This window comes from Acomys russatus, chromosome 8 (genome assembly GCF_903995435.1).
Source record: "Acomys russatus chromosome 8, mAcoRus1.1, whole genome shotgun sequence".
In the NCBI taxonomy this organism is placed as follows: Eukaryota; Metazoa; Chordata; class Mammalia; order Rodentia; family Muridae; genus Acomys; species Acomys russatus.
In genome coordinates this window covers 40366990-40439078 of record NC_067144.1, presented here as the reverse complement: position 1 = coordinate 40439078, position 72089 = coordinate 40366990, and the positions used below count along the sequence as shown (strand labels likewise).

At 39.7% G+C, this 72089-nt stretch overlaps 4 protein-coding genes across 5 annotated transcripts; 3 read left to right on the top strand and 1 right to left on the bottom strand.

Annotated features, from left to right (window-relative positions):
- Positions 1–5997: 5997 nt before the first annotated feature.
- On the top strand, positions 5998–6927 carry LOC127192777 (olfactory receptor 5K3-like). Its single transcript, XM_051150090.1, has one exon. The coding sequence runs from the start codon at positions 5998–6000 to the stop codon at positions 6925–6927; it is 930 nt and encodes a 309-aa protein (XP_051006047.1).
- A 20089-nt stretch (positions 6928–27016) lies between these two features.
- On the top strand, positions 27017–27983 carry LOC127192986 (olfactory receptor 5K1-like). Its single transcript, XM_051150360.1, is given in 2 exon segments — positions 27017–27238; positions 27240–27983. Coding segments are annotated over 2 exon segments (966 nt in total).
- A 16696-nt stretch (positions 27984–44679) lies between these two features.
- Positions 44680–50606, bottom strand: Cldnd1 (claudin domain containing 1). 2 transcript variants are annotated; one of them, XM_051150098.1, is made up of 6 exons: positions 50437–50512; positions 49299–49342; positions 48765–49074; positions 47003–47113; positions 45659–45796; positions 44680–45513 (listed from the first exon to the last, which is right to left on the bottom strand). In XM_051150098.1, the coding sequence occupies exons 1-6, from the start codon at positions 50441–50443 to the stop codon at positions 45293–45295; spliced, it is 831 nt and encodes a 276-aa protein (XP_051006055.1). In that variant the 5' UTR covers positions 50444–50512; the 3' UTR covers positions 44680–45292. The 2 variants fall into 2 exon arrangements, 1 of the variants encoding a protein (XP_051006055.1); XR_007831072.1 differs by lacking the exons at positions 44680–45513; positions 45659–45796; positions 47003–47113; positions 49299–49342 and having other exon boundaries at positions 48926–49074; positions 50437–50606.
- Positions 50607–60648: 10042 nt separating this feature from the next.
- On the top strand, positions 60649–61862 carry Gpr15 (G protein-coupled receptor 15). The gene has a single exon (XM_051150088.1). It carries the CDS (start codon positions 60727–60729, stop codon positions 61801–61803), a length of 1077 nt encoding a protein of 358 aa, XP_051006045.1. The 5' UTR covers positions 60649–60726; the 3' UTR covers positions 61804–61862.
- The last annotated feature ends 10227 nt before the right edge of the window (positions 61863–72089 follow it).

Sequence of the window (72089 nt, the reverse complement as noted above, 5' to 3'; positions counted from 1 at the left end):
GGTACTCACACATAGTATACCCACACACAGGTACTCACACCTAGTATACCCACACACAGGTGCTCACACCATAGTATACCCACACACAGGTACTCACACATAGTATACCCACACACAGGTGCTCACACATAGTATACCCACACACAGGTGCTCACACATAGTATACCCACACACAGGTACTCACACATAGTATACCCACCACAGGTGCTCACACATAGTATACCCACACACAGGTGCTCACACATAGTATACCCACACACAGGTACTCACACATAGTATACCCACACACAGGTGCTCACACATAGTATACCCACACACAGGTGCTCACACATAGTATACCCACACACAGGTGCTCACACATAGTATACCCACACACAGGTACTCACACATAGTATACCCACACACAGGTACTCACACATAGTATACCCACACACAGGTGCTCACACATAGTATACCCACACACAGGACTCACACATAGTATACCCACACACAGGTGCTCACACATAGTATACCCACAACACAGGTGCTCACACATAGTATACCCACACACAGGTACTCACACATAGTATACCCACACACAGGTGCTCACACATAGTATACCCACACACAGGTGCTCACACATAGTATACCCACACACAGGTGCTCACACATAGTATACCCACACACAGGTGCTCAAACATAGTATACCCACACACAGGTACTCACACATAGTATACCCACACACAGGTGCTCACACATAGTATACCCACACACAGGTACTCACACATAGTATACCCACACACAGGTGCTCACACATAGTATACCACACACAGGTGCTCACACATAGTTATACCCAACACAGGTGCTCAAACATAGTATACCCACACACAGGTGCCCACACCAGGTGCTCACACATAGTATACCCACACACAGGTGCTCACACATAGTATACCCACACCCAGGTACTCACACATAGTATACCCACACACAGGTGCTCACACATAGTATACCCACACACAGGTACTCACACATAGTATACCCACACACAGGTGCTCACACATAGTATACCCACACACAGGTACTCACACATAGTATACCCACACACAGGTGCTCACACATAGTATACCCACACACAGGTGCTCACACATAGTATACCCACACACAGGTGCTCACACATAGTATACCCACACACAGGTACTCACACATAGTATACCCACACACAGGTGCTCACACATAGTATACCCACACACAGGTACTCACCACATAGTATACCCACACACAGGTGCTCACACATAGTATACCCACACACAGGTACTCACACATAGTATACCCACACACAGGTGCTCACACATAGTATACCCACACACAGGTACTCACACATAGTATACCCACACACAGGTACTCACACATAGTATACCCACACACAGGTGCTCACACATAGTATACCCACACACAGGTGCTCACACATAGTATACCCACACACAGGTGCTCACACATAGTATACCCACACACAGGTGCTCACACATAGTATACCCACACACAGGTGCTCACCACATAGTATACCCACACACAGGTGCTCACACATAGTATACCCACACACAGGTGCTCACACATAGTATACACACACACAGGTGCTCACACATAGTATACCCACACACAGGTGCTCACACATAGTAGAAAGTACTCACACATAGTACCCCACACAAGGTGCTCACACATAGTATACCCACACACAGGTGCTCACACATAGTATACCCACACACAGGTACTCACACATAGTATACCCACACACAGGTACTCACACATAGTATACCACTACACAGGTGCTCACACATGTCTACCCACACACAGGTACTCACACATAGTATACCCACACACAGGTGCTCACACATAGTATACCCACACACAGGTACTCACACATAGTATACCCACACACAGGTGCTCACACATAGTATACCCACACACAGGTGCTCACACATAGTATACCCACACACAGGTACTCACACATAGTATACCCACACACAGGTGCTCACACATAGTATACCCACACACAGGTGCTCACACATAGTATACCCACACACAGGTGCTCACACATAGTATACCCACACACAGGTGCTCACACATAGTATACCCACACACAGGTGCTCACACATAGTATACCCACACACAGGTGCTCACACATAGTATACCCACACACAGGTGCTCACACATAGTATACCCCACACACAGGTGCTCACACATAGTATACCCACACACAGGTGCTCACACATAGTATACCCACACACAGGTGCTCACACATAGTATACCCACACACAGTACTCACACATAGTATACCCACACACAGGTGCTCACACATAGTATACCCACACACAGGTGCTCACACATAGTATACCCACACACAGGTGCTCACACATAGTATACCCACACACAGGTGCTCACACATAGTATACCCACACACAGGTACTCACACATAGTATACCCACACACAGGTACTCACACATAGTATACCCACACACAGGTGCTCACACATAGTATACCCACACACAGGTACTCACACATAGTATACCCACACACAGGTGCTCACACATAGTATACCCACACACAGGTACTCACACATAGTATGTGCTACATCAAGTTCTCACTGGTATAGGACAAGAAGATACAATAACTCACATAGTAAAATTCATAAAAATAGTCAACCCTACTACACCTATTTTCCCTTTCATATACAAATTATTTTTAAAATGGAATCTGGAAAAATGGTCAAATAATTAAGAGCACTTTCTTTTCTTTCCAGAGGACCTGGGTTAGACACCCAGCATTGCACATCATGGCTCACAGCAGTCTGCAACTCCAGTTCTATGGACCTGATGTACTAGGCATTCACATGGTTCATGAACATACACACAGGCAAAATACCCATACACACAAAATATTAAATTATGTTTTAAAAGACATTTTAAAGGCTTTTTTTTCTTATGCTTTCTTGAATAAAACCTCATATAGATTGAGAAATAAGGTTTTTTTTTTAATTTTTTATTAATTTACTCTTGTTACATCTCAATGGTTATCCCATCCCTGTATCCTCCCATTCCTCCCTCCCTCCCATTTTCCCCTTATTCCCCTCCCCGATGACTGTGCCTGAGGGGGAAAAATGAGTTATAATGGGCACAGAAACGTCTAGAAATGCCAGCATAAGTGGAAGTAAAGCTCATTGCAATAACAAAGCAAGGGAAATGGTCTAAGTAGAAGAGGATGGAGAGAAGATATGGAAATGAACAGACCCAGGGATACATTTTTTACATTATAAACACCTTTTTAATTTAAACAGAGTGGTGAAGAAACCTACACACAGTTGGCTAAGTACAAATCAGCAAGGATGACCTCTGACCAGATTTCTTAGGGCCACTTGTTTGAAGCTCATCGCTTCACAGGACACAGCCAGGCACATTTTGGTGGTTTCTGCCGTTCAGGGGTTAATACCTCAAGTACTCTGGGGTTGGTGCAGGGAAATCCCTTTGGGACTTGGTAGAAGACTTTTTAACATTTGCAGTGTAATGGGCATAATTATTAACATGGACTTGTAGGTCACCTCTGGGATTTCCTTTCTCTTCAAAGCAAACACTTTAGAACATGATACATATATATATTCATAAGTTCTGACACTTGTACCATAAATCAAACAATTTACTGAGAAAAAAAAAGTCCTCTCCATAAAATCAGGTAAAAGGGATACTCTAATGTATTTTTACTTTTAACTTTTGTCATCAAATGTATGAATTACTACTTATATTCTTCATAAGATTCAACTCATTTCTGATCTTCTGAATCATTGAATGGTATATGAAAATAGAGAGAGGTGTGACACAATAATTAATATGACTTTCTCAAAGGATGAGGATTTCAGAATATACACTTAAGTTCACAGGATATTCTGTTAATCAATGCAAACATCTACATTGAAAGTTATTTCTATCTTACCTAACTTTAGACATTGCACTTAATTATTCAAACAAAGAAAGTTCTACCATCTTCTTTGTATGTTCTGATTACAGAAATATAAACATGTTATGACCATCAAATTAACAAGATTAGGTTTGACAGTATGTCCTAATGTACTACTGGTAATGGAAAACAAAGTAGAATTCCTTTTTTTTTTTTAGTTTAAAAAGTAGTTCTATCTAAGCATTAAAAACAAGTTAAAGGAGCAAACTTAGTCATTAAATTTTATTATCTACTATACTGTAATTTAGACAATCACAACAGTCTGAAGAAGCCGTAGAATAGGTAAGGAAAGATTCATTTCATAAGGGAATATATTTTGAACATTGTCCTCTTAGACTCTTCCTCTTTATTAAATTAATCTCTCTCTTTTTTGAAATTTTTTCCGTACAAATATTTTGCTCATTTTTTCCCTCTCCCAAGCTCTTTCCAGTTCCTTGATTGTAAGACCCAGATGTGGTAGATGGCTTCAAGAAAAGAGCTTCATCAAGACTCTTCTTAAAGGTAATAATTCTATGAGCAAAGGAAAGCGTTGACTTAAATTCATTCCTAGGATATAGAAAATCAGATCAGCTGGTCAAAGTCATTGAAAGGAGATGGGGACGGAATTATCTCTTCTTTTACATCATCACGTATTATATATTCTTCAGAAGTCTGAGACAAGAAGCCTGAAAATGCTTTAAGTAGTTAAAAAATTATTGAGATACACCTAAGAAAAATAAAACAACATGAATTATGCAGTTACTCAGAATTAATTGTATATTTTGTTGCTTAAAGATGTAATGTCCCACTATTCGGTATACAACACTGGTGTGGTCTAGGAAATTGAGTTAAATTTTTGTTAAACAGTTTCACATATAAAATATCTATTAAAAAATAGTAAAAATTTAAATATATGGAAAATCCCTAATCAATTTTTTAAATAAATATGAATAATGCCACAGAAAAAGTCAATATTTATGAAAGTCTTTGTGACATGGGGGGGGGGAGATAAATGAGAGACAATAATCTATGAAAATTTATTTCTTCAACATCCCAAGGTGATTTCATTAAACATGAATTTCTCCTCATTTGTCATTAGTAATCTTTCTGCAATCTCTAATATATAAACAACATGTCTCTCACACTTTTTTCTAAATATCCTTCACCTGGGAGAATTTTAAATAGTTTACAAAATTTGGAGGACAACTGATTTAAAACTTGGGATAAGACTGAGAGAACTATCAAAAAATAAAACAAATTATGTGAGGACACTGAACCAAATCTGAGCAATTTATTTTTTTATACCTTTACACGTTTGTAGAAAGGTAAACCTTTTCCAATTTAGGTATATACCTGGAAGTAACAAATGCTCCTATGAACTTTGAGAGTCACAGCATTCTTTATTTTTTTTTAATTTTATTAAATATTTTTTATTTTTTATATACACAGTTATATTATCACACATATATACAATAAACTACCTATAGCAAGAAGAACCATGACACAATCAAGAATTATATAAATGTCACATTCTTAGTGTTTTTGACTATTTATATTTGACAGCCTTGGAAAAAAACATCTTTCCTATCTTGATGCACCTAAAATTTTGACGTAAATCAATATCTATCATATCATATCATATTATTATCAATTTAAAACATCTATCTAGACCTAAAAACAACTTAACCTCTAAACAACTAAGCTTAATTGTAAAACTAAACTATCATGTTTTCAACCCCATCAGAGACTTGAGAAGGAATAAAATTGATTACCTGAGTATACCAGGAGTGCAGATTAGTAGCTTTCCAAATTAGAAGATGACAGAGACAGTTTGCTAAGAGAGTCACAACTTTCGATCAAAGATGGTAATGCTTTAAGGGAAAATAATAACCCTGCAAAATACAAGAGCTTCATTCCAAAGATAGTAGCTAATGTTTGAAGACGAAATCCCTCTGTGTGTTATACAAGCAAAGTGGGAAACGGTCAGGCCACAGTTGCAATCTTACATCTTTTCACTTGTCAACAGAGAAACTGATGATGGCTGAGAACAACTCTGTAACAAATGAATTCATCCTCATGGGATTCACAGACCAGCCAGACCTGAAGACCCTGCTGTTTCTGGTGTTCTCCACCATCTATCTGATCACCATGGTGGGGAATCTCGGGCTGGTACTCTTGATCTACATGGAACGCCGTCTCCACACACCCATGTACATCTTTCTGGGCAACCTGGCTCTGATGGACTCCTGCTGCTCCTGTGCCATCACTCCCAAGATGCTGCAGAACTTCTTTTCTATGGACCGAAGGATTTCTCTCAATGAATGCATGGCACAGTTCTATTTTCTCTGTCTTGCTGAAACCGCAGACTGCTTTCTGCTGGCAGCGATGGCTTATGACCGCTATGTGGCCATATGCAACCCACTGCAGTACCACACCATGATGTCCAAGAAGCTCTGCCTTCAGATGACCACAGGAGCCTACATAGCAGGAAACCTGCATTCCATGATTCACATAGGGTTCTTGTTCAGGTTAACTTTCTGTAGGTCACATGTAATCAAGCACTTTTTTTGTGATGTCCTCCCGTTATATAGACTCTCATGTGTTGACCCTTATCTCAATGAATTGATGATACTCATCTTTTCTGGTTCAATTCAAACCTTTACCATTACAATCGTCCTGATATCTTATCTATATATCCTTTTTACTATATTCACAATGAAGTCCAAAGAGGGAAGAAGCAAAGCTTTAGCTACGTGTGCATCCCACTTTTTGTCTGTGTCAATATTCTATGGCTCCCTTCTCTACATGTATATTCGACCGAGTTCAGTTAATGAAGAGTATAAAGACGTACCTGTTGCTATTTTTTACACTCTAGTAATTCCTTTATTAAACCCCTTCATTTACAGTCTGAGAAATAAGGAAGTAATTCATGTGATGAAAAGGACAATGAAGAGACAACTGTAACATTCTGAAACAGCTCCTTTGAAAAGTAACTTGAACTTTCTATAAATCTATGGACATTTTTTTAAAATGCGGAGAAACACAACCTTGCAATTAAAACATTAAGAAATAGAAATACAAGTTATTCAAATTAGTTCAGAAGGAATGGAACTGCTAAAGTTTACTTCAAAATCTTAGAGACATCTAAGCTAAACACATAGCAACAATCTGAAGTTATGTACCCTTATATGTTCCTGGCTCAGAGTAATTTACGTGTGTTTGTATGTATGTCATGATAATAATTTTCTTAAAAACAGCAAACAGAGGTCACAACAGGCCTTGTAAAATGAATATGCACTATAAATGTCAAAGACAATATATGAATATTGCTTGATAAACAATTCTGCTTGTTAAAAAAAAAAGATCTTAGAGACTAGTTGTATTAAAGTCACATAACTACTCAGTTCTTGGCAATTCCCACACATGCTAAAAAAACAACTCAACATGTGGGGCCAGGCATGTTGGTGTAGGCGTTTAATCCCAGCATTCAGGAGGCAGAGGTGGGTGGATGTCTGTGAGTTCAAGGCCAGCCTGGTCTACAAAGCAAGTCCAGGACAGCCAAGGCTACACAGAGAAACCCTGTCTCAAAAAAACAAAACAAAAGTCAGCATGTGTAAAGGGAGATTTTTATCAATCATTGACAAAACCATTGATCTCAAACCATAAAGTAAAATCTCAAAGACATTACAAGTTCTTTTCTGATTAATCTTTTCTTAAAAATTCCATTCTTTTGAATCAAACTGGACAGTTCTGGGTAGTTTTAACTTCACTTTATTTTATGATCTGTATTCATACAAATTATTTTTTAGTCAACAAAATTTTAAGATTTATCTTTAGACATTTAGTCATAATCATTATCTGAATGAGAGTAGCTTCAAAATGACTTGTACAACTATTTGAACTTGAAATTATATTCTTCATAAAGTAATTTCCAAGAGTTTTAACTCTTCTCCTAGATTTTTCTAACTTATCCATTATATACGACAGTTATTTAAAATGCCTATCAAATTAAAATTTTCTCTGTAATATCATTTCTTATTTTGCTTAGTATTAGAGAAATACTAATATCATCATACTATTAATAAAATATAGAGATGGTAGTCACATATAAATGAGGTAAAAATTGTTGAAAATCTTAAATATCCAAAGAAAATTTATACTTAATGAATTTATACTTAATGTATCAAAATAGTTCATAAAGAACTTATGCTAAATGTACTTCTAGTAGCTAAGCTACGGGACCAATTCTAATAAACTATAGGAACATTCATGAATGTGACAATATAATTTAGTTATAATTTTGGATATGTCCAATCAATTCTAAGAGTGAAAATTCATACACATAAAGTAACCTTTATTTAACATTGTCAGATTTCTTGGTTCCAAAGCAAAATCTTAAGCTGTCTTTTATTCAGTAGGAAAACTGGTGGGAAGTAAGCTGTGTGCATTTGTATGTATTTTTTATCTCATATCATGATATTTAGCTCTTTTAAGATATTATTCTTAGCTATGTGTTTCCACAGAACATCCTACTCTCTAGTCAGAAAAGTTCTTATTCAATATTAGTCATTTTAGAATTTAATTCTCTTTCCTAAGTAATCTGTGTTTTGATGGTTTGTCACTCTGTGGTTATGAATGATGATCTACATGATGAAATACTAAAGGATTTTAACCTTTTTGTTGGCTAATTTATCCATCAAATACAACATTGCAGTTCTTAAATCTGTCCGTTCCATCAAGTTTTTCTCTTGTTTGCTAATCATTAGGGATACTGAAAACCTTCCCTGACTCCAGTGGAAACTACTGATATACCCAAAGAATTATTAAAAATAGAGACTTCATTCAAGTATGAATGATGCAGAAATTTTGTAAAAATGCTAAACATCCTAACTAAAATATGTTTTTATAGAATAAATTTGCAAATATAAAATAAAAATAGCTTCCTAGAAATGCATGATCTGCCAGGCATACTAATGGATGCTTAAAACTGTTTTAAATTTTATTTTACTAATGTTTTACTTATTCTTTAAAAAAAAAACTCACATATTTTAATCATATTCATCCTCCTCCCCCAGCTACCTAACATACCCACCCAACTTCATGTTCTGTCCCTCTAGAAGAAAGAAAAAAAGAAAGAAAGAAAGAAAAATGTGGTGGCACACATCTTTAATTCCAGCTCTTGGAAGACAGAGGCAGGCAGATCTCTACGAGTTCAAGGCCAGCTTGATCTATAAAACAAATTCTAGGATATCCAGGGCTGTTACACAAGGAAACCCTTTCTCAGAAGGAGGAGGAGGAGGACAAAGTGGAAGAAAAGGAGGAAAAAGAAACAACAGTGAGTGAAGGGCTCTAGCGGGCCTGTGTGGCAAACACGGCTCTTGCAGGCCTTGCCTTCCCCGTTACTTCCTCCTTATCCCTTGTCCTCTGTCGCCTGTCTTTGTCTTTTATTCCCTGACCTCTGGAACAAATAAATCTCCTTTGTGCTGAGAGGTTTGTCTTGATGCATCTTGTGCCAATGCCAGTTCTTTCGGTAAGCATTCCCAGAGGCTGTGTCTGTGTAAATGAGTGTGTTAAGGAGACTAGAAAGTGGAAGGAACAGTGGATTGTCTGGGGCACACGGACAGTGCCACAGCAAAACTGCCACGGAACTGATGAGGTGGGAAACTTGTTCTTGTTTCAAACCAGTCTGTTTTCAATCAAATCAACTGTTTTATCAGTTTTTTGTTTGTTTGTTTGTTTGTTTGTTTGTTTTAGAGAAACTATCTTTACACCCTGTCACTGGAAAACGCCAATGTCTAATGCTTCTGTACAAATACGGACCCCCGCCAGGGGTGGTGGCAAACGCCTTTAATCCCAGCACTCGGGAGGCAGAGGCAGGCAGATCTCTGTGAGTTCGAGGCCAGCCTGGTCTACAAAGTGAGTCCAGACAGCCAAGGCTACATAGAGAAACTATGGCTCAAAAAAAAAAAAATCAGACCCGTAAGGTGACACTGCAGGTTCTCACTTCCATCCTACATCACATCCGCCCCCCCCCCCCCACGACAACTCGAGCTGGGTGTGTGGGTGCCCCAGGCCGGGGGAGAGAGGACCTCCTCTCCGGTTCTAAGTGTTACAACTCTCTTAGCTTGGGCGGCTGGCACCCGGCCAGGTGGCAGCCGGAGCTAGGGCTCTGTGGCCGAGCCAGGTAGCAGTGGTGGTGGCTAAGGTGCTTCAGAATAGTGGTGGCTCGCTGCTGCCGACGACAGGACGGACACGGTAAAATAAAACAAAATAAACAAACAAAAAAAACAGGCCATGAATTTTTTCATAAGTTTTATTTATTTAATCATTCTACAGCCTAATTTCAGCCTCCTCACTCCTCCCCTCCCAGTTCTACCCTCATGAAAGGAAGCCCGCCCCCAAAGAGGTAACAACCCACCCCGGCACCTCAAGTCTCAGCAGGACTAAGCATCTTCTCGCACTGAGGCCAGTTAAGGCAGCCCAGGTAGGAGAAAGGGATTCAGAGGCAGGCAACAGAGTCAGAGAGAGCCCCTATTCTCATTATTAGGGCACCCACATGAAGTCCAAGCTGCACATCTCCTACATATGTGTGGGGATCTAGGGCCAGCCCATGCATGTTCTTTGGGCTCAGGTTAGTTTATTCTGTAGGTCTTCTAGTTGTGTCTTTGACCCCCTCCAGCTCTCTCTATCCTTCCTTCTAGTCTTCCACAAACCTCCCCGAGCTCAGCCTTTTTTTTTTTTTTTTTTTTTTTTTTTTTTTTTTCCTTTTCTTTTCTTTTTGGCTATGGGTTTCTGCATAGCTGCAGGAAGAATCTAGGAATTTGAGTGAGATCCGGGAAGGGTCTATGGGAGGAGTTGAAAGAAAGAAAGGGAAGGGAGAAATGTTGTAATTATGATCTCAAAATGTTAAATTAAAGGAAAGAATTCACTAGATTTTGAGAGTAGAACTTAAAGATAGTCAAAAGAAATGAGATGACAGCTCACGTGAAAATAACATAGTAAAGAAAGGCAAAATTTTAATTGTTGGGTTCTCGTCAAATGTTATATTAACTATGCTCAGATAGTGCCTGACGTGTTTGTACATTCTGTAAAAATTCCCTTCAAAGTGTTTTCTTTTCGTATTGAAAAATGTTGTATTTGGTCTTAAAATTGTGGCCTCAGTCTGCAGATAAATCACAGTCTCTCATCTCCTTCCACACTCATCACATTCCCATCTCACCTTAGTGCTGTTTTGGTTTGGTTTTTGGTTTCGCTTTGTAACTCACTGGCTTTGACCAAGGCCTCCCTTGTGAGCATGGGTGTGGAGCTAGCCACTAGAGCCTAACTAATTCACCATTGACTATACTACCGAAGACAGTGACTTTCCCTGGTGGCGCCAACTGCCAGTAACTCCCCTGGGCAAAGGGCTACGAGCCCCCTCCTGACTTACAACTGAATTTTTACATGCTCAGTCTTGTGCACACTCTATCAGACAATCAAGCTTCTGCAAACCAATGAACAGCACATCTGTGTCATGCCCACTAGACAGTGTTTTATGGCCCTTCTTCCATAATTTAGCACTTACATTCTTTCCACTCCTTTGTGGTGTTTTCTGGGTCTTAGAACGGCTAATACAGGTTTAAAGATGGTATAAGGAGTGATTTAAGGATAATAATTCAAAAGTCATTTGTTCTCAGCACCTTGGCCAGCCATGAGTTGTGGGAACCTATATAAGAAAGTTATGAATTTATTGTGAGCTATATAGATGCGGCAGAGTGCAGAATGTTCATCCCACAAGGTGTCCTTCTAGAAATAATTGCATAAACCTTGATTAGTAAATGTACTTGAAAGCAAGCACATGAAAGGAATGCCCTGGCATGTCCACGTTACCTCTGTGGGAAAGACAAAGGACTGGGAGGAATATCCTTGGATCTTTTCACATAACACTGGGTGTATTCATTCTTTTGATGTATTTGTATTTGCTTAAGAAAACTGTAAATGTTGCCTCACATTTTGTTTGATTTGCCAAGTGCTTTGTTTGCACTACTTCTGAGTTCAAATGACTGAAGTCCTCTGGTTTACCACTAGTATTTTTGGCACTTCCTTGATCTGTGGAGACTGATCTTGCCAAGCAGGATGGGTGGGCAATGAGTCTGCATCCATTGGCAACTATTACAAAGAAAAACTTCTTTGATCAATGCTGATGACATAAACTACATGGATATAAAATTTGAACACATAGGATGCAGTTTGAACACATAACTATTTGACAAACCAAAAGTAATGGGTTTATCCATAGTGACTATGGTCACCCATGGGCCTTTGACCAGATCCACAGTACTGGGCATGCACTCCCTTCAACAGAGTGAGCCTCAGATCCAACCAGAAAGCAGTTAGCTACCCTAGTAATACTCCTGCCAGTGGTGCACCAGGAAACACATCTCTCTTAGCAAGTTGGTATTATGGTATGCAAGATCCAAAGCTCAGATAGACTATTTTTGCTGATTTTTAGACACCAGCTCCCTGTATAGCAAATTTTGGCACTTTGAAAGCTAGACAGCTGGGGGAAAAAAACATCTAGCATGGTTTCCCTGTATTCTGCAACCAGTATCTCCACCTATGTAGTTCTGAAGAACAACCAAGGGCAACAGCCATAACCTGTATAGCTTGGTGGAGGCTGTGGGACTAACAGGAGTATACTCCACAGTAAGTGACTACCATAGGCAACTATAACTACTACCAATCATCTATCACAGGCCTTGAGCTGGCTAAATTAGGTGAAACACTGAGTTGCAATAAGTTAATCTGTTTCTGCATATTGCTACTGTCTTCTGCTCATGAATGTCTTAACACTTTTCAGCTCATGAGTTCTCCGGGGGGGAAAAATGTGTGATTCTGATTCTGATATGTCCTTGATTAACAATCTAAATTAAAACCAATTAAGATATTTTTCCAATTAAGATTGTTAATATCCAATTTGTTTAATTTGTTAAAATCTTTACACTAAACTACATATTTATATATGTAACTTATATGTATATATATAATTTGATTTGGGAATCAAAAATAACTAAAAATAACTAAAATAACTAAAGTCCCTTGAAGGTCCTAAGAAGTAGTCACCTATTTAATTTTACCAATTGTATGGAAGCCAACTTCAGTCCCAATCAATAGATGGAAAAATATATAAACCAAGGAATCCTAGATAGTGTGCTATGATAAATATTCTAAAATATTCATCAAATATTTTTCTTTGCTTCTTAGGTCAGGAATGCCCTAGTGTTAAAACATTACTTGGATCCTCGCTAAGGATTAACTGAGATTTCTTTATGGCTTGGCCTAAAATTGGCTACCAGTTGCACCCCAGGCTTCATCTAAAGAATCTCATGATCCTTTGGGATATAAGAAATAGAGGCCAAGAGGTGAGTTTGGAGCATCTATATTTCTATAGTTCTGCTAATACCAGGCTGGTTTTATTATTGGGATTTTAATAGGTTTTAAACTTAACAGTTATGAGTCTCTCAATTTTAGTCTTCGTCTTCAAAATCAGGCTAATCTAAGGTACTATGAAATATATCACCAGCTTTTCAATTTCTGAAAAAAAAAATGAGATTTCTATAGATATTATACCAACTCTTATATTAGATTGGGACATGCTTTTATTTTGCCAATATTATTATTGAATCCATGTGCACATAGTATCTCCTTATGCTGCCTTCCATTTCTTCCAATAACGTATTTTGTCTTCAGTAAAATATGTACCTCGGTTAACTTTATTCCTTTGCATATACTTTTGTTTGATGATGAAGAAAATAGACGTAGCTTCTTTCCTTCCATTTTCTGGATGCTCTTTACAAAGGTGTGAAATACACTCAATTGAAATCTATTGGTTTACTTCATTTACGTGTACTGGTTTGTATCCTACAATGTTGCCAAAATATGTATTTTGTTGTTTAGTTGTTTTCTATATATAATATCATCTTCTTTGTTTAGAGAAAATGTTCCTTCTTTCCCCTATAATTTGACTGTTTGTCACTCAATTTTCTTACCCTGACTAGATTGTTCAGGGATGGTCTGATGTATTTTGATGCTAATTAGTAAAAAGCCATCCCACTTGGGCAGGGCAAAGGAGAGAGGTATTGCTAAGGTTCCCTGGCTTAGAGAGAGAGAGAGGAATCCTGGAAGATAAAAGACCAGAGGACAGACTAGAGGGTCCAGAGTAGAGAAGAGAAGAAGGTCGCCATGGCTTAGATGGAAGAGAAGCAGATGGCTGGCATAGGTGGGGATTAGGCCCCGATGAAGAACATTAGCGAGTATTTGGGATTATGGATGGGATGTAACTTGATAGAAATTATTAGGAGCAGATGGTATGGGATGCCTGCCCCACTATGGGGAAGTAGTTTGGAGGATTAATGTCTGCCCTGCTGAGGTTAACTGAGGCTACTTTAAAATATAACAAGTGTCTGCGTCTTGATTGGTTGCTAGCAAAGCATTCTGATAAAACAGGTAATTTAAAAACACTAGATCCTTCAGTAAAATTAGAGAGTTGTTTCAAGAAGACATAGCTATTTTCTCTCTGAACTTAGCAATAAAACATTAGTATATACAGCTTTTAAAAAGTTGGATATTTGCCGGGCGTGGTGGCACACGCCTTTAATCCCAGCACTCGGGAGGCAGAGGCAGGCGGATCGCTGTGAGTTCGAGGCCAGCCTGGTCTACAAAGTGAGTCCAGGATGGCCAAGGCTACACAGAGAAACCCTGTCTCGAAAAACAAACAAAAAAAAAAGTTGGATATTTAAAATAAAATAAAAATTTAAAAAGTTGGATTTTATATATCTCTACTTTATAACATTGGGGCACTTCTTTTTTTTTTTTTTTTTTTTTTCTTACTTTGTTAAATACATTTTAATTGAATGGATATTGAATTTTCTCAGTTTTTTTTTTTTTTCTAAAATCATTGTCTTAGTGTTTCTGTTGCTACAACGAAACACCATGACCAAAAGAAAAGTATTATTTGGCTTACACTCCACATTGCTGTTCATCACCAAAGGAATTCAGGACAGGAACTCAAGCAGGACAGGACCTTGAAGGCAAGAGCTAATGCACAGAATATGGAGGGATGATGCTTACTGACTTGCTTTGCATGGCTTGCTCAGACTGCCCTCTTACTCAGGACTACCAACCTAGGGATGGCACCACCCAAAATGGGCTCGGCTCTCCCCCATTGATCAGTAATTAAGAAAATGCCTTACATCTGGATCTTTTTTGGGGGGTGGGTTGGTTGGTTGGTTGGTTGGTTTTTCAAGACAGGGTTTCTCCGTGTAGCCTTGACTTGCTTTGTAGACCAGGCTGGCCTTGAACTCACAGTGATCACGTGCCTCTGCCTCCCAAGGGCTGGGATTAAAGGCGGCACCACTGCCACCGGCCTTATATCTGGATCTTATTGAGATATTTTCTCTGTTGTGGTTTCTTTCTCTCTCATAACTCTAGCATGTGTCAAGTTGAAATAAAACCAGCCAGTACAACCTTCAACCTTATTTATTCGTATATTTATTTATTTATTTATTCTATAAGGAACTTCATCATAACATCACATCTGTATACAATGAGTTTTGCTCATATTTACTTTCTTTTATACTCTGTACCTCTTTAAGTGGTACCCTATCTTTCTTCTTCATTCACATCTCTTTCTCTAAATTCCACACCTATCTTTCTGGGTCTGGTGTGTTTCACCCTTGATAAAATGATCTCTATATCTAACATATCAAACAGGTCTCCACATCTAACATCCATTTTCCTGTGAATTACATCATTTCATTCATTTCCCTGACTGAATAATACTCCATTGTGTGTATAGACAATATTTACCTTAACTTCCCTAACTTTCTGTTTATGAGCACCTGTAGGAGTCTCTGCAAGTAACATGGCAGTCAGAAAAGAGTGAGAATGAAAACTCGGTTCAGTCTGACTTAGTCAATCTGATTGGATCAAATTTCTAAAAAGTTTAATGCCAATCAGTTTATTAAAGGCGTATTTAAATATAGTAGAATTTGGAAAAGGATTTCTAGGCAACAATTATTTCAATTCCAGGTACGCAATGAATTCAGGTGAATGGATGAATAAGTTTACGATGCTAATGGGTTCCTGATGGACTGAGCTTATACCATTGTGAAATGTTCCATTTGCTCTCTAATAACATTTTTGTTCCAGAGTCTAAGTTGTCTGCTACAAGTATTCACACTCCACTTTAATTACGGTTTCTGTTTGTTTAATTTCTCCTATGATTTTCCATTAATCCACTTATATCTTTGATTATAAATATACTTCCTACATCTAGGGTATATCTGAATAATTTGTTGCCCAGTCCAACAATCTAACTTTTGATGAAACTCATTCAATATGTTCACATTTAATATAATTAATATACAGAGATTTACATCTGCCCTTTCACCTTATGCTTTTTTTACCTTTTTATTCAATATTTTACCACTTTTTGCTTTTTATGCTACATATATTCTGATTCTTCACTTCTTCCTTTACTGATACTGTTTGTGCAAGGCAAATGTTTTCTAATGTTGTCTTAACACCTTTCTTTAGATTTTTGATTATAGTTTATCTTGCACATAATAAAATCAGCTTGAGATTTTTTACTAATAAAATTCCTATGCTAGTAATTTTCCTATTGTGCTATCCTTACTTTTCCTCTTTCTGTGGCATTGTTCTTTGATGGATATTACTTATATGCATATTGTAAACACATACAAATCATTACAATTTTTACTTTTGCAATGTACTATTGCTTCTTTAGCTTGTGTTAGATTCCACCTACTTCCTTTAGGCTATTACTGGCAACTCTATTATACAAGAACTACATTTTTGCATTTCTAAGCCAAGATTGCACTATACATATTCTACCTTATATTGCTTTTTAAAGATTTATGAGAAAACAAAGTAAATGCATTTCAAAAATGCTGAATAATTTCACAATTACTTTCATAGATGTTTCTGTTTTATTCTCTGGATATTAATTACCTTCTGTGTCCCCTCCTCTCAGTCACTATATCATAGGATCAGGTTACTAGAAGCAAGTACTCCTCTGCTTATCTGATGCTATGGTTTGCACTAGCTTGTGTACTCTGAACATTTGGTGGGGATGTAACTTCCTTGTGATTATATAAAATGTAAAAACACGGCTTGAGATGACCCCCATCCCAATGCCATGTAAGTCCAGTGGTCAGAGCAAGCCTCAGATGACTCCCAGCCTGGTGCCATGCAGGCAAACCACACCTGAGATGACCCCTACCTGATGCCACATAACGAAGGCTGGGCATAGTACTCCTGAGATGACACCAGTCACCCGGAGGCCCTGGGTGCCACTAAAATGAGCAAGTGAAATGGAAAAGACCGAGACACAAAGGATACGAACACAATGAAGAGAGGCAGAACTGGAGGCTCGAGGGTAGTGGGAAACACCCTGATATGAGTAGCCAACAACGCCATCTAAGGCCATGGTGAGGTCCTGGACCATGTTACTGCCAAGGGCCATCCCTGGGTCCATGGCACTGTAGTGGTGGGGGTCTGTTACCACCAAAGGCAAAGTGGATATCCATGGACTGGGCAGCCACTGGGGCCATCTTGATGTCTGAGGGCTGTGCAGAACTGGCCCCACAGCTCAACTGGGCTTTCTGGGAAGAGTTGCTCCCCCAAAACATAAGAGCAGGAGAACTTGTACCATCCCTTGCCAGTTGCAGCACTCGAGAGAGTGCCCCTCCCTTGCACCTAACCCAGAAAGCACAGTAGAGCTGCCCCTCATTGCAGAGACTGCAGGTGTGGGATAGAGAAAGATGCCCTCCCTTCTAGTCACGTGAGGCAGGCAGGAAAGCTGGTGCCAAGGTCATGAGAGTGAGAGGGCTGGCCCCATTCCTTACCAGTTGTAGTATTCAGGAGAGCAGGTCTTGTGCCTCTCCTGGGCAGCACAGTAATGTAGAGGAATTTTAAACTAGCAACATGGGTTCTCTGGTTCAGGATCACATCCAAAGACCTTCTAGGTCCTTGGTGCACAGCTTCAATCCCAAACAATGAAGGTAAGGTTAGTTTACAGAAGGAAGCAGCCATATTTGAAAGTGATATCTAATTGAGGGACAAATAAAGTGACAAGTTGGAAAAAGGTTTGATAGAATGAGTCAAAGATAAGATGTCTCCATGTCTCAAGAGAATGGAACAGGAAAGAAAGTCTATGTAAAAACAGTGCAGAGAGGAAAAGAATTTTTTACAGAGAGTTGATTACAAGGACAGTTTTACAGAGATAGGTTGCAGAAAGAACAAACTAGACACAGGTAAAGACAGAACAAGACAGAGAATGAGAATGAACCAGAAGATTAAAACATATTTCCAGAATTAGTTTGAGGCCATGCAGAGCAATTCAGTGAGAATTCAAGAGAAGCCAGTTTGAATCAATCAGCTTGGAGAGAAGTTTAGGGCAGAACAACTGAGTCGAATCAATCAACAATAGTTCAGAAAGAGCTAGAAAGTCTTGGGAACAGCTCACAACTCATCCCCTCATCTGAGGAAATAAAAACACTTTCACAGTAGAATTGACCCTGGTGGCAGGGACACTGGTGAGCCTGCGCCAAGGGCATGAGCATGGCTGTCCCTCACTGGCTGCGGCACTCAGGAGAGCCTCCCTGCACCTTGCCTAGGCAGCCCAGTAGAGTTGGCGCTGATGGTGGGGGAGTTGGTGAGCCAGCCCTAAGGGCATAAGTGCAGGAGAGTTGGCTCTGCCCCTTCCTGGATGTGGCATTGGGTGAGCTGTGGGGAGTGTTGAGATAGACACACAGAGAAGGGCTCCTAAGGCTCCTTGAACAGTCCTGATCCACTGCACACAGTGTTGATGTATTAGGGACCCCTAGCACACTAGTAGTCTCAAAATGAGTCCAAGACTAGGGCAGTGAACACTTCACCACTTTTTACAGACGTCTCCTGAGAAGGGGAAATAGAATAGACCTCTAGAGTGGGTAGAAGGAAGAGACTAGGTGAGGGAGGTTTCAAGGAGGATGAAGGCGGAGAATACTGGCTGAGGAAAGTGGAATCAGTGAGGGGCCATCTCTGTGGCAAGGTAGAAACCCAGGACAATGGAAACTCCCAGGAATCTATGATGGTGACCTTATCTAAGACTCCTAGCAGTGGGGAATATGGAACCTGAAATGGCCACCTCCAGTAACCAGAAAAGACCAATGGAAGGACTAGGACACGAACCCAGCCACAAAACCTTCGGCCCACAATTTGTCCTGTCTAAAAGAGGTATAGAAGTAAAGATGGATCAGAAATTGAGGTAATGACCAACCAATGACTGGTCCAGCTTGAGATTCATGCCATAAGAGAGAGCCTACCCCTGACTTTATTAATGACATTCTATTATACTTGCAGGTAGGCACCTAGCATAACTGTCATCTGAGAGGCTTCACCCAGCAACTGCTGGAAACAGGTGCAGAGACCCACAGCCAAACATTTGATGGAGCTGGGGAAATCCTGTGGAAGAGGGGAAGGAAGGATTGAAGGAGCCAGAAAGGTCAAGGACACCGCAAGAAAATCTACAAAATCAGCTAACCTGGGCCCATAGGGGCCCACAGAGACTGAACGGCCAAACAGAGAACATGCATAGGACAGACCTAGGCCGTCTACACATATGTAACAATTGTGCAGCTGGGTCTTCTTATGGAACCCCTGACTCAGCTGCCTGCCTTTGGATCCCTTTACCTTAATTGGGCTGCCCTGTCCAGCCACAATAGGAGTTGATGCCCTAGTCCTGCTGGAACTTGATAGGTCAAGGCTGGTTGATATTCATGGGAGGCCTCTCCTTTTCTGATAAGAAAGGAGAGAAAGGAGGAATGGAGGGGGCTGGGCAGGTAAGAGGGAGGGACTGGGATGAAAGGAGGGAGAAGAAGCTGTCATCAGAGTGTAAAGTAAATCCCAAAAAGTTTTAAAATAGTTTAGGGAAAATAAAAATTGGCTTTCTGTTTAACTGGCAAGTGCTCCAGTGGGAGTCTGTTTTTCGTGGGATGTGTTACATTGTATGTCCATGTGTATGGACCCAAGTATTTACTGAGTTTACACATGGTTCAGAAAAGAAGGTTGGTTAAAAAAAAAATCTTGGTGATTTCTTTTTGTTAATTTATGTCACTGGAACTCCAAAATCCCACTGGAACTAAAAAAAAAAAAAAAAAAAAGAATAAAACTTCAGAGTGGAAAATATTGAAAATTTCCTGGTATACTGTTCTTGAGAAAGAAATTATACTTACAGTAAGCCACCATGCCTGTGTGTGGCTTGACTGATTCTACCTTTCACTGCTTAGCTCAGGAACTTTACCTAAATTAATAATACCCAATGAAATGTCAGTAGAACTGAACGTCCTCACTGGAGTCTTTATTAGAAATGTGAGGACCCTTGGAGACTGGAAATTGGGTAAGTTCTGTAGCAGCAAAGGAGTTTTCTTTCTGTGTAACAAAGCACAACGTACATCGTTATGAGTAGGTAAGGATTTCTAGAAGCCGCTCAAAAGGACAAGGAGCATCAGTGTCGAGTAACTGGCTTGGGACAGCAATACCAATGCAGACAGGAGTAGATGCAGAGAGGACATCCTCTTATAATTCTTCATATACACTGATGTCACCATAACTCTGAGATCATAGTGGCCGAGCTCCCCATGTTCACGTGTCTGTTTCCTGTGGGGAAAATAAAATGTTCTGCTGTGCTGTCTAAGTCTGATGGCGAAAACATGAGAGGTTTTCCTAAAACCTAACAAATGCATAGAGGCTGTGAATGCATCGTGAAACATGAACAAAAGACAGCTGTAGTTTATCAAGTCACCTTAAGATTGGGGAATTATCCACATGCACTCAATAAAGTACATTAAATATTAAAGGTGGGAGAGATGAACAATACAATATCAGAATAATGTTAGCTGACAATCTCTGAAGACAAAAGGGAACCATAAGCCATGGAAGACCAGATTCTGAAGCTGGGAAAGTCAAGGATATGACTTCTCCCCTACAGCCTCCACTTAGAATGAGCCTATCAATGCCTTGGTTTTTGCCTGCTGGGACCCATTTTAGACTTCTAAATTCCAGGAATGTGATTTGGCAGATTTCCATTGTTTCGGGCTTACAAGTTTTGTGGAAATTTGTTTTAGCAACAATGGGAAACTAATACAACCTCCAAAGACTTCTCTTTTGTTGAAAAGAAAATGCTCATATTTTAAGTCACAAACCATCTGACACACAAGCCAGACTCCAGGAACTTTCCCCAGCCTTGATGGGTTTCACAAACATTGGTAGCTTATTCTACATTAAGGAGTTCCCTGAACATTTCCCCCTGTACCTAACATGATCTTCCCCAACCTTCCATGACTGTTTTCCTACAAGTTACATTACAGCTTAGCTACTCAACTTTACTTATAGACTTTTTCCATTCATCTCTTCTAAAATAAGTCCTAGTTATTCTTATCACATGATCTTCAGCATAGTACTTACTGCTTTTAGTCTCTTTTTCTCATTTTTATACTTATCTCTACTTCCTATCTCCTCTAACAGAAAGTGAATTCCATGAGAATAGAATGCATAATCATGATAGTATGTAATAAGCACTACTAAAAAAATTATTATTCAATTACATGAATAAATAGTAAAATACATGGAAAATGATTTGTAGTTCTGATTATGAAGACTATTCAATTTTTTTAAAGTTAGTAAAAATAAATTCCCAATCTTGTAGGAAAATTAAGAATAGGATGTTTTCTGAGACACCTTTTTTGATTGGTTCACATTTATTTATAGCAACTGTCTGCGTCTGTGGTCCACCCCATAGAGGAGGCTTCACCTCAATACCTTCTGACATGGTCTCAGGGTTAGAATTAGATGAAGCCACATATGACAGCACTGTAAATGGAAAAATCCAAAGCAATTCCATTAATACCAGTAATGAGATGGGACTGTCCATTATCCTCACTCCTTTCCAATGTGGTACTTGAAGTGCTAACTACAGCAATAAGTCAAGAGAGAGAAATTAAAGGTACATAAATAGGAAGAGAAATCATATTATCCCTATTTGCAGATAAAATTGTATTATATGTCAGAGACCCAAAAGTTCCACCAGAAAGCTTCTACAAGTGATCAATATTTTAATCAAAGAAACAGGATACAAAAATCAACCTACAGAAAACAGTAGCTTTTTTATATCCCAATAACAAACATGCAAAGAAAGAAATAATGAAAGACCATCCTTCTCTATAGCCTCAAAAAATAAATAAAACATCTAGGAATAAACTCAACCAAGGAACAGAAAGACTGCTATAGTTAAAACCTTAAGCATATGAAGATATTGAAGAAGACACTAGAAGATGGAAAGACTTCCCATGTTCATGGATTGGTAGAATTAACATTGTGAAGACAGCCATTCTACAAAAGTTAATTTGCATATTCATAATACCAATCAAAACTACCATGGCATTTTTCACAGAAATATAAAAAAAAAAAAAAAACCCACAAGCTTCATATGGAAACACAAAATATCCCAGATAACCAAAAAAAAAAAAAAAAAAAAAAAAAATCCTAAGCAAATGTAACAGTTCTGGAAGTATTACCATACTAGATTCCAAGCTATATTATGTTGTACCTCGGCCACAAGGTGAGTAATTTGTTCTGCTACACACATCTGCCATGACGTGCTGTCATCTCACCACAAACCTGAATCAAAAATGACAACCACTCATGAACTGAAGCCTCCCACCTAAGAGCCCAAAATAAACATTTATACTTGAAAAGGTGACTGTTCCAGGTATTTCTAATAGTGGTGTTCAGCTCACCACCTCAGTAGTTAACAAAAAAAGAAGTGCAATTTGAGATTAGAGGACAGCAAGGAATCAACACTAAATGGTGAGGAAGACGAAGTGAGGACTGGAGGAAAAGGGTTTTCAAGGTGCTGCGTCTGATTTGAAGCCAAATTAGCAGTTATTTTTGTGAATAAGTAAAAGTATTAAGGCTATATGGCTTCAGAGAATACTCAGAAATTGCATTTTGCCACTTAAAGGAGGTAAATAAAAAGAAAAAAGAAAAAAAAGAAAGGTCCAACCTCTGCTCATGCCTGTCTTTTTCCTCTCAGAGGCAGCAACCCTAATTCCATTTCAGCTTTCACAGAGAGATTGCTGCTGACCAAGTAGGAGTTTTGCCTTGTTATTTTTAATTCAAAATGGTGAAGAGCACACACTTAAATTAATTTTTTGAGTCTTTTAAATTGGCTGAGGTAGGTATGCATCTTCCTTGCTATGTCTCAAAGGATATATGTAATTACGCCAATTTAGTTTGGATACAGAGTTCAGAAGATTGGGTCTCTTAGGCCACGCTCTGATGTCAATGCCAAGTAAATCTCCTTAGAGTTATTTTGAATATTTTAATAATTCTCTACCAATGACAGGCATACATAGTCTCCTAAATAGCCAAGTGAACCGAGATTTACTGTCAGACCTTCTTTAAAAGGACATCAGGCAAATAACGGGCATCTAAAATTTCTCATCAGAGAAACCCAGGTGAGAATTTTAAATGCACTTTTCTAGAAATATTAGCACCTCAAAACATGCCATTCTCTGAGTTAGTTTTCTTTCCTTCCCATTTGAATTTCTCGATTTTAAGATGTTAAGATTCTCTTTCTTTTGTTTAAATACTAGACAAATAATCACCCCTCACTTGTGTCACTTCTGAACTCAAGAAAGCCCAAATTTATCAAAATGCAATGGTATTTTTATAATAATATAAAAATATATTTGTAATGTTTTTAGATTATTTTAAAATAAAATTGTACTCCCATCTTCCCGAATGGCATTTAATTTTTTGTTCAGGGTATTTCCTATGTCTATTAAACAAGTTGTATATGAAAGGACTAATTTTATATCAGATTTTTTTTCAATTCTCATTGAAATTTCAGATAGCTTTCTAGCTTATCTTAGGATTCTTAGACAAGTAATGATGTAAAATTTATTTTTTATCAATTGTTATCAATTTGAAAGTTGGATAAAATCATATTCGATGAATTTAAGGTGGCACAAAAATATATTTAGTGGGAAAATCATTCAAATTAAAATATATGTTAATTTTTAATTCATTCCTTTTCAGTAATGTTCCCTGAGGGTTTCATCTTCATCTAAGATTTAAAGGTCAGAAATATTTTCAACAAATCAAAAACTAGGAGCCCTCCCTCTGCTGCTGCAGAACTTCTCTGTCCCTGAGTCTAGAGTACAGCTATGGTCAGTAACTCTCCAAGTCTCTGTTCCTATGGAAATGCCGCATAGGATCAAGCAGCCACCCAAAGAAAATTCATAGCACGGAGTAAATGCCCAATAAATATTAAGCTAATGTAATGTAAACAGGAAGCTATGAAATGCTGTGAATTTCTAATAAGCACAAGAACCATACAACCAAGAAATAGCATGGTAACAAGGGTGTCTGTAAGTTATTACTTAACTGCCAATGCCATTGTCACAGCAGGCACCTGCTCATTGGCTCTGCTGTGAGCTCATCCACCAAAAAATTGTGACGTGCCGAAAACACTAGCAGCTCCTCAAAAGTTACTGTAGACTTGTCAAAGTTACAGAATACTGCAGCTATCAGGGTATCACAATTATTTGTTAACAAATGGGTTTCCCCCCGATTTTTAAAGTAATGGTTACTATAGAGAATTTGAAAAGGGGAAAAATAATAAATTGCAATTTTCATTGCATAAAAAAACTAATATTAACATTTTGATTTTTTCATGCTGCATTTCTATAGTTGCTTATGTATTTATTTGGAGATTATGATTATAGTATATATAAAACACTGTTTTATTCTTCCCCTATTTTGTCTATCTTATCACTGAAATACATTTTCCTGGCAGTGACTTTATAATATGCCATCGCATGGGTGACTGACATTTCATAATTCTGCATACCACTTAGTTGTAATGCTATTCTCACTACTAATAAATTCGCACTTTTTTATCTTTCAGACAGATTCATCACTAATACTCAAAGGGTATAAACATTTAAGCATTTCATCCTTCTGCAACTAAACAATTTTCCAAGGATTCTACCAATTTTCAGAAATGCAACTAAGTTTCCATTCCATATTGTGCAGATCTCAAATATTATCTCTCTTTTTTAAAAAATCTCGATGTTTCAATAGGCAAAATGATTAAACTCATGCCACTGTTTCAAGTGATGTGTCGCTAGTACAGAAATCAATTGTTTCTGATTTATTAAAACATTATTAGTGTTAGTGCCAATTATCTATTTTCCAACAATCCTCTATTTTGTATGTTTGACATAGAAAAGAACCTTAACAAATTCATTTATTTTGACAATTCATGAGTGATAAGTTTACCGGAATTTATCAATTACCACCCTTAGAATTTTTCAAATATCTTCTGATATCATTTACGTTTATTTGTACACATAAAACTTGAATGTTTTTACATTGCAAGTGTAAGTGATATTAAAAATAAGCTGGAAGTCCTACAACAGTCCTTATTACACCACACCTCCCTCTCGCCTCTCTGTGTGAGTGTGTGTGTGAGAGTGTGTGTGTGAGTGTGTGTGTGTGAGTGTGTGTGTGAGTGTGTGTGTGAGTGTGTGTGTGAGTGTGTGAGTGTGTGTGAGAGTGTGTGTGTGAGTGTGTGTGTGTGAGTGTGTGTGTGAGTATGTGTGTGTGTGAGTGTGAGTGTGTGTGAGTGTGTGTGTGTGTGAGTGTGTGTGTGAGTGTGTGTGTGTGAGTGTGTGTGAGTGTGTGTGTGAGAGTATGTGTGTGTGTGTGTGTGTGTGTGAGTGTGTGTGAGTGTGTGTGTGTGTGTGTGTGTGTGTGTGTGAGAGAGAGAGAGAGACACTGTCTCCTACTACTCTTTGAATCTCACTGCTTACTCTCAGTCTCTCTCTTGCTCTCTTGCTTTCCTCCCTGGGTCGCCCATATGACTCTGCATCCCAGTCTTCAGAAGAAAATGCCTTGTAAATATAGCCTTTTCCCTGAACCGTCTTATTTTTAGTGTATGCTCCAATAACATGATAAGTAGAAAAGTTATGAATGAGAGAAAATGACTAAGAACATATAGGTTTTGTGGTGTATTACACATAGCATGTAATTTACCACTGCAGCCTACGTAACTGTGTAGTTTCATTGCATTAGGTGCATTTACTTTGTGCAATGGTCACCACCACTCAGCTGCAATGTTCTGTCTTCCCAAACAGAAAGTGGATATTCATTAAACTGGAAATGCCTCTTCCAAGCTCCCTGAAAAATTACACATCTCTCTCTCTCTCTGAATTTTTCTCCTGTAGGTGACTCACTTAGGTAAAATTACCAAATGTGTCCATCCATTTTTGTCTGCCTTCCTTCATTTAGCATTAAATTTTACCTATGTTGTTAATATGTCAATATTCCTACTCCTTTATAAGAATGACTAATATTCTAAATTTTTTTGTGTTCACATAACCTATCCATTCATCTGCCCATGCATATCTGGATTCTTTCCACCATCTAGATACTGTGCATAGTGCTGCTATCAATACTGTAACAATGATACAGTCTTCTAAGCAACATCCTTAGCTAGTACTGTTGTTGAATTTGTTTGGAGCAATGATATTAGTTATATAATAAGGTTATAAAGCAATCTTCCCGAGAGGGTTTTGTCCTAATAATAAATAAAATGCAACCTATGTGAATCTAATATGAAGGGTTTTTTTTTTTTTTTTTTTTGCAAATGTGATGGAATGGTATTTAATAAATAGGTGTGAAAGGAATAACTTAAACAAGGAATGTGTCTTGGTGGTAAAGCCACTTCCCTAGCATGTACAACGCACTGGGCTCAATCTCTAGCCCTGCAAAGAAAAATATAAATTACGCTATGAATTAGGCCCGCAACTCAAGTCCAGTTGACTTACAAAGGTGCTATCCAAGATGCATCTCCTCCTTTGAAGCAAAGAGAGCTAAATGATATCTGAGGCAAACAATAAACTAGTACTTTATTTCCCAGCTCTTTTTGTTTGTTTGTTTCAGAATGGTTGAAGAAAATCACACCATGAAACGTGAGTTTATCCTTACAGGGTTTACAGACCATCCAGAAATGAAGGCCCTTCTGTTTGTGGTATTCTTTGTCATCTACCTGGTCACCATGGTAGGGAATATGGGCCTGATGATTCTGATTTCCAAAGAGCGTTCTCTTCATACCCCGATGTACATCTTTCTGGGCAACTTGGCTCTTGTAGATTCTTGTTATAGCCTGTGCTATTACCCCTAAAATGTTGAGCAACTTTTTTGCCAAAGACAGAATAATTTCTCTGTACGAATGCATGGCACAGTTTTATTTTCTTTGCACTGTTGAAACCGCAGACTGCTTCCTTCTGGCAGCGATGGCTTATGACCGCTATGTGGCCATATGCAACCCACTGCAGTACCACACCATGATGTCCAAGAAGCTCTGCCTTCAGATGACCACAGGGGCCTTTGTAGCTGGAAACCTGCATTCCATGATTCATGTAGGGCTACTATTGAGACTCGCATTCTGTGGATCTAATCAAATCAACCACTTTTATTGTGACATTCTGCCTTTGTACAGACTCTCCTGCGTTGACCCCTATGTCAATGAGCTTGTGCTGTTTGTCTTTTCAGGCTCAATTCAAGTCTTCACAATAGGTAGTGTCCTCGTGTCTTACAGTTACATCGTTTTTACAATTTTCCAGATGAAATCCAAAGAGGGAAGGGCCAAAGCCTTCTCCACCTGTGCATCTCACTTCCTGTCTGTTTCACTATTCTATGGATCTCTTTTCTTCATGTACATTAGACCAAATTTGCTAGAGGAAGGTGAGAAGGATATACCAGCTGCTATTTTGTTTACAGTAGTCGTTCCCTTGCTAAACCCTTTCATCTACAGCTTAAGGAATAAGGAAGTAAAGAATGTCTTGCAAAAAATCCTGAGGGAAAAAATAATCTCTACAAATTTTAAGCAAGCGTCTGCTATAGCTTAAAGACTTGATTTAGCAGAAACTTCACATGGAATGACACAGGGAAATGCTTATAAGCTATATGCAAAATATGATAAAATATCATAATGCTTTCAAATTAATCAGCACTGTGCCAAGTGCAAATAGAGTTTTAAAAAGAAAATGGGGATGTATCTTAACAGAAAACAGGAAAAAATAGAAAGTAAAATTTGAAATTCAAATACCCAAATAATCTGCTGCTGGGCTCATGGCCTTTGTCAGTGTTTGGGATGGTCCCTGTCCAAGCAAAAGACAACAGGCAGACTTGCGGCCACAATATAAATTACCATCATATAAGCATTTATAATCAACTGATTTTAATAGCTTAGAACATGAGCTAAGGGGCATTAGAACCTGTGAAATCTCACCAAATTAAGGCATTGAATAGAAAGAGCAACAGCATTGTTGCAGGTGAGCATTGAGCAACTCTCTTGCCAACATGTGATGAATACTGCTCTGCTGAAGCTGGAGTCAGTGAGGAAATGGATGCACTCTGTAGAAGTGAATATTATACGTGCATATCAGAATTATGTTCAAAATAGATGACTAATTCAGTATGTTCATTTTGAAGAGAAGCTGGCTTTAAAATGTTTTTTTTTTACTTCTATGTATGTATGCATCATTTCAATAAAACAAAATTTTAGACAATTAAATCTAATCCAAAATTTGAGGAGTTTTGTTGTCAAGTAATTAAGCCAAAGTTTCCTGTACCGCTTTATGGGGGGGTCTAAGAAAGGGATTAGTACTTTGTATATATTATATGCACACACAAAGAAAGTTTGGGGGTAATGAAATGAGCATGGAGATTACCTTCTTTAAAATCCTGTTGGTGGTGGTGGTGATGGTGGTGGTGGTGGTGGTGGTGGTGGTGGTAAAAATAAAAAGTTGTAGAAGTAGAATCTAATGATCTTAATGTATTATCCCAAAATAACCACTTTACAATTAATCAAAACACAGATTTATCAAGATCTTGCCATGCAGGATGCATAAGTGATTAAACCTATCTATCAGTCAATCTTGTTAACAGAACAATTGTCACTAATTTGGATACTAACACTACATCAAAGATGACACATACAGGTAACACAAAAGTTCGTTCTTCTATCTGATCTTTTGATGCTCTGAGGTCACAGTTAATTTCCCAGAAGCAACTGTCATGGTACAGTAGTCCCTACACCTAGCCACCAGAGGCTGACTTGACAGTAAAAAATCAACAGCTTGGGAGCAAGATGGCCTCCACACGGCTCCCAAACTGCACTTCAACACGGTCAAAGTTCTATGTCAAGGAGCCGGTGCATGCTAAACCTAACTGGCTGAAAGTTGGGCTGTCCTTGGTCACCTCTGGTTTCCCGTGGGCTTATCTCATCAATCAACATAATGAAGATGTTTTGGAATATAAAAGAAGAAATGGATTGGAATAAACTTTGGAAATAGTAATCTAGTCTGCTCCATGAGACGGTCGTGGTCGTTCCCGTGGAGCCGCCCATGTGTTGGGTTGTGGATAGAAGAAAAGGTTCTATGTGAATATGTATCAGTCGAGTCAAGACATACATTTTGCCTTGTTACAGAAATAAAAACACTTTGCTCTTCACATGTAAAAAAAAAAATCTAACAGCTTGAGTCTGTTGAAAAAATGTAGTAGTAAAACAGATTTTTTTAAAAAACTTTTCTAATACCCTAATATCATGAATGAAAAATATCACCTTGTGTCTCTTAAGCTCTAGGAAAATCTAACAATGCAGTACATTATAATTATATTCATATGTTTCAGGATTTCCTTGGTCACTTGAAATTAAAACACATCAATTTAGGATTTATCCAACCTCTACTGTGAGCAATGTGTACTACTTATTTTCAAAATCTATAATAAAGCTACAGAAATCAAAGTAGAATGATGTTGGCATAAAAATAAACACACAAGGGCTCGAGAGATGACTCACTGGTTAAGAGTGCCACCTGCTCTTCTAGAGGTCCTGAGTTCAATTCCATCCAACCACATGGTGGGTTACAGCCATCCATAATGTGATCTGATACCCTCTTCTGCAGATAAAGCACTCATATACAAGAAGAAACAAGAAGAGAAGAGAAGAAAGAAAAGAAAGAAGAAAGAAAGAAAAGAAAGAAAAGAAGAAAAAGAAAGAAAGAAAAGAACAGAAAGAAGAAAGGAAAGAGAAAAGAAAAGAAAGAAAGAAAAAAAGAAAAGAAAAGAGAAGAAAAAGAAGAAAGAAAGAAAGAAAGAAAGAAAGATGGATGGATGAAGGGAAAATGCAGAAAATTAAAGAGATTCTTTAAAAATAAATAAGTAAGCACATACTAAAAGCATAAAATGGTGTCCATAAATAAATCCATGCACTAGTAAGCAATTTATTTCAGATAAAGGTACCAAGTACATACAATAAGAGTACACTAGTCTTTCATCAAATGGTGGAGGAGCCATTGGATATCTGCATGAATTCAATTGAAATTGGATCATCATCTCATACCATGGACAAACAACAAATACAAATGACTTAGCTAGCTTATGTAAAACCTAAAGCAATGTCAGGCTATGATTTTCATATAACACCAAAAGCATAGGTGTTAAAGGAATAGATAAAAAGTAGTAGAACTGCATTAAATTAAAAGACTTATTAAAATAAAATTCTAGCTAACAGAGTGAAAAGAAACACAAGCAACTCAATTGTGAGAAAAGTAATACCTTGTGAAACACCTAGCAAAGGACCTAAATAAATATAGCTCAAAGGGAAGCATGCAAGTATCCAGTATTAAAGATGCTTTGCACCAGCAGACATCAGGAAAGTGAAAAGAAGACAGGGAGGACTTAAGATGTGGCATCCGTGAGAATGGCTATCACCAAAAGAAAGAGTAAACTGGCAAGAATGTATGGGGAAAGAGCTTTTTATGTTGACAAAAATATAAATTAATATAGCCATTTAAGAAATTAGTGTAGAGGACCTCAAAAATCAAAAATAGAGGAACTGATTCTCTGGGTACCCAGAGACCACTCCAGTCTGGAAAACAGGTAAGCTAACTGCAGATCTTCACCTCTCCATCATCTCTTCCAAATCCAACCCCTCCCCTCCAATCTCATGCCCATCTCTACAGCAGACTTCCAGCGGCAGCCACCTTCCCTCCCTGTGCCCATCTGTTGTTGAATATGAATTAGATTCTAGTGAGTTTTTCTATGACCTGGCTAGTTCCCCAGTAACTGAGACAGAGGCATGCTGGTTTATTTCAACAAGCTTTAAGCACAAGTAACTGGGAACGTATGAGTTAAACTAATTTTCTAAGCTGGTCTGGCTGTCTCCCAACTGCACTCTCTAAGTTACTTGCCAATATGTTGTCCAGAAACCAAAGCTCCACCTACTTCTCTCTCCTGCCTGGTTACAGGCTGTCCAACCTTCTTTATTAACCAATCAATCAGAGATAATTGGGGAATAAAGTTTACACAACAAAGGCCAGTGTCCCTCAGTTCACTTATGTGGACTACAGCCCTATCTTGAGGCCCAGAATTTAGCATTTGTATACACATACCACCAAAACAAACCCCATCACCCATCCCCAGTGGATCACAAGATCTTCTCCTAACTTCCCTCCTCCCACTCAATGCCTTTTATTGCAGATCCCAAGTCCAGCAGGGCACTCAGGCCAGGGAAACAGAGAACCTAACTTTTCACCTCTCCCGCTGTTCATCCAAACCCAGTCCTTCAGTCCCACGCCCATGTCTGTGGCAGACCAGCTTCTGTGCCCTCCTTCCCTTCTCTCCTCCACCTCCAGCAGATCAAGGAGATCTTCTCCTCTAACCTTCCTCTTACTCATCCTCTTATCCCAGTCCCCAACTCCAGCAGGAATTTCCGGGGATCCTCCCAGCCAAGCAGGGGAAGCCAGCAAGCAAGCATCAGTTCTTCAACCTCCCTCTTCTCTCCCATAGATAATCCTCCAGTCTCAATACCATCTCTACAGTAGTCTCTACAGTGTCCTTGCTCACTCATTCTCCAGCCCCATTCTGAGGGGACTACACAGATTGTGCTGGAGCCCCCTGATTTCCTTTCTCTTGGTGACCCTGTCAATCCTGCCCCCTCCTCCATCTAACAAATCCTCATTCCTAAGTGTCAGCTCCCAATAACCTAGAAACACATTTTACCCAGAACCTTCTCAGTGACCACACCTGGTAGGATCACCAAAGAACACCCCAACCTGAGCATGAGTTACTTTCCTCTTTGGTTATAACTTTATGTTGTGTTCTTGATGCTGAATTGTTTTCATGAAAACCAATTCAGAAAACCTAGTTGGTCCTGTTTAAGTAGTTGCAAGAAAGGCAGCTCCCAGTAAGGAAATACAAGTGTGGGAAAGCATTTATTTTCAAATTTGGATGATGTGTTGGGAGCAATGTGTCATATGTTGTTATCATTTACAGGTACATTGATACTCTATCAGACAAGGAATAATTCTATCCATGTGAAATAAGGGAAAACTGATTGAGATAAAAATCCACAATATCCTATTAGGAAAAAACAACTGGGTATTATAAGAATATGATTTTTTTATAGAGATGTGAGTCTGTGTGGAACTAATTCTTTATAAATTCATAGAATTAACAAGAAAAAAATAAATGAAAGCAGCCTTTTGCTTTCTTTGTTACCACTAGGATGTAGTAGGTACAAAACTGTAAGTTTTTGTACTGCTCTGGTCAAATACCTGACAAACCTTAAGGAATGATAATATTCAGTATATGGCTATTTGACTCTATGTGTTTGGCAGGACATTAAGTCAGTAGGAACAGAGGGTAGAATAAAAGCTCTTTTACCTCATTATAGACAAACAGAATGAGAAAACAGAGAGACAGGAAAATGTCATGAATTTTCCACCAAAGTACCTGGCCTCAGTGACCTCCCTCCAACTACATCCTACCTAAAATTTCTAAAAAGCTTTCAAAATAGCACTACCAACTGAGGACCAAGTGTTCAGTGCATCCTCTTCTGGGAAACACTATTAGAAGCATACCACACAGGCTGGAGAGAAGGTTCAGCAGTTAAGAGCACTGGCTGTTCTTCCAGAGGACCTAGGTTCAATTCCCAGCAACCATATGGTGGCTGATAACTCTCTGCAACTCCAGTTCCAGGGGATCTGGAACCCTCACAAGCATACATACAGATAAAATACGAATGCACATAAAATAAATTATAGAAACATAACAATAAGAGTAGAAAGAGTGTTTTAGAGGATTGTTATAGCTCATTTATTGTAACTAATGGGAGAGGAAGTTAAACTTTATTCTCCAGAAGACTTGACCTCTGTTTTTTGTTGTTTGTTTTGTTTTTTATTTTTTCTATAGGACTATGATGGCTAACCTTGATCTTCAACTTTATACACATCATTTGCAGGTGTAGGAAGAGAGTACTCACTGAAGAAGTGCCTCCATCTTTGGCCTGTGTACATGTCTGTAGAGCATTTTATTTGTGGCTAATTGGCATATAAGGGCTCAGCCCATGGTGGAAGATATTACCCCTAGGAGGTGGGTCTGAACTACAGAATAAAGCTGGTTGAGCATAGCCAGAAGGAGCAAACAGTAAGTTGCATTCCTCTCAGTTTCTATATCAAGTTTATGCCTTGAGACCTTGCTTTAAATGCTCTCTGTGATGGACTACATAACCTGGAACATAAAATAAACCCTTGCTTTTGGCCATACTGACACAAAACTACAATGACTTCATATTTAAATGGAGACCTTATATAGAGGTATAGACACACAAGACATTTACTCATTTGAAGACTGATGAAACAAAACTCATAATTTAACAAAATTATGCATATATCTATATATATTGATATACCTATAAAAATAGATATGTATGTAATTTAACAAAAGATAGATAACGTCTGAAAAAAAAAGTAAGTATTAGCTAGCCTTTCGTGACCATAATCAAATCCCTGACACAGACAACATTCAGTTTAACTCACAGTTTCAAAGGGTTCATTCTATCATAACAGGAAAGCTCACATCCTGGCCAGCCAGAAAGCAGGGAGAAAGGGGAATGCCAGTAGCTTCTGATTTTCCCCTTTCCCCTTTTTAATCTCCCTAGGTCCCCAACTCACAAAATGGCAGCACCCATCTCTCAAAGATGCTTTCACACCTAGAGATATGCCTCGGCCTCCTAGGGCACTTTAAATCCAGTACAGCTGTCACTGGAGGTTAATAATCACACCAGACTTAAGTACAGGGAAAAGTCAAAGTTATACAATAAAGATTTCCTCATTTCTTCCTGCATCATTTAGTAAATACTTACTATGCAGTTATAAGATATACCAGACACTGGGATAAACACTACATGTGTTAGCTACTTTTCTATTGCTGTGAAAGAAAAACAGCATGACCTGGGCAACTTATAAAAGAAAGCATTTAATTGGAGGCTTGCTTACAGTTTTAGAGGGAGCATGGCAGCAGGCAGGCAGGTATGGCACTGGATCAGTAGCTGAGAGCTTACATCTGGTCCACAAGCATCAGGCAGCTGGAGGAGGGGGGAGGGAGAAAGGGAAGGAGAAAGAGAGAGAGAGAAAGAAGAGAAGAGAAGAGAAAAGAAGAGAAGAGGAGGAGAGAAAGAGACTGGCTGTGATGAGCTTTCTTGTCGTGATAGATTGAACCCTTTGAAACTGTGAGTTAAACTGAATTTTTCTTCTATGTTGTCTGTGTAAAGTAAGCAAAGGGCCACGAAAATTTAAAGTGGCTTGCAGCCAGACCTGCTTCCTACCTCAGAGCAGTCCGCCCCTCCTTCTCTCCCTGGGCATGTGAAGACCAAGGCAGGGAGAACCAAAATGGCGCTGACTCCTGTCAGCTCCTCAGCTGGAGCTGTCCATGGTGACTATTCTGGCCTCAGCTGACTCCTGCCACCTCCATGGGAGCTGTCTATGGTGTCTATTCCTGCTTTAGCCGACTGCTCCATGAAAACTGGACACCTTTCCTGCCTCAAAAAGCCTGCTGCTGCTGCTGCTGCTGCTGCTGCTGCTGCTGCTGCTGTTGTCATGGGAGCTGTCCATGATGACAGCAACCTTTCCTGCTCCGGCCTAGTGCCTTCACAATGGACACATTGTAAACTTTATTTCCCCTCAAGGCACTTCGGAGGCAGAAGTAGGCGGATCTCCATAAGTTTGAGGCCAGCCTGGTCTATAGAGCGAGTTCCAGGACAGCCAAGGCTGCGCAGAGAAACCTTGTCTCAAAAATAGAAAAACAAACAAACAAACAAAAAACCCAATAGGTATTTCATGAAGCATTAGTTTGCATTGTCTTTGTTGGCTTTGGAAAGTACACATAAGTATTTAAAGCCAATGCTGCAGTGAAACACAGTATCTAACATAGATGAGTGATGACAAAAATACCTGAGGTTCATTCATTTCACATTTGACTTCAAAGTAGTTTTTCATTGTTGAGCATTCAGAAACTTTTCAGTGTTGCCAAACTCCTCATAACACGCACGTTTTAAGCAGGCAGCCTAATAGGGGGTTGTACTGTTTCAGACACTGGGTTCTAGAGGATCACCCACTTGGAGTGCCATTTTGTAACCAGAGGACAGGCCCTTACCAAATTCTAAACTTGCTGGGGTTTTGGTCTTAAACTCTAGCCTCGCAAGCTACAAAAATAAATTATTTGCCCACTGCATGAATTCTGTTCTGGCAGATTTTTGAAGTTGCTGAGCTTCAGTTACAAACTGGTGGTTAGCATGAGCATTGAAAGGCTGAAAGCCTTACCCTAACACAGCCCTGTTTGAGCAAAAGGATTAAAAAATGTAAGTTAGAAGGCAAAGGTTCTTCTATCCTGAGACACATGAATGGCCCAAATACCTGAGTACTGGACTCTGTTCATTTTGAAGTAAAACTTTATCAGAAACTGACAACTCATCTCAGCCTCTATGCTGGTGTGCAGCCATAGAACGCACAGCAGCTCAGAATATTGCAAGCACTGTAGTCTTACTCACAAACCTGTTGGGGTACCCTACCCCCACGCATATTCTACCAACTGGCTCTGAAGGTATGCAGCACCTGTATTTTCAATTGTTAACTGCTGTGGAGGCAGCATCGCCAGGTGTTGGCAGGACATGGAAATGTTTATCACTTCCTTACCAGGCCAAAAGAAGATTCTCTGAGACCGGCATATAAAAACCAAGCTGGCTTGTGGGCAATCTAGGAAGGTCATGTTGCTCTCAAAAGGCAACAGTAAGAAATGGACAGGGTGGGGGTAGGGGGGGACAGGGAGGGTCCTGCTCCTGATTGGTTCAGAATGAGCAAATGTGGAACTTGTCCCACTATGCTAATAGCTGTTTTGTAGGAGAATGGAATGTAGCTTTTGATAACAAAGAGCTGACAGCTGGAGCTGAGGCGGGTTGACCACGCAGAAGAAGAGGGGCTGGAGACTGGCAGAACAGGGAGGTAAAGAGAGGGAGCTCCGGGGAGGGGCCACAAAAGCAGGGAAGTAGGGTTGGAACTTTCTCTGCAAAAAGCTAACAGCCTCATACCATATAGATGTCTCCATGTCTTCATTATTAAACTTCAAAGCAGGTCTCCCGAAATACAAACCAAAGAAAGGCTGCTTCCTTCCTGTGCCTGTGTGGGCCTCCAGCTAACAGTCTTGATCAGGCTTTTACATTTCACATCTGTTCTAAGCCCTCTGCAAGTTAAAACTTCCTTACCACTCACAATAGTGAGACAGAAGCTATTTATTTCCTAGGTGAAACAGCCACAGTTTCTGTCTACCGTGGAGTCTCTGCTTCTGACTTTTAGCAGAGTGTGAAGTTGATTAAATAAATAAATAAATAAATAAATAAATAAATAAAGCAAAATATTCACCTTATTGACCTTATTCAACTATTTGCTCCCAATTACAGCCCCTGTGAAAGTACTAGAGAAATTAGTGTCCTTGGGCTGGAGAGATGGCACTCAGGTTAAGAGCACTGACTGTTCTTCCAGGGGTCCTGAGTTCAATTCCCAGCAAGCACATATTGGCTCAAAACTATCTATAATGGGATCTGATTCCCTCTTCCACCGTGCAGGTGTATATATGTGGGAAGAGCAGTAATAAATAAATAAATGTTTAAAAAAGAAATTAGTGCCCATCATTTTCAATGTTTTCTTTCCTGTTAGTTACCAGTAAATGTGGCGGGGTGATGAGAGGGTCGTATGTAGAAACAATAATTTCTTATAAGTAGGTACAATTCAGTCTCTTACTTTGCCTAACTTTAAACCAAACTTTATACCAAACTTAACCACAGGTGTGTGTGAGGGCACAATATAGCATATGTAGCAGCTTACATTTCAGTTATCAATTGGAGGGGTCTTACAGCACTGGGGAGGCTTTAACTAGGAGGTGAAGCCAAAACAAGCAAGGCTTCCTTCTCCCTCCTGCTAAAACTCCATCTAGCCACCCAGCGCTGGGAGAGCACTGGGTTGCAGAGCCATCCATCCGTGTCCTCCAGCAGAAGTGGTGGTGATGCATCCTTAGAGGGCACCAGCATTTGTCAGCCCACAGGTGCTCAACCCTGGTTATCAAAGGTCAACCTGAGCCAGCGGTTCTTGAGTTCACTGTCTCCCATCAGTGTTAAGGACATAGAGACCCAGGAGTAAGCAAAGCAAAAGCAAGCTTTCTCAAGGAGAATTAAGGAGGGGAGAGAAATCCTCAAGAGTTGAGAAGGGTCGCCAAACGGGAAAACAGTGGTACTCCTGTAGGACGGGACTAAACAGGCTGCGACTGGACTGTTTATCCGGGGGCTCTTAGAAGGCTTATGCAAGAAATGAGACACCAGCTGAGATCATGTCTATAAATTGGTTATGTCTGTGGGCTGTTTGGGGACTGAGAAAGTTAGGAGGTCACACACTCTGTATTTTCTTCTGAAGCAAACGGGAGGACACTCCTGTGCTGCTCGCGCATGCCTCTCCCTCTGTTCCTCTCTGACTTCTGAGAGCTTTACCATCTGACTGCTGTGACGGCCTGCTGGCCACCAGCTCTGGCTGGTGTTACCGCCAGCGTTGCAGGTGTCTTGCTAGCTTTAATCAAATTATGTTCATTGTTCTCAGGGTCTTGAGGCCAGCTTGGAGTTTCACCACTGCAGGGAATGAAGTCCTGCTACAGCTATCAAAATGTAGCTGGAGTTTTCCCTAATTATCTATTTTGCTCCTTTATGGGGTAGTCTTGGAAGCTGGAACAGGTGGAGACTTTTTAGAAACTCTCCTTGTTTACACTAATTTAGGGTTGTAAGACCCTGGTGACTCACCAGCCATAAAAATAAATAAATAAATAAACATGCTGAGACCTTTTAATATTTTAAAGCCTAGGCTTTAGCTGGGCAGACTCTCAACTAGCTCATCTAAGTTAACCCTACCACCTAGCCTCATCCTCACACGCTGCTAGCTATACATCCTAGGCCTTTAGTCATGTCTGCCTCCTCTCCTGTTTCTGCTGAAAAGACCTTTCTCTTTCTTCCTCCAGGAGGCTCTTCTTGGACCGGAAGTCCCGCCTTCCACTTCCCGCCCTAGATTTTGGCCGTCCGCTCTTTATCACAAGCAATCAGCAATGAAATATATCTGATACAACTCTTAAGCAGTCTATGAACAGAGAAGGGCATGACCTTTCTTTTTTTTAGTATACAATGTGAATGAAGGTCAACTCTACAATTTAGTCAGCTACAATTGGAGCGTTGCTTATGCTCCTGAGGAGGGAGAACTGTTTTCCCAGAGCCCTTTCCTTGCTCTCACCTGCTCGGCTTGGTTGACTCACACCCAAATGCAAGCCCTTTTGTTTCTTTTTCATCCCTACCATCCCTGACCAGACCTCAAGGTTTTCATTCTAGTGCCTTTAACTCTAATGTTTGCCCTTACTGCATTGGTGTAGTGAATTGAAGCTTACCACAAAGGGGCAAGTCAGGAGCTTAAGACAACGCTGGAAGCAGAGGTGAAGCTTCCAGAAAAGTAGGCACTGTGCATTGTTTACGTCACTGTCTCTTAACAATTTTCCAAAAATAATTTTTTTAATTTATTTTTTACTTTTTAAATGCTATTTTTAAAGACCTTATGTTTGTTTGTTTATCTATTTGTTTATTTATTGTATATGAGTGCTCTGCCTGCATGTACACCTGCACACCAGAAGAGAGCAGCAGATCCCATTATAGATGGTTGTGAGCCACCATGTGGTTGCCGGGAATTGAACTCAGGACCTCTGAAAGAGCAGACAGTGTTCTTAACCTCTGGCCCATCTCTCCAGCCCCGTTATTTTATTTTTTAAGTTTTTAAAGTCCCTTTTATTTTTATGAATTTGTTTATTTACTTTACATCCTGGTAGGAAGTTACCTTCCTTCCTCTCTTCCCAGTTCCTCCCTCTCCCCTCCCCTCCGTGTCCTGCCCCCTTTCTTCTCAGAGAAGGGGGGCACTTCTCATGGGTATCAACGCATCTTGGCATATCAAGTAGGGCAAGGCCCATCTTCTATGGAGGCTAGACAAGGTTGTCCAGTTAGGGGGCAGGGATGCTTTATGTGTAAATTTGTGCAGATTGCACGAAGTGCCTGCAGAGGCTAGTAGAAGGTGTCTGATCCTCTAAAACTGATGTTGCAGGTAGCTGTGAACCTGCCAGCCTGGGTAGTAGGAACAGAGCCAGGGTGTTCTGAAAGAGAGGTAGACGCCACTAACCACCCAGCCATCTCTCCAGTCCGCTGTTCCTTACTTTAGTTTTCTAGGATTGTTGCCTAATGGGTTCTCTTTTTGTTTGTTTGTTTTGTTTTTTGTTTTTCGAGACAGGGTTTCTCTGTGTTAGCCTTGACTGTACTGAACTCACTTTGTAGACCAGGCTGGCCTCGAACTCACAGAGATCTGCCTGCCTCTACCTCGTGAGTGCTGAGATTAAAGGCATGCACCACCATGCCCAGCTGGATTCTCTTTTTAAAGTTTAAAAAAATTGCAGTGAACTGAACACTGATAGATGAACCTATTTGGATTGTCTGGAACAAAAGAAATGTTTGTGAAATTATGTGTATGTATATGTGTCTATGTGTATGTGGGGGGGGGGGGGGTGTATGTCAGTGTAGGTGCTTGTGGAGGCCAGAAGTGAGTGTTAGATTCCCTGGAGCAGGAGTTGGAGGCAGTTGTGAGCCTCCTGTCATGTATGATGAAAACCAAGCTCAGGTCCTCTGGAAGTACAGTACATACTCTTAACTTCTGATCTCTCTCTCCAGCCCCAAAAGTCATCTAAGAAATTATAATGTGCTGTCTAGGAAGAGAACAACTTTATAAGCTCGGTTAGCTCATAATGCAACCAGCCATAATTAGCATTTTGAGCGACTACTTTATGCTGGGCAATTTATATACTCATCATTACAACTCTGAAGCAGGTATGTTAGTCACAGGTGTGTAAAGTAGGGCTTGCACAGTCTGAGACAAACCAAGGACTACAAATTTACCATTTGTCTCCCGAGCTGGATACTTTACCATATACCATGCTGCAACAGAGGATACCCTGGCCCAGAATTGCTCCTGTGAAATATATTATTTCTTCCGTAGGGTCATAGATATTCAGAGTTCATCCCAGCATTTCTTTAAGGATCACAGAAATTCCTCCTATGAACGTTTCAAGGTAATACAGATAATTTTTAAAAAGAATAAGTGGTGCCCAAAGCGGGGCTCGAACCCATGACCCTGATTAAGAGTTTTATGTTTTACCATTTGAGCTAGCTGGGCCTACAGGTAAAACAGATAATTTTAAAAACAATAAGTGGTGCCCAAAGTGGGGCCACTTATTGTTTTTAAAAATTATCTGTATTACCTGTATTATCTGTAGGCCCAGCTAGCAATTAATCAAGACACAGACACATGTTATATTTTAATATAGCCTTAGTTAACCTGGGGCAGGGCAGCTATCAATCTTTTAAACTACCTCCCATAGTAGGGACTCAGGCTTGGGATCCCTGTCTCAATCCCATGCCATCTGTGTTTTAATAACTTCTATCAAGCTACCTCATGTATAATCCCATATACTTGCTCATCTCCCAACATCAAAGAGTAAGTTTCTAGGAAATAAATCAATACTCTGAGATGACTTTAGTTGTCAAGCAGTTAAAGCAGTCAAGCTTTAAGGTTTTGAACAGACATCTTGGTATTTTGAGAGGCAGAATCTAAGAAACAAACAGTGAATTGGAAAGGCAGGCAGCATGGGTATCACAGCTGTTTAGCGACATATGACAAGCTAAGAAAATGAGAGCAGGAGGCTGAACACTTGCGAAGAGTCCAAAAGCTGCAAGACAGGTGAGGTGACGTTCACACCGGGAGCCACCAACCCTGAGTCAGTAGATGAAAGGTGACCAAATTATTCGGTAATGCAAACAACTTAAAAAGTAAATACAAAACAAGTAAGTCTCGATTTTGTATTTCTAAGTATCTTCAGAGAAAAAGAAACGTAAGCTGGATCCTGCTTTATAGAAATTTGCTGAAAGGACGTAAATGTTTATGTCAGAAAAATCCATTAACTCATTAAAATCTGTTAACTCACGTAACAGTAGGACGCCTGCTACTAAGGTTAATTACTGCGGTAACTTCTCTGTGGTAAACAGCCACTGCTGCTCTCTTTGGAATGTAAGGTTTTCACGTGACAAATGTTCAGGAGGACACTGGTGGCACTTAACTGTAATTTGACCCAAGAGAAAAATCATCTCAATACAGCACGTGAACAAAGGAAAAGAATTTCTACACATAAACATATGCCCTCACTTCCTTCCTTTCTGAGTCATTATTCTAAGGGCTGAGAGGAGGACAAAAGACACCACCCATCTGTCAGGACAGAGCTGTCTCTTGCCTATAAAATACCAGTGTGTGATTCAGCCCTACTTAGCTAGAAAGCGCTGAAGAGAAGTTTTGCAACCCAACAATTTAAATGTAGGTTTACATGAATTAAATACAGAAATGCATTCATACTTTCTTTTACTCCATTGGATGTGTAAGTTTTAAGATGTGTGTGTGTGTGTGTGTGTGTGTGTGTGTGTGTGTGTGTGTGTGTAAGAGAGAGAGAGAGAGAGAGAGAGAGAGAGAGAGAGAGAGAGAGAGAATGTGAAATATTGAGTGTAGGAGTGTATGTGCCGTGACACCCAGGAGGATAGGGGACAACTTTTTGGAGTCAGATAACAAATTTGACCAGTATGAAAACTAAAAAAACTAAAACTTCATATAATTTTCTAAAACACAAAATAATTCTATAATTTATTTGTTCAGGTCACTCTGAGTGTTTACTATTCATAGGACATTAGTCTTAATAATTGTGGGGGTAGTTAGGAACTAGTCACCAGTGAACTCATTTAAGTCGCATGACAGAAAAATGATCTGACTATACACCAAACTGGAATGTTTTTATTTTACCAACACCAAATTTCATACTAGTTCTGTTAAAATTGTACCTACCTGGGGCCAGTCTCAATGCTTAGCAGGAATTGAACTTGGATTTTGAGACTTGTGCTCACAGCAAGAGCTTTTAGTGTTTTCATGGTTATTGTTAAATTTGGCTAAAAGAGAAATACAGAAGATATTTACCCATATTACTTAATTATTAGAGTTACGAAATTAATTTAAAATGTACTTCCTGGGCACCATAAAACATATTCTAGAACACTGGAAATTATTACCTTAAAGGTTGCTTTGAAAAGACACCTGGAAAGATTACTAGGAATTACCTTATACCTGTCAAACTTGTTATCAGCCATTTCAGAAGGTTCACCTGGGAAAGAAAGACTGCTATCCTGATCTATGACAAAGTAGGGCCTTATCACATAGACAAAAAGTTCCTGCAGAATGGACATCCTCAACTACACAATGTGGGTAACATACCCAACATACATATTCATGGTCCTGGCTTTCCATATTCGAAGGCACTGCTGGCAAAGCAGGAACTGGGATCAATTCTGACTTCATCTCCACAATACACCTTAAAGGTTGACAGGCACAGAGAACTGGGGGGTTAGAGGCAGGAAGACTTTGGTATTAGCCTCTTCATACAAAATGGTCACGCAGCCAGTGATTTCCAAACTGCACACCCACATGGTCTTTGTTCACTTTACTTTCACCATGCCCACCGCCAAGCAGAAGTTGTTAAAGGGAGAGAAGAATTTAGGAACAATGACAGCAAGAGTGGAGCCCCACTACCCCAAGTTCAACGCCAGACTAGACAATCTAATCTTATGATGTTGAATACCTATTTATAATCAAGCACTTGGGAAGCTGAGGCCGCAGGATAAGGAGTTCAAAGTCAGTCTTCTGGATAGTGGATTGAAGGGCAGATTGGCCCAAGCAAACAAACAGCTGTAGCTCGGTGCTAGCTCACCGAAAACATGCATTGCCTTGAGCTTAATGCCCAGTACCAGAAATAAAAAATAAACAAGTAAAAAATTAGTGGGTTGAAGCTCCAGTAACCAAGCTACATCAGAAGCAATTGGCCAAAGCATATAATAAATGCTGGCTCCATTACACGATGAATGCTGACACAAATTACCAGTGGATCACTGGTAGTTCAGTGGCCCAATTCTCTCCTCCCAGAACTCAAATATCCTGTCACTAAATGACTTCGTAGGAAAAACCAGCCACATTAAGTATAATACGAGGAGGTCACAGACCTAGTTCAGAAACATATTTCATTCAGGATACTTTGTTTTCTAACGAGGGGAGAGCTTTCCTGTTTCTGCAATAGACTGTGGTTTGAATGAGAGGATGTAGTTTTTATATGTTCATGTATCTACCCACTTAGTCCCAGAACCTTTAGGAGGTGGGGTTGAGTTTACAGCCTTGCCTCACTTTCAGTTCATTCTCCCTCCGCTTCCTGTTTGCCACTGAAGTTGGGATTTGTCAGCCTCCTGCTCCAGTAGCCTTCCTCCATTATGGATTCTGCCTCTAAACTGTAAGCTGAAATAAACTTTCTTCCCTCAGATATTTTGGTCATGGTGTCTTACATTGCAACACAAAGTAACTAATACACAGACCCAAACAGAGGAATGACTCATCTCCCACAAAGATGAACCAAGACTTTCATTTTTTAGCCCAACAAATTGAGACCTAAAAGAATTCAGACACTACACGATTCTCTCTTTTTTTTTTTTTTTTTAATTTTTTAAAAAAAGACAGATTTAGGATTTGGTAAGAAATTACTGAGTTACATTTTTTTTTTTTTAATCTGTGAAGTGCTACAATAATGGAGTAAATAAATAAGATTTTTAAAGTTCAATGTTTACAGACATATAAAAAAATGACTGAATTAGAAGACATTAAATAATATTGATACACACCAGGAAGGAATTTGGGCAAGGAAAGGCACATCATTTCACCACAAGAAATAAAGACCATAGTTGGAGGTTGGTAGGTAGCCACAGTTTTAGATCTTGTGGTGGTAGTACCCCCGCTCGGGGGGGGTCTTAATTGGTAGGACCTCCCATATTGTTCTTAGCTAGAGCGAAGCAGTTGGGGAATTGACTGTGATTCTTCTAATGCTGTTAAAAAGAAAGTACTCTTTTAATAAGCCTGGTGTGTGGAGGTGGAAGCAGCAAAAATTCACAATGGTTTGGTGGCACTGAAAATCCTGATGAGTTTGTTTTTGTTTTTGTTTTTTTAAGTATAATGTAGTAAGATTAATCAGCTTTTCTCATTGGATTGAAATTTTGCAGTTAAGAGTTACAATTTCAAGTAAACATCATTTCTCACTTTTCTTTTCTTGTAGACAATCACAGTATAAACAGCTGCCATATTTTACCTCAGATGAAGCAATGTACCAAAGTCTAGGGACAAGAATGCTAAATAATTTTTCAATTTTATGTGCACACATCTTTAGGAACACTGGTTCCGCTAGCTGACTGGTATCAACAACAGGAAAGTAAACATGGAGTTCTGACAGTGATAACAGATATCATACAGAAGTTAGTTTCTAATTCAACACATAGTTACTATACTACTGGATTTAGCAGACACTAGCAGACCCTGTTCTGGGTCAACTTTACACTGCCAATATTCTTTTACAAATTCAGGTCACATCCATAAAGTTCTTTCTGTCTGGATTCTAAACCTAGATCAGTTTGGTAAAAACACCAAATCACTCAAAGTAAACCACATACATTTTAAGTGGGATTTAGCGTGTATTTAGTGGCACTGTATATAAATAAAAGGGACCTTTAGGATAAAATAGCATATCCACAAAAATAAAAATCAAGGACAATTGAGAGAAAGACAAGGGAAAACCTCAATAGTAAAAAAAATATTAAAAACAGCAATTGTCAGTCAAGCAGGCAGTTCCCCATTCATGCCACGCGATAGGCCTTCATTAAGGTGTACTCCTTCCGATTGGTATGGGCAGCCCAGATGAAGAGGGCAGACGCCATGAACTGAAGGGGAGCTGAGACGCAGGCCAGATAGAAGGACCATCCAAATTCTCTATGTACGCTCTCGGGCAGCGCTAGTTTCTGGTGTAGTAGTTCAATGCCAGCAACGTAACAACTCACAGCGCCCAATGTACACAGACCTTAGGAAGAAATGGAGAAATCAAAGTGTGACCGTACAGGAGAATAGGACAAAGTTTCTGAAGCTTTGGTCCAGAGAGTACAAGCAAGGTGTGAATGTTGATCCATAAGAAAACAGAAGAATCAAAAAAATTAAGGCCAACCCACCTGCAAGGAGATGGAGGATGCCCGTGGCGATGGTGGGATACAGGCTGCGGCAGATACAGGCACAAAGTCCAATTAAAGCCCCGACACACATCAAACCCAAGCTAACAAACGGCAAAAGGAACTGGCAACGCCAAAGATCTGGTTTTTTAAAAGGAGAAAAAAATAAACACATCATGACTTCAGATCACTTTCCTAAAATGGCAATTTCTTTCATATTGTAAAGGATCAACTAGAACTTTTCTCAAAAAGTGAGAAACATGTATTTTAATATCAAGGCTTTACTATTCCAAAAGGATTCTAACTTTATCCTGAAGGAAAAAGAGGCACGAGCAGGCATGTTTCTGAAGGGCTAGCATGAGCCGTGCAATGTCTGCTGTGCACATACTGGAATCAATCCACCCAACGTCTTACCCCACTGGTGCGAGTGTTACTTGGTTTTGTGTAACTCAAGAAACTGAGATGAGACACATTAGTAATTTGTACAAATAAAAGTTGGGAACCAAGATTTGAAATAAAAGTTTCCTTCTGTAGACACAATGAAAGCCTTTGCATGATCAAAGGCAGGTGACAGCAAGTAAATAAATGATGGTTACAAACGAGCACATGGTGGATCTGCAATGAACTGGGCACTTAGTGGCAGCTGTAAATCTCATAAATTCCCCTTTTGTACTCATTTTGTTTTCTAGGATGTCGTAAGTCTCTGTTTCTAAATATTATATGTGCCTTCAAAATTCTGCTCCCAATGCACTTCTTCTTACTCTCATTGGAGAGCTGAATAACTGCAGCTACTTCAGCGATCCCTTTGATAAGACTGTCATTATTCTGGGTAAACACAAATATAGCCTTAGAAACTGATAGCGTTTCATTGGCAGGAACGGAATGCTCGTGACACTGTGTTTTGGCATCTACTCTTTGGTTATTACTACCTAGGACTGGAAGGGTACTGTTGGCCATCCTGATGCCCACTGGAGCCACTGCAAGCTTGCAGCTACTTCCTCAAGTATGCCCATGTGAGCTCAGGCAATGGGGGTGGGCATCGCAAATACCAGTTTATGCTATACACATACTAAATTCCCCCTTATTTGGACCCACTAGCAACATGTTTTGGAGATCTGAATTCCACCCTCCACTCAAATATTAGCTCCCTCAAGTGCAAATTATTTGAAGTTTGTTTCTGTCTTCCAAATAACATTAGCCATGCTGCAGGGCTCACGGGTCTGCGGCTGGGGAAGTTACCTCATGTTGACACTGTGTACTAACACAGCATCCCAGATCTCACGCACAGAGCCCAACCAAGCGTGCACCCTCTTCTCCCAACCGTGCTGCTGAGAGCCGAGTACTCACAGGTCCGAAGCAGATCAATCCCGCTGTTGTGGTTTCCTGGATCAACATATTTCTCCATGAACTGTTCATTTAGTGTGAAACTCGTGCATTTTGTCACCACATCAAATGACTCTGGAACAAGAACAACAGCTGGTTGTTATGTCCGGGAGAAACACGCCATAGTGATGCTCGCTCAGTCATTATCTTTGAGGCAGAAGGTGATGCGGAAGGACATCCCCCAAGACACACATAAGGCCTGGCCCCAGCGACACACGAGCCCGCCCGTTGCCACCACTGCATTCCAGTGGCAGCCTCCAGATACAGACGCAAGGGAAGAAAGAAAGGAACAGTAACAAGAACGAAAGAGCAGGATGCTAGAAGACTAGGGAATATGGACAGGGACACAAAATCCGAAGAATTCTCATCTTTTCCCCCAAACTTACTACACCAGCCACAGTCCTCAAGAGTTGACACAAGTAACCTTTCTGGGTTCCTGGACAAGAAACTTCAGTCATTCTTGCCAATACACATTCTAACAGAAAACCCTAACAGCTCTTCCTTCAAAATATATTCAAGATCCAGCGACTACCCAGACCAGTGCGCTGGTCAATTCCAGTGATCTCTCCCCTGAATCACAACTCCCTCCAAACCAATCCCAGACACCCCTGCATTCTGCTCGTGTGTACAGACAGCAGCCAGGGTGGCCAGGTCAGGGCTCTCCTCTGCTCAGTATCTTTCCTCCCAATGGGTCTCTACAACGTGCAAGTGTTCAGAAAGCTAATGTACTGCAGGATCTGTGCCACTTCCACCTGCCCAGTATGTGCTTCTGTGACTTCTAAGTAGAACTGGACGTTTTACAGGCAACTGTAGCTGTGTTGCGTTCTTTGCGTGTTACTTCTATTTTTCATATATGGTACACTACCACCCTTTTAATACATGGTATTTGAGTGTGTTCGGCTACGATTTGAATACAATGCTTCTACAGTAAGAGGCCGAGAGAAATAAATATAAACAAAAATAAACTGTGAAGCTGGTTTTCAATGAAGAATGTTAAGATTCCCAACTTAATACCTGAAAAACTAACATTTTTGTGTTAATAAGAATTTTTGAAGAATAAATCTGATTTTCTTCTGTAATATTTTTTATCTTATTAATTCTTTATAGTTGTGCAAGTCTCAAATACAGATTTATGGTCAAATTATGTTCAATAAAATACAAAGCAGATGACAGAAATCTAGTGTAACATAGCTAGTTGGTTTTTCATTTTGTTTTGTTTGTTTTAGGGTATCTCTGTGTAGCCCTGGCTATCCTAGATCTTGCTCTGTAGACCAAGCTGGCCTCAATTCACAGAGATCTGCCTGCCTCTGCCTCCTGAGTACTGGGATTAAAGGCGTATACCATGACCAACCAGCTAACATAGCTAATTGTAATTTATTAATTAATCAATTACTTAATCAATCAATTAATCAACTGATTTTGAACGCCACTTCTTCCACAAATTATCAAATACTTAAAACCTTCAAACTAATTCCTCATGACGTATGAGATGAATAAAAAAACATTTTAATTAGTAAACAAGTGTGAGGATTCAAATGTCTTTCACATGATTAAGAAATTACTGATCCAACCAGGCGGACAATGAAGATGCACAGCAGTTAAGGAAAGAAAATGGTAGGAACAAACACAGAAGATTTTCTTAGGGGACGAAAGAGGTGCCCAAGCCTGCTTACGCATCACCAGCTATCATCATTAAATAGTAAAGAGAAGGGGGAATAAAGAATACCTGTCCTTTCTGGTGGAGCATACCAATGTGTGTTTTGGGGGATGGTAATGCATCGTCTCCACAGTCCTATTGTCCCACTGTACCGGAACAGTGCATCATTATAGGTCTTTTCATCGGCCTCCTCACCAAAGAAGTCGTCCCAGGCCATTTTATTTGAATCACTTGCATTTTCGTGACCAGGACTTCGATATTCATACCAGAAGTCTGTGCCTATCGAGGCCGCCATGTAGATGGTAGAAATGAGGCTAAGCACACAAGCAATCACAAATGCCGTAGCAAAACGGTTATCCATTCTGGCATTCAGACTGCTCTGTTTAAGTTGAAGAAAGAAGAAAAGTTAGACCTCAACAACAGATCACATATTAAAAAAAAAAAAAAGAACAAACTCAAAACCACCCTTTACCCTGTTCCCCATCCCTTCTTTTTGCAATGCAATGCATTCATCAATGTAAAAAGTTACAAACAAAAAAGGCAAATGTTAAGCTTAAAAAGAAAACTCATTCTCATGAAAGTACTTAGAGAATGCTCACATACCCAGGATGCTACGGAGACAGAAGTCTTGTTCTCTAGTCTACCACCTGCATACTAAAACAGACAACACTGAAATGGACATACACATTACAGATACAAACAACAGGCATGCCCATGGCCGGTCGGCAGCGCAAGCGTCTCACACATTAACTGCAGACTGAATTCTTACACAAGCTATCAGAATGTTGTGTTTAGGGTGTGGGTGAGAAAAAAAGACATTAAGAAAAGGAAATTAGGAATCACCTGCTTTTTAGTGGGAAGGCTTCCAAAATAAGGGCAAGAGTGGGGAGTTATTTGGAAATCAGAGCTGAAGGTGTTAACCCAAAGGAAAAGTTTGTTTTAAGTGTATGTCATAGAAAAGAGAGCAATAACATCATGTGAGGTATCAATCTCCCTCAATCCGATTAAAGCTAAGCCAAGCTTCTGGACACAGCCAGATCTTTCTTTCCTTATTCTCCCCACCCCTTACACTTTCTCGACCTCCTAAACTGTGCTCGCTCCCTAAATCCTAAAGTGCAGCATAGATCCATAACAACTAAACGATCCCTATTCCCAAGTAGAAAAGTGAGTTAGGCAAAATCTGAACACTCCCTAGGCGTGGACACGACTCCACGGCGGTAGTAAATGGCCGCGGTAAAATGACTAAAGGCGGATCACGCTGAGTCAAACCCTGCCAAGTGTATGCACACCGTGACAGCACCAAACCCTTGGCATAAGCACCCCCGAGAACGGGCTCAGAAACTGGGAAGCAGAGTTTGGAAAACGGGGAGTGACTCCGGAAAGACCGGGGCGATAGGAATAACCAACAATAACTCAGTAAGTGCGGTCTGTGTTTTGATTTTCAAAAAACCTTGCCCATCCTAGTGCTCTCGGGTGACCTTAAAGGCCGGGTTCTGGAAGCTGCGCCTAGCGAAGTCACCCTGGGCCGCACAGCAGGGCCTGGCTGGCACGGGCAGGCTGAGGCAGGCTGCGCTGGGCTGGGCGAGCCCTGGGCACCCGAGCCCAGCCAGCCCCAGCCCCTTGGCCCGGAGCCCCGCCCCTCCCCGCCCCGCCGCCGCTCCAGCTTCCCGGCCCCGCCACGCCAGCGAGCAGCCCCCTCCCCACGCGCGACCCGTGCCGGCCCGCGACCCCACGCACTCACCGCCCATCCTCTCACTCCACCGGCCTCGCCCTCCAGCTCCGACCACAGCACCCTACTCTCCCCGCGCCTCCTCTGACGCACTTCCCTGCAGAGCCCGCCCCCTCCATAACTCCCGCGCCTCCGCCTCCGCCTCCACCCTAGGCCGGGCCAAGGCGGTCCTGGGCCGAGGGGCCTTGTGGGACTTGTAGGAAGACCGGAGGAAAAGCTAGGGGAGCCAGCGGAAAGCATGCTTGGCGCCGCGCGGGGCACTGTGGGGAATGTAGTTCTTTCCGAAGGCAGAGCTGGGGATTATTACACCTCAGAAAAGGAGGGACCAACCTCCAGAAAGTGGTGGGGGAGGGTCTTTGGTCAGCCATAGTCAAAAGGCTGCGATTTATGGAATACAGGTCTAACTCTCAGTCTTGTGTTTTCCCTACTAAAAATTAGTACTACTGTGTAGGTGAAAGTTAATGGGACTCTACTCTCCAAATATCGACACCTCCCCCCTATTTCTTACATCCTCCCTCCCATTTAAGCAAATAATTCTTTGTTTAAATGTAACTAAGGATCTAACCCAGCATATAACTATTAACTAGCGTTATAACCTGATCGGATATAAGTACGTTATTCCCATTTGAAGAAATCTGTTATTTGCTCTCTACTGTAATAAAGTTTCCTTTTAAAATACATTTCAATAGGTTTGTTTAAAACTTGTAAAAGCTAAGGATACTAGATGTCAAAAATGTGACTTTAAAGTGTGAATGTAATATGAAATGGAGTTTAGAGAACATCGTTTCCAACAGAAAAAGTCATAGGAAGCCTCAAAGCAAAATGACTGAGCGGCACGGTAGTGACAGAGTGAGTCTGAGCCCTCAAATATTTCACAGGAATTTCTGAACAGGTAGGAGGGAGTTGTTGTTGTTGTTGCTGTTGTTGTTGTTGATTTTGTTGTTGTTGATGCTGATGATGCTGGTGCTGGTGCTGATGCTGCTGTTATAAAGCTTTTGCCTTTGGCTTGCAGTTCTGTCTCGCCATCATGGGCTGTGTCTGGAAACGGACTTTCTGGCTGACAGGTGGACCATGCCAGGACAGGAAGCCCAACAAGAAGATGAAGGTAAACGAACACTTATATCCACTCCCTACCTAAAATAAGCAAAATATTAGCCAAATACACCATAATATACACGTGGCATGACTTTCAGGTATAACATCACATCAGAAGGCTGTTTTGCCATTTTGCATCAGCTTGTAAGCTTGATGGGTGCACACAGGCGAAAGTGAATGCCCAGTAAGAGTTTTGAATGCGCTGATGTGCCAGGTACCAGATGTGTTCATCCACTAGCCTTCATTAGACGTCTACTCCATGAAGTAGCCTGATCAACCAGTGCTGGTAAATGGGACATTTAAAAAAGACAGGAAGAAACAGCCTAAGTTTCTAGACAGAGAAACTGAGGCCCATGAAGATTGACTAACTTGGTAAACCTGAACCCTTGGGTAAGTAAATGACTTTTATGACTTTGGACAATTTAAATTGATAAGCTTGAAGATAGGATTGACTTTTTTTTTTAACACATGGATTTTTGAAAATAGTGTTTATTCTATATGATCATTGTGAGGATTAGATGAAAAATGTATTTTAAAACGATCAGGCAGGAGACCTGAGGATTATTAAAGAATTATTAAAGCATTATTTATGATTGAATCTCTAGTGTTGGAATAAGATTAGTATATGCAGGTCCTCCTTGGTGAGGAGGAGAAAGCAGCCATGAAGAGAGGTAGATGCCCTTGCTCACCTCAGCTGGCTTCTGGACCTACCTGTCTGCCAGCTACCAAGAGATTAGGAAAGACTTCCCAGGGAGGAATTTCTGACTCACAGTTTACTAGTCATCATGACACAGGAGGTAAATGGTTGGGGGAGGGGGCTCTCTGAAGGAGAGTGATGCTTTCTCCCTTCAGCTCTGAAGAACAGCCAGAAAACACTCAGGACACCTTTCAGTCACAAGCTTAGGGTTAACATGAAAGTGTGTGCTTGAGGTTTTGGCCACCCTGAACACCAGCCCAGTAGACCTGAACATCCTTCTCACACACAGTCCCACCAACCACGCACTCACATTTCTGGGTTATCTCTGCGTCTTTGGTGTTTTCCAATTTTTATTTATACTAAGTTTTGTAGGTAGGCAGAACAGATCTGTAGTTAATTATTAGAGCTATTTATCCTATTTTTTTTTCTGGGCTGTTCAGGATCAGTAGCTGCCCTCACATGCAATTTTAACAAACCAAGTAGAGCTTAACAACCATCACAGTTTATGGGATATAGACTTCAAACAGAGTTGAACTAGGCATTGGTTAAATTTGCTGAATCTGATGCTTCTAGTTTTCAGGAGGAAATGAGCCCAGTAACAGAAAATTTATATATTTAGATAATACTCTTTGCACAATAATTATCTCTTTCTCAGGATATATATATTAAGATAAGATTATTCTTAATTAAGATTAGATACATGCACCTCCACCATCACTTTGCTATAATATTCTTCAATACAATTCTGCTTTTTTGAATTGTTCACTGTTAGCAACTACTCAAAATATAGCTGCCTTATGTTAATCTTAAATATTTGTCCTATTGTTTTCTTACAAACTTTGGTGATCAGAAAGAAAAATAGAAGCAGTTTCTGATTTCTAGCTATAGCCCAAAATCCTGATCAAACTTGCTTTGTATCTGTTTACTATAGAACAATGGAAAAACATAATTTACAAAAAAAAAGTAAATAAAAAATGCATCTTAAAATTGTACGAGCTGGATGTGGTGGCACATGCCTTTAATCCCAGCACTTGGGAGGCAGAGGCAGGCAGATCTCTGTGAGTTTGAGAGGCCAGCCTGGTCGACAGAGTGAGCCCAGGACAGCCAGGGCTACACGGAGAAACTCTGTCTCAGAAAAAAAAGACCTGTGCGGCATTCACCAGAGAAGACTGCTCAGACATGGGTTTTAGCCCATAGAAAGTCATTATTATCCCAGTGCACCCCTGAGCCTTTCTCAACGTGAGCTTTTAAGCACAAAAAAACATGTTCTGAGTTGACATACTTCAGTTACAAGAACATTTAACCAGAAGCAAAACTCCAGAAGGTAAAAAGAAAGCAAGGTTAGTTAGTATATTTAGACTTTCCCAGAACTATGGGCTTTGGTGGTTTGGGTGTTTGTTTTCAGGTGGTTTTGTCGATACACTCAGTTTTATGGCCTGCATTATACTTTCATCAGTTGTGCGAAGGTCAGGGGCCCATGAAGTTCTGGGGCCCTGCTACAAAATGTTAAACTTCATTCTTTTAAAATTTTTTAGCAAATCCTATTAAGTGCCTCAAAGTGTAAGAAATTATAGTTGTTTGATTCCTACTGCTTGGGACACTGCAGATGAGAAAGTTTTGTTGAAATTGTCATTTATTTTAAAGCCTATGTGTCTTTCTGGGTCCCAGTGTCCTCATTAGTTAAATAGTTACTAAACCACTGCTGAAGCCTTAACGTTTACGACTCATAGTTCAATTGGAAGGATAGGAACTTCAAAATACAGTTATCATAGATTTGTCAGCAGCAGCAAGGACTGAGGTACACGTACTAGAGGTGTATTCAAATTTACTGGTTCCTTAATTGCTTCTGATTCAACAAGATACACTAAGTTAAAACATTTGCATAAAGCAAAAAAGATGCTATGTTGACTAGAGACAGCTGTCTGTGTTCGTTTATGATGTCATGAAATTGGGAGACTTAGTGTAGAATGGAAGGTGTCCAAGAGGATTGTGAAAAGTTCTTGCTGGTTGGAAAATGCTCCGAATCCAAGTGTGATTCAATCCAGACTTATAAGAATTTATTGGCTGCCTAATGCAGCCAGACACTGGGTTGTATTGACAGGGACACCGACTTAAATAATTTTGTCATGCATAACATAAATCCATATCAAACCTATTCTTTTATTTCTGTGCATTTAGGTGTGTGGGCATGGATATGCTATAAGCACACACATGGAAGTTTGTGATAGCAGCATATCTCCTTCCATGATATGGACCCTGGGGGTTGAAGTTGGGTCATCAGGCTTGGCAGCAGGCATTTTTACCCAGTAAGCCATCTGCCATGCCCAAATCTACAATTATAGAGAGGCCTACAGTATATTTCTCTAGAATAATAGCATACTTGTTATCCATGTAATTATGAGATAACAAGGAAAATAATAAGCTAAATGTGGGTTCACTGATAAGAGCAAATACATCCCTCATAGTTTGGCACGCTATTTTAATAAATTGTAAGTTCTCCAAGTAACTGTAGGAATAAAAAAAGTCCTAGCGTATGAAAATTTTCCAAAGTTAACTATTTAAATGATTGCATATTTTATTATATTCAAATAGGAAGTGAAAAGAGAATATTTTTAGCATAAGTAATCACGTGTCTGTAAGAACTTCATGTTCTTTGCCATTTATCCTGGGACCTGTCAGCAGAACACACATGAGCAGAAGGCCTTATATCTGAGATGGCTTTGTGTCTTACCTTTTGTGTGTAATCTGATGACATATCAGCCATGTTGACGTGGTTGGGGGAGACTTGATGAGTGGAGAGAAGCCAAAGTACTTTAATCCCATTGGCAGAGGTTACATACAAATTAAATTGGCTCTGTTCTTACAAAATGTTTACCACCTTGAGAATTGGAGGCTACAAACTGCAGCTACAGCCATATAATGGGATAGTAGACTCCCCGAGCAAATGTCTCAATGGAGTAAACCTACCCCCTTCTCAGAACTGCATCATATACAGTTCTGAATATAGCTTAGGAACTGAATGGGGAGCAGAAATAAATGTTGTGAAGAAGTCCAGGCTAAAAGCCTTCTATGGGTTTCAGCTCTTGACATACCTTTAAACCTGAAAAAAAAAAAAAAAAAAAAAAAAGCCAATAATCACAAAGCACAGCATAGCATGATGGTTATTTTATGCAAGTAAGTATAGTACTTCTATATTTTTGTGTTAAATACAGCATTCCAGGCTACATCTCCAGTAACTGAGTCTATAAGCCTAGACACTATTTAAGAATCTATCATTAGAAGAAGGCATAGGTAAGTCTAATGTAAGTAACAGGCCCTGGCATCCACATAATCAACATGAGAGCTCTAAGAATTCAAAAAGGACTATTTTGAGAATAGCCTCTTTTAGGCCAGTTTTTTTAAAAAGATGAATAGTCTCTGCCATTAAAGCATTCGTAATAAGTTCAGAGGTCCAGAGGCCAAGAGATTACATCATGAGTACCATAAAGAATATTTCAAAAATCCAAAAGAACAAGACGTGGTGATATACGCCTTTAATCCCAGAGCTAAAGGAGGCAGAGGCAGAAGCGAAGGCAGGAAGATCTCTGTGACTTTTGAGGCCAGCTTCATGCACAAAATAAGACTCTGTCTCAAAAAGAATAATGTACATTAAAAAAAAAAAATCGAATCATTTCTAGCAGGAACTGGGGGAAAACTTGAGTGTTTTTGTTTTGTTTTGTTTTGTTTTGTTTTTTCTGGGCAAATCAGTCCCTAAAAGGTGTGTGCATACTTTGATTCAGTTATTAATACATCTTTTTTTTCCTTTTTGATGGAACCTAGTCTATATGGCCTTTCACATGCTTGTGGACTCACTGATGCGTTTGGGTTTTTTGGCCTATGTTTAACTGGGGGTTTTTTTGTTGTTGTTGTTGTTAGCATCTGCGTGTGTATTTCAAAAGATGGTCAAGGTGCTAAAAACAATCCTTGCCCTCGGGTTTCTTGGAACTTCCCTATTTTATAGCCAGCCTTTACTGTGGGTTTTCTTTTATACCAACATTGTATTCTGAGTTACTAAAATCCCAGAATTGTACTACTTTCTCCCCATTTTTATCTCAAAACAACCCCGCTTGTTTCCAAATGTAGGTGATACTATCAATCCACGACGGCTTTTCTCCTGATGAAGAATGTTCATTCTTATAGTCCTACGACATGTCATACTTAAGGTTGCCACATACGAGAAATCGAGTCTCCTTATCTGTGGCTGCTTCAAGAGTTCGCTGTAAATGTCAGATTCATTAGATAAGGTCTACATCACCAGCTCAGCAACTTCAGAAGCTTGAAAACAAAGACTTAGGCCTACAGAGATTAAATAAAACTGAATACATAGCGATTTTCTTTTCTTCTTCTTCTTCTTCTTCTTCTTTTTTTTTTTTTTTAAAGAGTGAGTCTTTCAGTGCAGTCAATCCTGGCTGTCCTGCAACTCACTGTGTACCCAACCTGGCCTTGAACTCACAGAGATCAACCCATCTCTGCATCCTGAGTGCTGGGATTAAAGATGTGTGCTACCTTGCCTGGCTAGCAATTCTATTTCCATCTACAAGTATACATCCCATTAGACTAATATTTTCCTCCAAATTATTAGCATGGACTCTTGTTTTTCTATTTATATTTTTAATTCTTTTTTGTATTTGCATTACATGCATGCGTATGTGCGTGAGGGCGTGTGTGTGTGTGTGTGTGTGTGTGTGTGTGTGTGTGTGTGCGTGTGTGTAGGTCAGGGGGACACTTGTAGGAGTGTGTTCTTTCCTACCAGATAGGTTCCAGAGATCCATCTCAGGTTGTCAGGCTTGGTAGCCAATGCCTGCAAACATCTGAGCCATCTCACTGGTGCCAAGATACATTATTGACATGTATCTAAGGATTAAACACTATTAGCTCCCAAGGAGAACACGTGGGTCTCCCTGGGAAGGGGAAAGAGATTTTGTGGGTGGACTGGGGGGCAGGTGGGGATGGGAATAGGATGGATCAGGTAGGGAAAGGATAGAGGTATGGAGTATTGGGAGAGACAATGAAAATTGGGAGACATATTTGGAGGCAAGCTAGCAACCTAGAGCAGTGGCAACTCTCTGGAACCTGCAAGGGTGACCCTAGCTAAGACTCCTAGCAATGGGGGATAGGAAGCTTGAGATGGGCACCCTCTGTAACCAGGCAAGGTTTTTGGTGGAGAAACTGGGACACACATCCATCCAAAACCACTTTTGACCTACAATTTGCCCTGCCTGCAAGATGTGCTGGCGGAAAGGTGGTGCAGAACTTGTGGGAGTAGCCAACCAATAACTAGTCCAACTTGCAACCCATGTCATGGTCCATGACTGACACTACCTAGAGATCCAGGACCCAGAGATTAGATAGTGCAGAGGCCTAGGATGGAACCAAACAGGACTGGCCAAAAAAGAAAAAGAAAAAAAAAGGAAAAGCAATGAAATGACTCCTAATTATACTCTGCTACACTTATAGACCAGAGCCTAGCATAATTGTCATCAGAGAGACTTCACCCAGCAACTGATGGTAGCAGATGCAGAGATCCATAGCCAAACATTAGGCAGAGCTCAGGGGACCGTGCAAGGGGCCAGAAGGATTGTAGGAGCCAGAGGGGCCAAGAATATCACACACAAAACAAAACAAAAACAAAAACATAACTGAACAATCAGGAAGCCCGTATAGGTTATGGTTGTGTACTTTGTCTTCCTGTGGGACTCCTAACAGTGGCATCTGAGGCTACATCTGAATCTTTTGCCTGGTTTTGGGACCCTTTCCCTCCTACTGTGTTGCCTTGTTCAGCCTTAATATGAGGGGAAGTGCCTAGTTTTGCTCCAACTTGATAGGCCATGTTTGGTTGTTATCCCTGGAAGACCTGCCCTTTTCTGAAGGGAAAAAAGGGAGTGGGTCTGGAGTGGGTAAGGAGGATGGAGGGACTGGGAGAAGAGGAGGGAGAGAAAACTGCCACTGGGATGTAATATATAAAAGAAGAATAAGTTAAAAAGAAATCTTAGCCCCAAATCAGCCTTATGCAACCAAATGCACAACAACTTCTCGTTGAACAAGTTCAGCATTACAACTAGGGCACAAGTAAGAAACGTTTCTGTGATTGGTCCTTCAACACATGCACACCTAGACGCAGTGTTTAAATATTCTGTTTTACACAACTATTCTTTTCCATGTAAATATTGTCCTACTTCAAACTATTTGGGGGGAAAAAGTGAATTAGTCTCTTAAATAATTAAAGTTTACCCAGTGGGAAGTATTTCTGTCCCAGAAATGTCAAAATGTTAATTAGTTTATCTGAACTATAGTCTATTTTTAGTGAGGATTATGCCCGCCTGTGATGTGAAGAAACAGCACAGAACATTTGTGAATGGAGGGGCAAGTCATCCCAGAGTTCAACTCCTGGTGATTTCTTGAGTTGATCCACTCAAGGAGTCTCCATCCCGCCTTGACCTTACTTCTCTTGCCCAGTACAAAGAGAACATTAGACCACAAGGAGGTATCACTTTCTTCAGCATACCACTTACTGAAGAAATTAAGTTCTAGACAGTAGTAACTACTGTGAAACTGAAATTTTAAGGATTAAGTAAAATGAATAGAAGGAAGAAAGGAGAGGAGGTGAGTGCAAGAGAGTCACACCACCTTGGGAAGTGAGGAATTGAAATCAATTTCAATAGTTGTCATATTTTATTAAGGTCTTTATAGATGAGAAATACACATGAACACATGAGGTGAAAGGCCTTCAGTTTTAGTTTTAGTTTGTTTCTCGAATGTTTTATTGGCCTGAAATTCTGAAGCTAGCAGCTATGAAAGCTATGAGAGCACTTTGTGTGGTATTTGCATCTGTTGCCACATCACTGATGTGTGGAGACACCTAATGAAGACCAATGGGCCAAAAGCTAAAAAATGCTTGCTAGATGCAATAGCAAACACCTTTACTCCCAGTACTGGGGAAGAGGAAACAGAAGAGTCATAAGTTCAAAGCCTCTCTGGATACAGTGAGATCTTGTCTAAGAAAGAAAGAAAGAAAGAAAGAAAGAAAAAGAAAGAATGAACTGCTACAAAGATGCACAGAGGGCAATGAGCAGAGATAATCTGAAGTCTGATTCTGATGAAGGTGGTTATGGTTTATAAAAGGAAAGTCTCATAATTAAAGATGTAAACTGAAATAAAGGAGAACTTTGTGATGGAGTTATGAGAGCAGGCGAGAACATAAGCATAGCAGTTAGTGTTTTATAACATGCTTATGATCCCCATGAATTGCAATAGCACCTGTAGCTAGACTTAGCGTTGATCCCCAGAAAGAAGAAAAGAAAGAGAGAGGTGAGGGAGAAGGGGAAGAAGAAAAGGACAGAAAAGAAAAGGAAGGAAGGGAAGGAAAGAGGGAAAGTGGGAAGGGAAAACAAAAAAGAAGGAAAGGGATGTGTGAGAGAGAGAGATGAAGGGAATGACAGAGGAAAAAACTGAAGTAATAAAGAAAAGTACTAGCTGCAGTCCAAGCCATTTTTAAAAATGAGTTTATTGAGATAGGGCTGATTATGAAATAACCATATAAATAGGAAGAACCCATGCCCTTATTGCAATCACCGTGTTTGCTGTGTGAGTTCATGGTTTGGTAAGAGTGCAGTTCCCTTGGTAATGCAGGAAGAAGAAGAAGAAGAGCGAAGAAGAAGAAGAAGAAAGAAAAGCGAAGAAGAAGAAGAAAGAGAAAGAAGAAAGAAGAAAGAAGAAGAAGAAGAAGAAAGAAAGAAGAAGACGAAGAAAAAGAAGAGAAGAAGAAGAGAAGAAGAAGAAGAAGAAGAAGAAGAGAAGAGAAGAAGAAAGAAAAGAGAAGAAGAGAAGAAGAAGAAGAAAGAAGAAGAAGAAGAAGAAGAAGAAGAAGAAGAAGAAGAAGAAGAAGAAAAGAAGAAGAAGAAGAAGAAGAAGAAGAAGAAGAAGAAGAAGAAGGTAATATGTACATCAACACTGTGATTTTAAAAAAAGCATCTTCATCAGGAATTTACAGTTTCAATAGCAGTATTTTAAAGGTGAAATAGAAGGCTAGAATCAAAAAATGTGGGGTCAAAAAAGCCATGCTCTTTAAAAGAAATGAAAATAAAAATATTGATTCATTTTTAATTTTCTGAATTTAAGAAAACAAATCAAATATCTTGAATAAAGAAGTCAAAAAACAAACAAAAAAAACTACACCTAAGTTTCACAGGCGAGTACAAATAAAGAAAACCACAACCACAGCCAATACCAATCACAAGAGTGCTTCTTGTGGGCCTTCAAAAGACTGGCAGTAACTACACTTTTTAACCTGTTTTCATGTTCGTCCAAGATCTTGAAAGAGAGGTAGAGAGAAGTGTGCAAGTAGAGAGCAGTGAGAGCGGGGAGAGAAAGAGAGAGGAGGGAGAGACTGCATCAAGAAGCTCCCTTGATTTCTCAAGTTCCTAAGACACACAGTGAGGACACTTACCAGAGTCGGCATCTAACCTTCAGCCATGGGACCAACAGCAACCCTGTTTTATTACTATGACGCTACGAGCCCAGATCCTCCTATCTCAGAGACTTCCTCCCACATTTTCTACACATCTGTCTTCCTCCCTGCCTTTTATACAGCTGTGTTCCTGACTGGAATATTGGGGAACTTCGTCCTCATGATCGCGTTGCATTTCAAGCACGGCAACCGAAGACTGATCGACATCTTTATCATCAACCTGGCAGCCTCGGACTTCATTTTCCTCGTCACACTGCCTCTTTGGGTGGATAAGGAAGCCTCTTTAGGACTATGGAGGACTGGCTCTTTCCTGTGCAAAGGCAGCTCCTATGTCATCTCTGTGAACATGCACTGTAGCGTCTTCTTGCTCACTTGCATGAGCATGGACCGCTACCTGGCCATCATGCGCCCGGCTTTATCCAGGAGACTAAGGAGGAGAAACTGCGCATACACAGTCTGTGCCAGTGTCTGGATCCTCTCATGCCTCCTGGGACTGCCTACTCTTCTGTCCAGAGAGCTCACACACAGGGAAGGCAAGCCCTACTGTGCAGAGAAGAAAGCCACTCCAACGAAACTGATGTGGGGTCTGGTAGCCTTGATTGTCACCTTTTTTGTCCCGCTGCTGAGCATCGTGACCTGCTACTGTTGTATCGCAAGGAGGCTGTGTGCTCATTACCAGCAGTCTGGAAAGCACAACAAAAAGCTGAAGAAGTCTATCAAGATCATCATTATCGTTGTGGCGGCCTTCACCCTTTCCTGGCTACCCTTTAATACTTTCAAGCTCCTGGCCATCGTCTCGGGCTTGCAGCCGCAACTCCAGTTTCCCTCTGTGTCTTTTCGGCTGGCCATGGAGGTGAGTGGGCCCTGGGCGTTTGCCAACAGCTGTGTCAACCCTCTCATTTACTATGTCTTTGACAGCTATATCCGCCGGGCCGTTCTACGCTGTCTGTGCCCTTGTCTGAGAAACCATGACATCGGGAGCACAACGGAGACATCAGACAGTCACCTCACTAAGGCTCTCTCCAACTTCATTCACGCAGAGGATTTTGTCAGGCGGAGGAAAAGGTCTGTGTCGCTCTAAAAGGAGCGGTGGTGACATTTCAAGGTCTGCTGGCACGCTTGGGAAGTTGGGTTTTGTCAGCAGCAGAGGGGGAAAAAAGCATTTTTTTAAAAAAGCATTAAAGAAGAAATTCATATTGCTTCAAAAAAGTGCTGGTTTTTTTGTTTTGTTTTGTTTTGTTTTTAAAGCCTCCCTGAAGTGGTCCTGTGTTGTGGACATAATTGGGCCATATGCTGCATTTTCAGCTAAATGGTTTTACTAAGTGATCAAACCAACCAGGTAAACTCCATTATAAATTCCATTATCCTTGAACTCACAGGCTGGTTTCGTTGCGTGTGTCAACGCACCACCAGGCCTTCCAAGACCATCCACTGTTCATACTGGGCTATGTTTTGAAGAGATATTTTCATCTGGTAGGAAATGTAGTGGGATGCAGGAAAACAAAACCACGTATACATGCATGCTGTGACTCACTGTCCCTGTGTTACTGAGATGGAGTCTGGTTCCACTTAATAGTCTGTCTGGTGAGTCTTCATCTCTCTCCAGTCTTGGCTTTCATCCTGGGCCGTTCTCAACAGCTTTGGACTGGCGCCAAAAAAAAAAGAAAGAAAGAAAAAAAGAAACACATGAAGATAAAGCCACATTGCTTTGTGTTTATGACTTTAGACTCACCTCATCACCTGATCTAAAATATGTCCACAAGTACACACAGTACAAGATGTGACCTTTATCTCGTAAAAAAAACAAAAAACAAAAAACAAACAAACAAAAAAACAGCTTATACTTGTTACAATGGTATGGTAACTGCTTTTTAAAGAGATTTTAATACATTGTTTGTTTTCACTGCCTTTATAAATTAGAATTTGACTTTGCTGTAATTACATGTTTTGAATTACCTGCCATCTAGTTATCAAATGAATGAAAATGTTACTACTAATGTAATTGGAGCTTAGAGGTTGGGGCCACTCCCATACAGATTATCTCTTAGGGTTCTAATTAAAGCATTACTGTGTACATTCCTTTAGCAATTCTTTTCCTTGGTGTGTATAATTTCAAGATGACGTGGGGTGTTCTGTGTCCAACTGAAGTAAAAGACCTATAGGAAAAGTGGTTTCAGTGTTTTACGTATGCTTCCAATCCCAGAGCTTTTCTAAGTCTCATTGCCTCACACAGTAGTCACTGAGTCAGCTTGCACCCATATTTAGAGAAAAAATTCAATTAGTGGCAACAACAAAAGACCAGAACAGCAAGTGTGCAAGTGTTATATAAGCTTGGACTTTGAGTCCAGGAAAAGTAGGATTTTATCCCCACTATTGACCCAAATGAATTACCTTTTTATTGCTAAAATGTCTGTGCTAGACTGAGAAATAAGAAAACGCAGATTTTTTTCAGAGACTACATTATTTAATTTCCTCCCAAATATCTTTCACAGTAAGAGAGTCTCAGATACTGGGCATGTTCTTATATTGGACCTATTTTGAAGGTGAAAGTACAAGTTTTGGTTTGACAAAGTATTCACTTTGTTTATTTCTCCACACTGTTACTAAATAAAATATTATGTCCTTAAATGGATATCCTTCATATTAAAATATTAATTTTAATAACATGAATACAATATCAAATATACGAGCAGTTATTTAATAGATTATTGCACTTATAGAAAGAAGACTGTAAACTATAGCAAATAAAGTTTTCTGAGAAACTTCAAATTTGAATTCACTGTAGGTGAACAATTCCTCAAAGCTTAAGCAAATGTAGACCATTGAAGATACATTTTTATCATATAGAACGACGAAACAACTTACTGATCATGGAAGTTACTGCTTTTGAGAAATGCATCTAAAAAATACTAAGCCGCTGAAATAGTCGTTGAAAATGAAAAGGCTTGGGACATTACTGTGAGCAGTGTCTAAATGTTGGGTCTTCACTATTCTGAGGACTAATATCTGAACCAGATAAAACAACACACATTGCCAAGAGTCCTCAGAAACTAAAACAGACACTCTAACACATTGTATCTTGCAGGTTATTCCCAAGGTTAGTAAAACAAAATAAAAGTAATAACCTGGAGGAAAAATATAGTAAGATTCCTTGTTTTTTTTTTTTTTTCATGTACTTTAAGCTGTTATCTGTCTTTAACAACAAAGCCAACAGTTTGCCAATGTCTAAAGTAGTTTTATTGAATTTATCCCCAAAAAGTGTTACCTTATAATCAACGGTCAGTTTTCAAAGAAGTGTAAAGATGCCATGCATATTCCCAGGCACGTCTAAAGAGTCACACTAACGTGGTCCTTCTTGAGATTCATGGGATGTCTCCTCTCTGGCAAATCAAATCACTTCTGTGCTGATCGTAATAATAATGGCCACGATGGGAGGCTGTGTGCGTGACTGGGAGTAATCTATCCCTGGGGTCACAAGTTAGGTCTTTTTTTTTTTTTTTTTTTTTTTTTTTTTTTTTTTTTTTTTTTTAATGCAGATTGCATGGTGTACAGTGGCAGGTGGAAGAAATCTTACCCTATGATTCATCTCAACCCCTCAAATCACTCTTTCTTGCTGGCAATCTCAGAAGTGAGAAATGACTCGCCTGCTGTGCCTGGCCTCATAAAAGAATAAGCTTTGGTTTTTCTACAAAGCTCATTGACAAAAGTCAAACAGTGCTACAATAACTGTAAATTTATTTTTAAAATCTGTGCCACGGGTGTAGCTTGCTAGGAGGACCATGGCTATGACCTCGTCAGACTGGAAGAGGCAGAGGGTCACTCATACCACTGGACTATTTGCATTCACTAGCTATTCCAGGTTCCTTTGTGTTCCAGAAATGTGGTTTGAGTTTCCTTCTGCAAATACCTGTCACCATTTGCTTGCTTTAAGTCAACATTTGTTTTTTGGTTTTTTTTTTTTTTTTATTGGAGAGAAAGTAATTATGGCTAGAATTTATATAGAGTTTTCCAGAGAAAAGAGCCTTCCAATGTTTTGATTTTATTTTGTAGATGTAAAAAAACAAAACACACACACACACACACACACACACACACACAAAACACTACCTACTTTACAATGAGTTGCCTACATTGTTTCTGGTTATCTTAGTCAATTCCATAACAGAACTTTGTTTTGTTTCGTAACTGAATCAATAGATTAGAATCAATTCCTAAAATATGACTATAGTACGCCCCCCAAATACCCTGCTTTAAATGGCTAGTGCACCAAACTTAATATGAGCTTTTGGGGCATAGTGAACTATCAGTTCCAGTAACGAGTCTATTTGTTATATATATTAAATTAGTACGCACAAAATTTTTAAGGCCCAAATATACTTTGAAATTATCATAGAACATTTTGTTGTTTCTTTTCTCGAGACAGAATATCTTTGTGTAGCCCTGGCTGTCCTGCAACTCACTCTTGTAGACCAGACTGGCCTCAAACCCAGAGATCCACCCGTCGCTGCCTCCTGAGTGCTGAGATCAAAGGCTGCCTGGCTTGTGAAACATTTTTTTTTCCAATTTGGCTGCACGTGATTAAGTTGAAATGCTGTCCAGTTGGATAAGTGTCTATTCATAAGATATGTAATTCAATCTTCATCTTACTTTTATGATTTCTTACTTGTCTTTAACTGATATTACCAGTCTGACATTCCTTGGTTATTTCTGTTGCTTTGTAACTTAGAAGGTTTAATAATTTACCAGTTTCCTACCACTCCCTTCTAAGAATTAGTCTTCATCAATAATAGTTCATACTTCTCAACACTGATAGGAAAGGTAACAGTTTTGTTAGTGCTTGTCAATTCTTTTTAGAAAATGTTTACTTTTATCTCATTTCTCATTCAAAGGAGAGTATAAAATGTTCTTCTTTCTAGCATGTTTGTGATCAGTCTATGTTCCATAAATGCATCCTTTCCTTTGTTCTTGGATATATATGGCATGAGATATAAGCTACTTGATAAAATAAAATTTTGAGCATAAAATGATATAGCATTAAAGACTAATTTTTTTTAAAAAATTCTTCAATAGTTCTCAACAAACTCAGCTTTGCTCTGTCCTTTATAAAGTACAGACCTGCTGTAATTAATGATTATCAATTATGACTTTTTCACGTATCCTTGAATTAGTCAATTCCAGGATGACATAATCAACTCTATAGAAGTTGTATGTGAAGTATAAAATTTGGAACAACTGCCTGGATTATAGAAAATGAGCCTAGGCGGAGTGTCAGTCCTAAGTGTATGGCCTCAGTCTGGTTAAATGACTCATTTCTCATCATAATGAATATGTTGGTGGTTTGAATTTATGATTTTTATGCTATTGGTCTGCTGGGTTCTTTGAAAACAATCAAATCATACACACTAAACCTAACACACAGAGTTAGTCATACACAAGGTGTTATGTGACAGCTTGTTAAATCTCCTAATTGTACGTATGCTTTCTAGCAGAAGCCCTGTGATTGCTCTATTGACAAGATCACTCTGTTTCTCACATGCACATACTCAAGTATACACACCTATAGTACAATTACAGCAGATTGACATCTATTAGATTTTGTGACTACGATTAAGTATCTTATTGTGGTTTCTCAGAAGACATAAGTCTTTCACCTTTTACTAATATTCTAGATAAATTACTTAAGCTGAACGTAACTGTTCCCTATTTGATAAAATATGGAATACAGTGGGACTGTAAAGCAAAGGGAAAACTGGCAAATGCATGTGTACATATGTCCACACTTGTATGATAAGTGCAAATGAATTAAAATGCTTTGGTTACAGTTTAAACAAATAGGTTTAAACTATCATCCATATGTCCCTTCCCTCCGTCATCTATGTGGGGCTTGATCAGACACCAGTATGTAAAGATGACAAAGTAGAACGTATGTCTTCATGAAGTTTACCACAAAATTATTTTTATAGTCAAAGAATGAGATAGCAATACTCTTACGTTTAAGAGGAGTACAAGTCAAATAAGTTTCTTGGGTCTTTTCCAATACTGGTGAAAAACACATGTTTATTTATTCTGTAGAGCATCCATTGTTATATAGCAATAAGCCTTCAGATGATAACAGGCCAGCCTGAGTAGCGGTCAGTCCCTCAAGAAAATGTTTCTGGTGGCATTCCAAGGGAAAATGCCTCTTATCTTTAAAGTTATTTTAGACCCTAAACATTATTTTAAACATGAGAGGAATACTGGCCAGCATTACATTTCAATTTACTTTCAAAGGGCAAACTAGAGACGTGTGCAAAGCAAAGCACATTCTGAATAATTTTCCAGACTCCATGATTGGGTAAGATGCCCTCTCGCTTACCCTCAGTCTCCAGCAAAACCAAAACTAACAGCTCAGGTAGAGAAGTGGTAAATGAGAAACGGAACTCTGCCTGTGGTTTCACTTTTGAAGCAAAAAAATACAAATTCACAGGGCTCAAAGGCAGATGGAAAAGCCTACTTACTCTATTTGTTATTTTTTTTTAAAAGGGTTCATAAAATGCAGTCCTGACTCCTTCACTAATAAAACTAGTTTGAAAATGAGGAAAAAATTAGTCAAGAATTGAGAGAGTCTGTGCAGAACTCCATGGTGCATAAAGCTCCATGGGCTTAAAGTCAAGGCTATTTCATCTATATAACTAAAACAAAACATACTGGCAATAGTCTTGTGAAAAATACTCACACAAACAATCAAAGATGACCACGGTGAAACAACAAAACACAGCTTTACCTGTAAAGCTGGCAATCATCTATACATTAAGTGCTGTTTGGCCAGGGTTAGCCCTGTGCAGTGTGAGGGAGGATTAGTCAGCATTGCCTGATTAAGCTTTCTAAATGCAATTTAGAAATACATCAAGAGCAACTCTACTAATAGGATTTGACCCTGGCAAACAACTGTGGCCACGGCCATGCATGGACCCGCACAAGGAGCTTTCTCCATATATTTTTCACTGCAGCATTGCTTGTAGAAGTATATATAAAAAAAAAAAAAAATGAAAACTTGCAGCCCAGAATTGACTAGATAAGGCTCATGCACACTCTCACTATCAAATACTATGCAGCCATTAGAAAATGTTCTGAGGCCTCTGCCATGTGCAAAGGCCTTGTGTCATATCAAATAATGCCTGATTTCTTAAAGACAGACATTTGAGAACTTCTATGCTTTCAACATTTTTTAAGACGGTGGCCAACATGATGTCCAGGCACTACTTCATTTTACTTTAGCATATGTAATGTCAAGTCTTATGTTTCTATGTCCCTTTCCCAGAAAGAGAGAGAGCTCTCTCCTAATCCTGCACCATGAGTGGAGTCTGGAGAAATGTCTTCATATTTGAAAATGCCATCTCTTTCTTTGTTCCATATGAGACACTCAACTAGAACTGAGCCAGAATATCGTTTACTAAAATTAAAATGAAGCATTCTTACACCTGTTCCAAATATTAAAAGTTCATGGTGGGTTTTTTTTTTTTTTTTTTTTTTTTGCTTCTGTATTGATTCCTTTTGCTTCTGATACATTATGCAAATGAAAAGTAAGGTGTACGCTTCACTAAACATGATTTAAAAGTTGTCTGACCACCCTGAAGTTCCTTGCTTACTCTGGCTGTCACATGATTAAACAAATGGATGGTTCCGGAACCTTCCCTTGTCTATCACTCAAAGCTTGGCCTGTATAACAGATTTATTATTTATTATTCAACGCAAGACTTTTCTGGATGTAAGTTTACTGTGATTGTAAACAAAATAGTAATACCCAGTCACCATGTGATAGAGTAATGCTTCCAGCTATGACAGGAATATTGCACATATTTCCATAAGCTCCAGGCCTACGTTCCCATTTATTGTTGCACTGCTTAGATGCCTGTGAACTTTTGAGGGTGGGTGGTATAAAGATAAATAAGACAAACTCCGTAAAGGCTGTTAAAATGCTAGAAAATAATCCCTTGCTTACTGTTCCTAAAAAAAGAGCAGAGAAAATTCTGAAAATCATATTTTAAATCTACTGAATATATTTGTCATTTAACTCTCTCTAGTGACTCAGGCCAGGGTGTATTTGGAAAGTACTTAGACTTGTGAACCTGTGCCTTCCCTTAGAATTTCCTATAAGGTTTTAGCTGTTTGGTTAGCACAGATGTATATATACTCATAATTAAGTCAATCATACATAAGCATGGAAAGAAATACCTAAGAATCTCCTGAGCCACGGCTGTCCTCCAAAGACAGGGGATGTGAGGTAGAAGCAAGAGTTTCTTTCTTCAAAGGTCAATAGATTTTCTTGGCTTTGATGACAAAGCGCAGAATTGTCTACAAACATAAACCTGCAAACGTTTGAAATCTTCCATCAAACAGATAGAAAACATTGTAAATACTATAAATATTTATATCAATAGGTAGGAAAAATATAATTCTCTTCTTGCCTGTAATTAATTGTGGTGCCTACCAACCCTGCCCTCTGGAAAAAGGGACTGTAATTTGCATTGGAGAGAACAAGAAAATATATAGGAGGCAGGTCAGCACCATCACTGTTGCAGTTTTTTTTTAATCCTAATCCCTTTTCCATGTGCTTGGTATGCTAGACACATCATGGACTAAAAGTAAAGAATTCTCATAAATGTTAATCATTCTAGTTTATATTTCTAGTTTTTTGATTGATGTTTTGTGAAACAAAACCTAAAAGGCTGGGTAAGGTATTCATAAGTGTTAATGTAAGCAGGAGAAGTCCTGAGTAGGGGGGAATTCACATCCCAAGGAGGACCTTTGACCTGGCTGGGAAGTGCCAGATATCTATAGCCTCTTCCTTCCTTCTCCCTTCACTTTGGATGGCCCTGTCCAATGCAACCAGCATGAGTAGATCAATTCAGCCACTGACCCATGTTCAGGCAAAGAAACCCTTCCATTCAACTCTAGTTTTTCTGTAACTATTTCTGGTTTTGTGTTTGTCTCCTCTCTGTTCAGGTGAAAACATCAGTGGTTTTTTTTTTTTTTTAAAGATGTCAAATGGATATTTTTCTCTCCCTCATTCTATATGCAAAACACAGAAAATGAGAAACAAGAAACCGCCTATGTTCTTAGGAAGAAAAGAGTTTAAAATCTGTGTCAAGATTCAGCTAAATTCGGTTATAGGTAATGTGCCAAATTTCACATGGAAATCTGCATTTTAAATTGTGTAACAACTATTGATTCTAAAACAGGCGTTCCATAATGTGCATTATAGATAGAATTAAACCTCATTTATATAAAATGTTAAAGATTACAGCACAAACATCGTTCTCAGATGGATTAAAACTGTCTAACTCAACCCACTCATTTTTTTTCCAAATAAGAAAACTATGAGAAATGAAGAACCTATTCAAAAACCCAAATTTCCTATATTTAAAGCTGGAACGATGGATATAACAAGAGTTTTTATAATGCTGACATTTGGTTAGTCTGGTTAGTAACAGCCACAGATCTGAGTGTTCTGGGTGCCACACCCAACCATAGCCCTGCATCTTCTCTAGTTGTTCTTGTATCTTTCAGCATCAAGTAGCTAGGGAGTTAGTTAACACCTGATCTTAGTGATTCAGGCTCCCACATTGAGAAACATGTCCTTTGGTTCCGGGTGTTGTCTACAGAGGTGAAAACTCCTAGTCTGATGATATCAAACGTGCTGCCAGCGGTGATGAAAAGTTCAATTTTCTAATTCTAAAGAAAATTGTTGGTTGGTCCAGTGCCTGCCCTCACGCCTTCTCTTTTATACCAATAGGTAAGGATTTGGTGACTTTCACCCTCAGGCAGCAAACTGGCTGCAATGTAGAACTTAAATCAACTCTCACCCATACAATAAAACTTTAGTAGACTTTTGGCCCCCCGTGCCTCTTCACTACAGCCACAGTTGCCACAGGACTAGCATGTAAGAGACCATCAGGCTATATGAGTGGCCACTGCTCTGTGGTTCCCTCCCACTGCACCACACTGAAACTTGTAGGCCCCTTGCTGACCACAAAGGATCCAGTCATAAAGTTTACATTGTTCAATGTAAAGGAAAACAATACCAAGCAACTCAAAACAAGCTAGGAACTCTGGGCCCTTGCTGGCATAGCTGAACCTGCAGATGCATGTCCCAAAGGCCTTCCTGTGCCCATTCTTTCCAAGTTTCTAGAGCATATTTGTTTTCGCTTGAAACTCAAATGGACCTAGTTCATACTAGCGCCTCAGGAGTTTCTGGCAATGCTTGCTGTCTATAGCTAGCTAGTTGTCCCTCAGAATACAAGTTTCCAAACTATGTGCCTTACAGCACAAACTCAAAGAAAAGAAAATAGTCATGCTCCTGGGCAAGAACTGGTCCCTAAACAAAATTAAATGAAGAGACTTGGATCAACAGAGATCTCCTCAAGGCAGAACTTTTATTTATTTTTTAATTCCTACCCAGTCCCTTTAAGGAAGTATTCAGTAGGGCAGCATTCCTATGCAGGCCCATTAACTTGTGCTTGTTTGTCATCTGGGGAAAGTTTTGAACCAGAAAACAGTGTCAATTCAGAAATTACAGAGCAACTCCTGTGTTTTCCTACCCATTACTGCTCACCTGTTTACTAGATGCTCAGGGAAAAGTGCAATACAAACAGAGGATATATATTTTTTTTTATTATTAAATTTTTCAGATTACAACTCAGTTGTTATCCCCTTACTTGTATCCTTCCGTTCCTCCCTCTCTCCCACTTTCACCCTATTCCTCTTCCCTAGGTCTAAGACCAAGGGGAATCTCCTCCCCCACCATATGGTCATAGGCTCTCAAGTCTCATCTTGGTAGCCTGCTTACTCTTTCTTTGAGTGCCATCAGGCCTCCCCACCAAGGGGAGGAGGTCAAATATGGGGAACCAGATCTTAACTGTGCCAAGTGGCTTCATGTTCTTTGGACACAGTGAACGGCAAAGGTAGATTCATGGGATGACTACAGGCTTTCGAATGCTGCATCAAATAGACATCTCCATCGCCAACTCTCAAGCCCTGAGGGGCACTCCTCGTTGTCCTAGGATGTTCACACTTAAACTTTAGCTGTCGGCTTTCCAAACAAGAAGCTCTATTCCACTCACCACCCCTGACAGCAAACCCATTGGCCCTGGGAATAAAAAAGTTCTTCTTCAACACAAAGTCCAGCCTTGATCTAAAGGCAAGTGAAGTAGTTTTCTCATTGGAATTTCTTTTTTTTTTTTTTTTTTATTAATCTATTCAGGTTACATATCAATTGGTATCCCCTTGTTTGTCTCTTCCCATTCCTCCCTTCTTAAGAGGAGATATCTATGCCCAGTATCCCTGGCTCACTGGGAGCACACTGAACTCCCCAAGTCATTACAGTGA

Bases quoted from the DNA above. Each gene is read 5' to 3' on its own strand.
- LOC127192777 (XM_051150090.1), top strand. From the start codon at position 5,998: ATGATGGCTGAGAACAACTCTGTAACAAATGAATTCATCCTCATGGGA.
- Cldnd1 (XM_051150098.1), bottom strand. The intron at 47,114-48,764 runs GTATTCTTTATT...TTCTTGTTCCAG, and splicing joins TGCTCCACCAGAAAGGACAG to AGTCATTTGATGTGGTGACA. The intron at 45,797-47,002 runs GTGAGTACTCGG...TTAAAAAACCAG, and splicing joins GATTGATCTGCTTCGGACCT to ATCTTTGGCGTTGCCAGTTC.
- Gpr15 (XM_051150088.1), top strand. From the start codon at position 60,727: ATGGGACCAACAGCAACCCTGTTTTATTACTATGACGCTACGAGCCCA.